Source organism: Quercus robur, chromosome 7 (assembly GCF_932294415.1).
Source record: "Quercus robur chromosome 7, dhQueRobu3.1, whole genome shotgun sequence".
Taxonomy (NCBI): domain Eukaryota; kingdom Viridiplantae; phylum Streptophyta; class Magnoliopsida; order Fagales; family Fagaceae; genus Quercus; species Quercus robur.
Window position 1 is genome coordinate 19,847,039 of NC_065540.1, and position 62,258 is coordinate 19,909,296.

Sequence of the window (62,258 nt, forward strand, 5' to 3'; positions counted from 1 at the left end):
GAGTCAATTTTATCATGGCCCTTAGCAAATAATTAAACCATGACGTTTAATATTGTCCTAAATTACAGTATATATTAAACCTTATCAATTTGTAAGTTTTAAATCAAACTTTGGGCTTTTAAAATCATATTGAATTTATTGCGCACTCTTAGTGTGGTGGTCACTCCACAAATATAAGTGCTTTGTGGGGTGTGGGGGTAAGGGTCGGAGTTCAAGTCTCCAAGAAGAAAGTTCATACACATATATATTTAAATTAGGTTAGAGTAGAATTTCTATCTTGTATATATATATATAAAAAAAAAAAAAAAAAAAAAAAATCATATCGAATTTGCTAAGAGCCTTGTAGTTCAACTAGTTGCTACCTCTTGGTGTTTCTAATGGGGATATCAAGGGTTTAACCTCTCTCCTCTAATTATAGATTTAAAAAAAGAAATCATATCAATTTAAACTTTGGACATTTTAGATTCGAATTTGGTGGATTAATTTTCAGGTTTGATTGATATGTTTAAGTCAATGCGATTTTGAAACTACAAGGTTTGATTTGAAACCAGATAAACTATAACCTGTAGGGTTTAATTTGTAACAATCTTAAACTTCAATGTTTAATTTGAAACTTTTGAATCCATCCTTAATATAACATATAAACCATTTAATCCAAAATCTTAAACCTAAGTGTAGGGACTCGTGTTGGGGCCCAGGCCCAACAGGAAGGTAGTTCTGGCCCAAGGAGCCCTAAACAATGAATTTGTAGAGAGCGGGTTACAGAATTAGGCCCTAACGAAGTGAATGTTAGTTAATTCTGGGCCATACAACAATTGAACACAGAAATATCTCCTTTAAGTCCACTGGATATTCGGTTCGAGGAGACGTATGGGGGGCACCTCTGTTCTTGAGCAGAAGCTATGGTCTTTCTCTCTTTCTTCTGCTCTTCTTCCCTCTTTTTTCCGGTCCCTTCTTCATGGGGATTCCCTTATCTTATATAGCCTCCTTAAAGTCATCAGAACCTTACATTTGTTGATCATCTGGACCTTCACTTGAGTGCCCGTCCCATCGGACATCTTCCCTATCTTTCTGTGAGTTGTAGTGGCCTAGGTAACACTGTTCGCCTGTCCTCTCCACATTAATGCAACCAGAAAAGTAGCTTCCCTGCATTTAATGCGGCAGCTATAATCTCTCCCTTGACATCCTATACTCTCTTCCCTCCCCTAGGCTTGTGAGGGTCATCCTTGCTACCAATACTCGTTGGAGTGATTCTTTATTGCTGGTAGGATGCATGTTTTAGTCATATTTAGCACGTCCGAGAAGGTATTCCTCATCTGACTACCTTTTAAATAAGTTTGGGCCCATAAGAGTTGGGCCGGAAGCCCTTTTGGCGCCCTACTTTCTCCTCGGACGTGGCTGGACTCTGTATGGGGCTCAAGGCCCATTATTTGATTTGGGAACTTTACCCCTACACTAAGAATCTGTTTGGCAGAAAGTAAAAGAATGAAATAAATATATTAAAAAAGAATCTTTAGAAGTATTCTGTTTAGTAAGAAGAAATCGAACTGTTACGAGGGAATTACATTTCATTCAATTTCTTTCTAAGCATTCATCCTGTTGAAAAAGTATATAATACTCAGGGAATACAATAATGTCATACTCATTCCTCTCACGTAAATGGTGACTCTCATTTGTGAGACCTATTATTATGTGGGATGAGAGAATGTGACATTTTTGTACTTCTAGAATATTGTATAATTTACCAATCCCATATTAGAGGAATACTTATTCCTTTAATGAAATAGTAATATAATACTAATTGGACAAAGTTTAGATACAAAATTGTTTGTAATTTAAGGCTATAACCTTATTCAATATATTTTTATTGGAGATGAATTTTGACAAATCCATTATTGGATTACATCTTCTTCTTATATTCTCCATGCTTGTAAAATTTCTAGAAAATTAAAGATCAATAGCTATGTCGTCAATAAATTGTTTAAATTGCAAGTTTTTGTAGTTTAAAATTATGTATAAAATATAAGCTTATAAATCATATAGTATGTAGTATCCGATTGACACAAAATTTGACATATGTATTAAGAGTATAGAGAACATGCAATTCAACGGTTAGATTTTCAAAATATGTAGTAATGTTTATTTTATTAAGTAAAGTTGTTTGTAGCCTTATGCTACAACCAATTTTGTAGCTAAACTTATTCCTATTTTTTTAAAAATACAAATAAAAGATGAATAGTAATTAAAATGGTAAAATCACATATTTCTTTATTTTTTTAATTTTTATTTTATGAACTTCCAAATACACTAGGAAAAATTACACCATATTTCATTCCATTCCATTTCTTTATTATCCACTCATTCTATTTTTATATTGTTTTTATTAACTTGAATTTCCTCAAATTATATTATATTAATTTCTTAAGATTTTTATTGCATGTGTTGACAACATTTATCTTAAGTTCTTCATTTTTCTTACACATGAGACTTCCATTCACACATCAATACCTAAGATAATGGTGGCGGCTCTAGGATATATTTTTTTTTAAGGGTTAGTAATAAACATAAATTACACAAAATTTAAAATAAAAGAGAACTTGAATATACTTGAATATATTGACATTACAAAAAAAATAACACAAATTCTTGAGGTTTTACAATTGCCTTTTACAAGTACGAGATTTCATATTAATTTTGAAGTTGTTGCATGATAGTTTCATTATCAATCCTGTATTCTATATCTCTTTCATTTTTTTTTTTTTTTTTTTGAGGGAATATCTCTTTCAAATTTGGTAAGACCATAATGGTTTTTTTTTTTTTCAAATTTTAGATCAAATTAGTTTGTTCGTTGATAGACTTTTTTATGTTTAAAAAGGCCAAGATATTGTTAAGATGATCAAATTCAAGCTTATTTCAGCTAGGCTTAAAAAAATTCATAATTAGAGTATTCAAAATTTTATTTTAGGGATAAAAAAAATCAAATTGAATTAAAACATTGATATATATATATATATATATATATATTTATATAATTGCCAACTCAGGGGTTTGAACCCCTGTAATTAACATGGCACTGCCCATTAGACAAACAATTCTTAAATTTAATTCAGCATTCTTGATTACAAGGATAAATTATTTTACAACATTTTTACAAACTGTTAATGTGGTCAGCTTCTTATTAGTTTTCATCTTAATCCATCATTAACATCACCTTTTTTATTTACTAATAATTACTCACCACATTAGTATTTTGTAAATTTTTTGTAAAAATGTTTGTACCTCTAGTATTATTCCTTTATTAGCCAATTAAAATTTTAAGTTCGCCCTCATAATTTAGTAATTCCCAAAGTAAACGTGATTAGTCAGAATTGAACTACTTGAATTATTTCAATCAATTTCATGCCAAATCTTCTTTTTCTTTGCGCGTTGGAACTCCTCAAACATGTTTTGAACATTTGATTTTCCAATAGACTTAAAATAATGTCTTTCTATGAAGAGTTTCCCCACATATGCATTACACAACCCAATTGCTATCCACCAAGGCGATCGTGAAAATAGAAATGTTGGCAAATCCCAAGTCCCGACTCTCCTCAGTAGCAGCAGCAGTGATAGCATCAGTGACTATTACATCCCCTTGCACTACCATAGCTATAGCTCAACTACTGACAGGTTTTGAATAATTTTTTTGGATCAAAATTTTTTTGGTTTAAAATAAAGACTTGGGTTACCTTCAGTCCACTGTATTGGAGTTGACATGATACGGACACATATTCAATTTTTACCGCATGTCGGCTTCGCACTGAAGTCAAGCTTTACACTCAAAATAATTATAGATGTTTTGAGAATGTCTCATCCCTGCAATCAATGCCAAAATGAATAGCCAGCCATAGGATCAAAGACCAGCCGCTTCTTTTGAATTGACATGATCCAATAGGTTATTTGTGATTTTTTAGAGTACATTAATAAATATATATATATACATAAAAAGATGTGATAGAATTTCAAACTTATAACGTGTTTTTCATGATGTTTGTTTTATATCATAGTTTTTTTTTTAATGTAAATAGGGAAGATTAAATTACAAATCTCTTATTCGATTACGAAAAACTTTATTTGTTGAGCAAACTAAAGCTACATATCACTTACCACCGCACACTCTTGGTGCGATGGTCACTCCACAAGTATAAGTGCTTGTGGGGTGTAGGGGGCAAGGGCCGGGGTTCAAGTCTCCAGGAGGGAGCTTCACACACATATACACTTAGATTAGGCTAGAGTAGAATTCTATCTCGTAAAAAAAAAAAAAAAAAAAAAAAAAAAAAAAAAAAAAAAAGCTACATATCACTTTAAGACATTTTGCCTCTAGATAAATGGAAGTTACAGATCTGCTCATAATATCATGCAATTGAGGAAGAAATATAAAAATATCATTTATCCCATGGAAATATACAAATATTGTGGCTCAACTATGACCATGAATCATAATCACCAAAAAGTTCCAACAACTAGGAAGTGCAGCGTTGGTCGCTGAGTCATTAATCACCTTTTAATCAACAATGGAGATGTTAACACTTAACAGGGACAGGCTTAGCTATCAAAGGGTGTCCCCTTGGCCATCATAATTGCTAATGGACTTGGAACCGTTGCCATTTGGAATGGCAACATGAAGACATTGTTTCATTTCTTGTAGAACATGGAACCTTTTTCATTTATCTTTTTTGGATAGGATAACAAATCAATATTAGGATAAATTAAATGGAATGGTTTCAAAAGTTTCAAATTACCTCTGAGTGTTGGACTTATACAAATTAAATCTTATAATTAGTAGGCAAATCAAACTCTATTAAAATCATATCTATCAATTTAAATCTTGGAATTTTTCAGGTTACATTTGGTTGTGTTTGATTATCGAGTTCAATTGAGAGGTTTGAGGCAATACAATTTTAAAAGTATAGGGTTCCATTTGAAATTAATGAAACTATGGCCAACAAAGTTTAATTTAATTGTCTTAAACTTTAAAGTTTTAATTTGAAACTTTTGTAACCATAGGGATTAATTTGAAACAACCATTTTATAAGATTCAAATATATTTTGCCTCAATTTCAAAATCTATACAAAGTAACAAATATTTCAAGTTGTGGGGGAGATAATATTGTGGGGAAACAACAATTGATCTTAATATAACATGTAGAGATATCACTTAATCTACAACCTTAAATCTAACATTTTATTTGTAAAAAGTGAACTGAATGAATAGGAAATAGAACAAAAACGATTTTTTTTCCAGGAATTTAGTAAGAAAAATTGAAATGGTTATGAGGTAATGCAAATTTCATTCCCTCCCCTCCTAATTTTATTTTTTGAAAAATGAGATGAACACTTGTTCCCTTATAAAATATAAGTCAAAACCAATTTTATCCCATTTTGAAACAAGACAATTAAAAGATGAAGGGTATAATGGTGACATCATATGTTTCTTTTATTTTGTTCATTCTTTTATGAACTTCCAAACATGCTAAAAACAATTACACCATATTTCATTCTATTTGATTCCTTTATGATCTACCTATTTTGTTCTATTCTTTTATATACTTAAAAACGTAAAAGGTAAAAGTTTGGCCGAATTATATTAATTTTTTTTATAACATATAAGGACATCAATCACATCACTAATGGATAAGTTATTTATTTTTCTTCCATGTTACTTCCATCCATATATGAATACCCAACACAAACAATTCTTAAATTTATTTCAGCATCCTTGACTTATTGAACAATTAAAATCTGTAGTTCTTCCTCAGTAATTCCCAAAGTAAACATGATTTCAAATCAAAGTGAACTAGAATTCTTTAAATCAATTCACCAGTTATGATACCTGATCTTCTTATTTTTTTTCTTGGAACTCCTCAAGCTTTTTTTGAACATTTTTTTTATTTTGCAATAGACCCAATATTTAAATCATTCTATGAAGAAGATTTTCCACAAATACCATATGCATAACACAATCCCACCTCCCTCTAGTAGCAGCAGCAGCAGTGATAGCAGCAGTGCCTTGCACTACCTGAGCTTAACTTATATATTGTCAAAACCATAAAGAGCAAAGACCAGCCAACTCTCTTGTATTACCTTTATGGCTTTATCCAATATACCATTTGCTATCTTAATCCTAATCTGGTTTAGTATTTAGACACAAATTCTGTCATCTACTTTGGTTGAATCAGATGGATAAACACCAGGAAGTTCAAACAAATGGATAAACACTTTTTTGTGAGTATACTCAACCTGAAGATAAGTCATAATGAAATGATATCCATAACATTTCTTCATCTTCTAATGGATTAAGAAAATGCCAAGATATCAATCAAAGGTCAAAGTACAAAAAGAACATAAGCAATCACATTAAACTGAAGATAAGTCAGTTTCTTATCTATACAAACCAAAGGTAGGTGTGGTAAGCCCAACCCTCAAACCTTTGTAAGCGCTGAGTGGAATTTTAAAGTGACGGCAATTTTGTAAATAGAAAATAGAATCCACTAAGATGGATTCAGTGGACTGAAGAATTCAGAAGATGAGTGCAACACTCCACTAAACCACTTATGCCTGAAGAGTCAAAAGGTGTGGAGGTCAGAGGCTTAGAGACGTTGACAAATGGAAGTGTAATAAAGTCATTATAGTGCTTTTCACAGTTGCTATGGCCTAAAAAATGACATGAGATAATTGCTTGTAAGATGGGTCAAGGGCATTCTACGATATACGTTGTCTTCCAATTTAGGAGTTGTCTTTGACCTTAATATACTACAAAAGATAACAACGACTATGACTTGGGTTGAACGCATCCATCAGGTTGATATGCATTATGTTAATGGTAAAATGAACCTGATCCGCATTATATCAATGTTCAAGATTGGCACTATCTATAGTTTGACTTTGCTGAATGTAGTGTGCAATAACAGACATGGTGGCCCTTAAATAGACAATTCCCTATATCTTTAAGAATTATATCTTCAGTTTTATGGCTGTGTGTGAATAAGCACGTATGTCAATTGGAAATATGTAATGGTAGAAAATGCATATCTGATGAAGAATACTTTGTCAATCCTATCTCTTCCTACCTCTACTTCTGCTAATGAAAGCTCGAACTGGGATAAAAATAAAAATAACCAATTTACTACAATATGTAACATGACAGCAATTATGTCCATTAAGTGTTAGTATGTAAAACCTGTTTAAAGCTTTAAGAAACTGCCGATAGAACTTCACTCTTTTTGGTAGAAGTCATTTTAAAGATAGTTATTTCCCCTCCTAAATTTCTGAGTTTAAATGTAGAATATGGAAACAACTGCACTCTTTTTGCAGCTACAATGTTTGACAGAAACTGATGGTCTAGGAATCAAACTATCTTTGAAGCAACCATAGCTGCTCAATTATGTGAAGTTTGAAGTTGATGCTATGTCTTCCTCATCCTCCAATCCAGATTTAGCTTATATCCGTGATGAATTCAAATCTGTTCTCAATTCATTTTTGTGTTGGGACTCTGTTTTTGTCCCTAGGCATGTATATTATCTTGCTCATAACATTCGCTGGGCGATTTTTTTTTTAAGTGGGGTGGCCCCCTTACCATCTCTTCTCCCCTCTTGGGTCCATCTCTTGGAGGATCAAGATGGGCCAGTACCACCACCCCCCCCCCCCCCCCCCACCCCCCCCCCCCCCCCCACCCCGGTTCCTCTTTCTCCTTTATGTATTTTAATTCCAAAAAAATGCAGAATAGAACTTGGTGGGCTTCCATTATGTTTTTATTTGTAAGAATTTGAAGAAAATATGGGCTGTATTTATCATATCACAACTTGTATCCTTTCTCAAGTTCCCAAGTTTTTGTTTTAATCTTTTTTCTCTTGAAAAGCACACACACAGTAAAGCCTAATCATCATTGTTGTTGAGCCCCAACATTACAGAACTCCATCACTTACAAGTAACAGCAATGTTTCTTCAACATGTTATTTTATCGACCTTTCTGATTTATTCAATGTAGCAAGTAAAAACTAGACAAAGAGGAATATCACATATGCATGATGTATGTACCAGCATGTGTTTCAGTTTTGCTAATGAACCATCATTGAAGATTGCTAATGAGCTCTAGCTCAACTGACACTTCCTCTCCTTGCAAGTGTGAAAAATATGAGATTGTGGGTTCAAGATCCACTGAGTGCGTTTGTAACTAATCTATTAAGAAGACGTGTTAATTTACTCGAGCTATAATTATAAACTGACTCACTCATGTGAAACCTCAATCAGAGCAATGCAAGGTTTAGATTTAAAATTTTTGTTTTTTCTTGTTCAATGAACATATATAAATACTATTAACATACAGTGAACGATTAAGTGAGATCAAGTCTGAGCAACACATACTCCCAAGAGCTAAATTTTCATTCAACAATGCGAACATATAAAGACTAAACTCTCAATTTACAATTTAGTCACAACATAATCTAGATATACACACGTACATTGTGGGAAAGATTAATGTAGCTCTTTGCCTGATCATCTTCTAAGTACTAATATCAATAACCTCAAATGCAAAGTGGGACAACATCACCATCACTCAGCTTGCACAAAATGGACGAAAACATCACCAATCTCATTGCTGCTAAATTCATCTGGTAGAGACCCTTTTCCTTAAGAAGCTGCTAAATTCAAAATGATTCAGCTTCCACTCCATTATCCTTACAATTCAAGTCATTCCGGCCGTTCTTGATTTAGAATTCGTAACTTCCATCTTCTTGCAAATTCATGTCATAAACATCATCAGATTGTGAATCTCTCAACCCCAACAAACCATTACCCTGAACATTCCGTCTAATGGGGCCCTTTTCTCTCTGTTTTCTATCAAAACCAATATTATAAACATCATCAGACTGTGAATCTCTCAACCCCAACGAACCATTACCCCGAACATTCCGTCTAATGGGGCCCTTTCCTCTCTGTTTTCTATCAAAACCAATATCATAAACATCATCAGACTGTGAATCTCTCAACCCCAACGAGCCATTACCCCGAACATTCCGTCTAATAGGGCCCTTTCCTCTCTGTTTTCTGTCAAAACCAGCTTCCCCTGACTCCAACTCACCGGAACCAATGGGGCCCTTTCCTCTCTGTTCTCTATCAAAACCAGCTTCCCTTGACTCCAACCCACCGGAACCATTCGAACCCACATCGTGAAACCTATTCCTATTCACATTCTTTCTCAATTTCCCATTACTTCTCTTCCCATTTTGTCTATTCACACCCGATATTTCCAAACTGTCTTTCTGATACGAACTCTCCGAATCCAATAAATTCTGACCCTTCTCCTCCTTTAATTCATCCAACCCACCATTTCTTTGATAAGGTTTGATACTATGAACAACCCCTTTAGGGAAAAATCTAGCTGAGGGTAACTCATCCACAGTCTCAAACAACTGGGGCCCATCTCTCTGAGTCCACAAATCGAACCCACCAGGCCTTTGAAACCTATCAGCCAAGACTTTCACTTGTTCATCAGCGCCAACGGAGAGCAAGTTAGGGGCTCTCTCGACAACTTCCCAAGGCCTCTCGAGCTCTGACACAGCAGCCTTGAGCTCTGCTCGCTTTCGCATCTCGTAAATATTGCGCTCGCGAGCGAGGCGAGCCTTGAGGAGCTGCCTGGCTTTCTTTGCCTGCATTCGCTTCCATTGCCACTTTGATACGCCACCTGGGTAGGTTCTGGGACCCCCTCCCATACGAATAATCGTCGTTTTGGGTGTGATGGGTTGGGAGTAGAGTGAAGGGTTATAGGGTTTTGGGTGGAGGAACAACTTCGTTGGAGCTGGACCTGTCAAACAATTTGAGAATGAGAGTGTTTGGATTTGAAGGATTGACATTTTTCTTAAACCAAGAAAGAAAAAATTGTTGTTGCTGTGATTTCTATGTTAGGGTTTACAGTGATTCTATTCTATGACTATGAATGAATGGTTTAGGAGTTGGACTTGGGAATGAAAGCAAGGAAGAGAAAGATCAGTGGAGCTTGTGGTTTGTGTGAACAACGTTATCTGCAAACTAATTCTGTCTTGGGTCATTTCTAGGTAATGGGTTGGGCCTACTTGTAACAAAGGCATTTGGGCTAAGGTAGGCTTTTAAGTTTTTAACGTTTTAGAGGACTCATAGAAAATCCAAATTAGATTTCAATCATGTTCTCAATTTGCGCCCCAACGTGTTTAATCTAATTTGTAATTTTGTATCATGTTAATTATTGAATGTAAAAATTAAAGGGTCAAAATTCAATTAGATTCTAAATTAGATTTCAATTAAAGTCTAATTTTTGTCACGAATTCCTCTAATTTTTTTTATTTTTTTATTATTTTTGTGGTAACTGAATTATTGGATGTAAAAAATGAAGTGCCTAAAAGTCCAGTTTAAAAATGGTGTACGTTAATACCATGTATAATTTTAATCTCTTCTTAAAAAATGTATAATTTGAACCATGTAATTGTAATTTTTTTTAATTGTATCTGTGGATATGCACGAAGTTACACACTAGTATATATTAATAGCCAAAACTTAGAGAAAATCTAATTAGATTTTAATTGGATTCTCAATTTGTATCATATGTCCCATTTTATTTTTAATTTTATGTCAAGTGAATTATTGAGTGTAAATATTGAAGAGTCCAAATCCAATTAGATTCAAAATTGAATTTCAATTGGAGTCTAATTTTTCGCCATATGTCTATTTAAGTTTATAATTTTTGTGGCAAATGAATTATTAAGTGCAAAAATCGAAAAGTATAAAACCAATTAAATTTTTAATCAGATAAATAAATAAATAAATCATATATATATAATATGAAAAACCATTACATATTTTACAAATGTATAGTTTAAAAAAATGTAAGCTAATACAATATATAATTTAAACTTCTTTTAAAAAAATGTATAGTTTGAATCATATAATTGTGATTATTTTTAATTGTACCATTACATATGTACAAGGGTACACACTTATTGTTGTATAATAGAAAATAATCACATTTTAGCCAACTAAGTTCAAAATTCATATGTTAACTTATGTAAAGTTGTGTAAAAATATATGATTGTTTCTGTAACTGTGTAAATTTATAATGACACTATTCATTTTGCATTTAGTTTTTTATTCTTATGCTACATATCACAAGGGTGAAAGAAGAGAGTAGATGAAATGTAATGTAAAATAAATAATCTTATGTGTGACATTCTGAAAAGTCAGTATGTAAATTTAAAAAAAAAAAAAAAAAAAGTAGGTTTTTATGCCAACAAGCCTGAAAATTTTGCACCAATGGATGCTTATGCTGTTAGCCGTTGGGTTGTGACTTCTCAGTTCTCAGTTCTCAGTTGAAGCCTCCACTTCAATGCACGTGCAAATCGCCAATTAAGTTGGGCATTGGGTTTGAATATCACCAAATGATGAACTGGCATAGTATTTCCAGCCAAGAATTCCTGTTTAAAATTGAATCAACAACCCATTGCACACAATACCATAATGCCAGAGACAGCAAACCAACTGAATCAAATGGTGCTGTACGATGGTCTCTTCACTCCTTAGGTGTCAAAAACAATTATTAATTGTTTCCTAAACTACAGGCATCATATGGAATTCCCTCTATTTAATTGTACAAGTTTAATTATTATAATTAGCATCTTGTTAGCTTAAGAGTTATGAATTCTGCATCATGTCTGTAATTTCCAAAACAGTTCCATAAATATAGGTTCTAGATCCCAATATGTCTATTAATGTTTACTAACTTAATCAAAAAGATAATTCTGTAAAAATATCAGTATGATGCATAGCCACAGACATATAATATAAAGGAAACATATTTTTTACATTTCTGTTGTTTAGTTGAAAATGGTGACTGGTGAGATATGTCTTGGCATGTTTTCAGCATGTAGCTCTACAGTGCTTGAACTAATCAAGCATTTGAAATTCAGTGTCTGGTTAGAGTTTAATTTGCTTGTGTTGTTTATGGATAATATATTTGACAGAGAAAAAAAATAAAGGTATTTACATACAATCAGGGGCGGAGTCACATAGTGGCTTGGGGGGTCGTGGCCCCTGCAAAAAAAAAAAAAAAAAAAAAAAAAAAAAAAAAAAAAAATTTCCCATTAGACTATGAAGAAAAAATAAATAGGCCCCCCCAACATTAGACAGCCGGCCCCCCCTACCCATTTCTCACCCATTCTCCTAGCCCTCAATCAAAAATTAGGAACAACCTCAAATTAAAAAAAAAATATATATATATATATATATATATTATCTGTTCTACTTTCAAGCAAAAAAAAAAAAAAAAAAAAAAAATTTAACAGAGAAGCCCACGGCAAGCTAAGCCCACGATGAGCCCAATAGATTACAGAGGTAGCTCGCTCACGGCAAGTCCACAGATTCTCAACCAAAAAAAAAAAAAAATCAATACAGAGAATCAGAAAATCGAACCCATCACGTCGCTAGCAGAGAAATCAAACCATCACGTCGCTGGCAGAGAAATCAAACCCCAATACTGCCTATATAGAGCAAATCAGCAAAAGCAAATCAAACTCAACAGCAAACCAAACACAGAGTGACAGAGGTGTTTATCTAAAAGAAAAAAAAAATCCCCAATACACAAACCAAAACCAAACCCTAGCAAACCAAACCCAATAACCCACAGTCACATTGCTGCGATGCCGCAGCTCGCTCGTCGTCGTCTTCGTCGCTCGCCCCTCATCGCAGATCGCAAATCGGAGATCGGAGATCGCAGATCGCTTTGCCTCTGCTCCGGTGCTCGGTGCTCCCTCCGACCCTCCCTCAAGGTATTTCTCTCTTTTTCTCTCACTGAAATGAAAAAATGAAATGAAATTTTCGCAGATCGTAGACGGTAGATCGGTCATCGGAGATCGCAGATCGCTCTGCCTTTACTCCGGTGCAACGTTGCTTGTTGCTCCCTCCGGCGATCCGGCCCTCCCTCAAGGTTTTTTTCTTTGACTCTCTCTCAGTCTCTCTCTCTCTCTATCTCACTGAATGACAAAATTGAAATGAAATTTATGAACGTCTCTCTTTATTTTTTAACTTTAATAGCCTATCTGATCTCACATCTCAGTAAGTCTCTCTCTTTTTTGAACTGTGAGTCTTTTATTGGTTGGATTTTGCTTTTTTCCTGTTTTTGTCTTTTTAAATTTGTCTTTATCTTATCCTTTTTGTTGGTCAGTGTGTTGGTCTTTTATCTTTAGTGTAACGTGTGTTCACTGTGTTGTGATTTGTGATTGGTATTGCGAAATTTTCTGATTGCAACTGGCTATTGTGATTGGGGCGCATGTTGTGCTTGTCTGTTGTCTGTTGAGTGGGGTGGGGAGGGGGTAGATGGGCTCATGGGGCCAGGTAAACAATAATTAAAGCAATATACTGTGCAGCACATTACACTGCTTTAATTATTGTGCTGCACATGGAATGTATAATGTTCAGCTCTTTTAATGTAATATGTACAAGAGGCTAAACAATATAACAAATTAAAGCAGTATAATTAATGACAAATAAATTAAAGCAATATAGTTTATTGTTACGCTAAACAACAATAATTAAAGCTATATAATTAAATTAACCAATACATTATAAAAGAAAAATGAATTAAATTATTTTTGTTTTTGTTTGAGGGGCTATTATTAATTAAAGTTGTATTAAAAATGGGTTGACTGTTTAAATTATAGTGGAAATTTTGTTTTTTTCTTGAGTATGAATAACATTCATATAACTAAGCAAAAATTTCTAATTAAAATTTTATTTTTTAAAATTCTTTTCAGGTTAATTTTTGAGTCATATTCTTAAAGCTAAAAGAATTATGAGCAAACGAAAAACAATTGATGCATTCTTAAAAAAAAAAAGATGTTAGTAATTCAGAAATTAGGACACCTGTGGCTGTAGAAACAAATGTTAATACTTCGATGTCTGATGAACACCCCTCCAAATGTCCAAAACTTCAATTTGAAGAGATAGATCGTGATCCAGGAACACGTAAACAAATATGTGAATTTCCTATCAACAAACAAGATGAAATCCAACGAGCTTATCTCATAGAAGGTCCATACCAACCTAAAGATATAGACTATCCATACAATGATGATACTCATCGTCGTCGATTTCAACCTTCATGGTTTGTTTCACATAAGGATTGGTTGGAATACTCACCTTCAATGAATGCGATATATTGTCTACCTTGCTACCTTTTTAGTAAGAAACCAATAGGTCGTCCCGGATCAGATGCATTCATTTCAACAGGTTTTAATAATTGGAAAAAGGTGAAAGATGGAATGAATTGTCCTTTAATTCGTCATGAAGGGAAAGAACCAAACTCCCCACATAAAATTGCTGTGAAATGTTGCGAGGATTTAAAGAATTATTCACGACATATTGACAAGTTAATTGAGAAACAAACGTCAAAAGAATTAGAGAGTAATCGGTTGTGGCTCAAAACCTCAATAGAGTGTGCTCGATGGCTAGCATTCCAAGCTTGTGCTTTTAGAGGTCATAATGAAAGCCTTGATTCAAAAAATAGAGGTAATTTTATTGAATTGATAAAATTCACATCAACTTTCAATGACAAAATAGCTAGTGTTGTCTTGGAAAATGCTCTAGGAAATGCCAAATATACATCACCCACAATTCAAAAGGAGATTTTGCATATTCTTGCTAGTAATGTGCGAAATGCTATTCGTGAAGAAATTGGGGATGCAAAATTTTGCATTCTTGTTGATGAAGCCCGGGATGAGTCGAAGAGAGAGCAAATGGCCATCATTTTGAGGTTTGTTGATAAAGAAGGTTTCATTAAAGAGCGTTTCTTTCATGTTGTGCATGTTAGAGACATTACTGCATTGACTTTAAAGAATGAGATATGTGCTGTCCTTTCTCGTTACAACCTCCACATTGAAAATATTCGAGGTCAAGGATATGATGGGGCTAGTAACATGCGTGGTGAATAAAATGGATTACAAGCTCTTTTTCTTAAAAGATTGTCCATATGCTTATTATGTACATTGTATGGCTCATAGGTTGCAATTAGCTCTAGTTACAGCATCTAGAGAAGTAAAAGATGTTCATCAATTCTTTGATCATTTGGTTAATATTATCAATATTGTTGTTGGTTCTAGTAAGCGTAATGATGAATAGCAACATGCTCAAGCAGAACAAGTTGAGAATATGATTGCTTCTAATGAAATTGAGACTGGAATAGGTGCAAACCAGATTGGTACTTTGCAACGAGCTGGAGATACTAGGTGGGGATCTCATTTTCAATCTATTTGTAGTTTGATTAAAATGTATGATGCTACTTGCAAAGTTATCAACACTATCTCTGAAGAAGGGGCTAACTATAAACAACGCGGTGATGCCGAGGGAGCTTATCAGGTATTAACATAATTTGAATTTAGGAGCTTATCAGGTATTAACATCATTTGAATTTATTTTAATCTTGCATTTGATGAAAGAGATAATGGGAATTACTAATGTTCTTTGTCAAGCTTTGCAACAACATTCTCAAGACCTTTTAAATGCCATGCATTTAGTTTCAACTACAAAATCACTTATTCAAAAGTTGAGAGATGATGGATGGGAGCCTTTACTTGCTAGTGTTATATCATTTTGTGAGCAACATGAAATTGATATTCCTGATATGAATGCTCGTTACACTAAAGGTCGAGGTAGATATCGTCGTCAAGATGACGATTTAACAATAGAACATCATTTTAGAATTGGCATTTTTACAGTTGCAATAGACTTTCAATTGCAAGAATTGAAAAGTAGATTTTGTGAGCTAACAACAGAACTTGTCATTCTTAGTTCAGCTTTAAATCCCAAAGATGCTTTTAGATTATTCAAAATTGTTGATATATGCAATTTGGTTAAGATATATTATCCTCAAGATTTCACTGAACATGAACAAGAGCTTTTGGAGTCTTAATTGCAACATTATGAGCTTGATGTGATAAAACATCCAGATTTTCAGAATATGAGTACAATTTCCAAGCTATGTAGGGGATTAAAAATTTCAGGAAAGTCTAAAATCTATTTTTTGATTGATAGACTTATTTGTCTTGTGTTGACCCTTCCAGTTTCTACAGCAACTACAGAACGAGCTTTCTCAGCTATGAAGTTGTTAAGAACAAGACTTCGCAATAGAATGGAGGATGAGCTTTTAGCAGATAATATGATAGTTTATATAGAGAAGGAAATTGCAGGGAATTTCACTATAGAGATGATAATGGATGAATTTTATTCCATGAAAAATCGTCGTCAGGCATGATTTGATCCGGTTGATGACCCGAATAATGGGAGATTTACTGAGGCTTAGTCCATGGAGCGGAGGCTTAGGCCGACAAAAATTTTTTGGCCCGTTTTGTAGCCCATTGTGAATCCTGTGCGCAGGATATAAAAGCCGTTTTTTTGGTGATTAGGGTTTTGTCTTGTTGTTTTTGAGAAAGAAAAACATTGTAGCCGCACATTGTAATTTTCTTTAATAATAATGAAATCCCTGCAACTCTGTGGACGTAGGCAAATTGCCGAACCACATAAATATTGTCTTGTGCGTGTGATTGTTTTACTTTTGGCGTTTTGTTTTCTCTATTTTTTTTGTTTCTCACAGGTTTGGAATTTCAGTTGAATTCCCAACATGTTCAAGTATATAATGATATATGAAAGTTGATAATTTTGTATCCAATAGACTTAAGAATTATATTTAGTATATCTCTGTTACAACCCAGCCCCCCCAAGTATGTATTCCTGGCTACGCCCCTGCATACAATATCAATGGTCACGATTCTTCAAGTTAACCATGTTGTTACAAAGTTAAGAAACCATTTTGGAAAAAATGTTTTTGCTAGTACGTGAGAGTAGGCATGCTCATGTTTGTTTAGTTGAGCATGGTAGTGTATGTTTTTTCATGTTTTCAGCATATAGCTGTATGGTGTACACTAAAGCAAGCATTTGAAATTCAGAGTCTAGTGAGAGTTTGATTTCCTTGTGATGTTTGCACTTTGCAGACAATGAATTGGCCAAAAGAAGAAAGATGATTACAGACAATATCTATTGTTGTGATTCTTCAGGTTAACATGTTTTTACAAAATCTAATAAGGAACCTTTTTGCTTTTGATTATCAACAGTGCCGATAATTACTTTGAAGAAAATGAAGAAAGTGTTTAATGCTGACGACAAGGGAACCATTGTGTGTTCGTGTTTATCCTTGGCAAGCTTTTCCCCCCTAGCTACTCCTTTTCCTTACTTTGATTATTAGATACTAGCTAGTCACATCATCTTTGAATGTGCCAAGAGCTTTGATTTAGCCATGTAACGAAGTTCAGTAATTCAGATGACGACACCAAAATAAAACATTATTGACAAACTCAATGACCAAAACCAAACTTTAAAAAACACAAGGACCAAAATAAAAGTACCCAAAATGTGGGCACCAAAAATACACTTTTGCCTTTTTAAAATGGGTGTGTGTGTTGATTATATTTAATCTGTTGGATAAAAAGGCAAATGAAAAATATTATTGTTGAGCTTTCATTCCAAGTTGGAGTAGGAACATATAAAGTTCAATTTCATAATAATCAATCGGGCATCCACAGGTCGGTCCAGGTTAAGTTTGTGCCCAACCCGCAACTGACCCAATCAAATTGGGTGGAGAAGTTCCACACCTGGCATTGACCGCGAATAGCCACAAGTCGAGTCAAATCGGGCTCAGGTGGATGGCGGTCGGCTTTGATTTCAACTAAAATACAAAGATCAAACACTAAAGTTTGATTCCTGAAGAATAAAATCAACAGATCTACAAACCCAAAGAACAAAAACAACAATAGATACCAATTTCACAGATAATTGAACCTAAGAGACTAAATAGAAAGATCAAACCTGAGAGATGAAGTCGATGGAGGTGAAGACGAGCTGGCGAAGTTGCGATTGAAGAGCAAAGATCGATGATGAAGAGTAGAGATTGACGATAAAGAGTAGAGATTAATGAAGAGCAAAGATTAGCGAAGAGTAGAGATCGGCGAAGAGCAGAGAGATTGTGAGAGGAGAGAGTGAGAGTAGAGAACTGATAGTGAGTTATGAAAAACAACATTTAACCCATTTATATCACGATTGGGTCAAGTGGCTCAAGTTTTGGAGGAAGAGACCCGCACTCGACTTGCTGGAATTGATTTTGGAAAGTAAGGACTTGCTATCGACCGTTGGAATAGTTAGATTGGGCAGCAGATAGTTCAGGTCCGATCAGTTTGGCCAAGTGGGTCGGTTCTTGGGTTGTTTGGACAGCCCTAATAATCAATGTACTCATTATCTTCAAGGAAAGTCACATAAACTTTCTTTACTACTTTTTTTTTTTTTTTTTTTTGGTAACTTCTTTACTACTTTTGCACCTCTAGAACTAGTCCATAGTGATGTATGGGGAGCTAGTCCTATTGTTTTTATCACTGGTGTAAGATATTATGTCATTTTTGTTGATCATTACTTAAGATTCACATGGTTCTTTCTATTGAAAAATAAATCTCAAGTCTTGAATTCATTTGTTCATTTTAAATCTACTATGGAAAATAAACTTGGTCACAAAATCAAAGCACTTCGTACATATTGTGAAGATGAATTTACCAACAAGGAATTGAAATTATTTTGTTCCTCTCATGGCACAATTCACCAATTCATTTACCCTCACACACTAGAACAAAATGGTGTAGCTAAACGCAAGCATCAACACATCATTGAAACCTCTCCTACTCTTATTTCCCAATCTGATGTTCATTTGTCATATTGGGCATTTGTCTTCACCACTTCCATTTTCCCCATAAAGAGAATTTCTTTCTCATCCTCACACTTTAAGTCTACTTGGGATTTACTGTCTCACACTGTCCCTGACTACACTACCTTTAAGACGTGTTATTTTTCATGAAAGTGTTTTTCCATTTCTTTCTCCTCCTCTAAATCAATTCAATTCTTTGTCTCTTGATCCATTTACTCTTACACCCACTTGGCTTCATTCTTCCTTAACTTTTCATCCTTGCATTATTGTTTCTGTTCTCTTATATTCCACCACAATATGTTCTTCATTCTACAAGTTCCAACTCATCTCTATCCCTTCAATCTATTCCTATAAATTCCCATTCTCTTGTTTCTACTCCTAGCATATCACCTACTCCTCCACCTTCTTCCCTTACTCCAACCTCTATTCTTACAGCTCATAAGTCACCTCAACCACTTCTGTTTCAATAGTTACTATGTGCCTGTTTGGTAGTAGCTTTCAAGTATTGTTATTTAAAATTATGAGAAAATTGTGGTTTAAAAAAGTGTTGTGAAAATACATATTTAAAGTACTTATGATGCAAAAAATGTATTTGGTACCATGTTTCAAACAACATATTTTAAAATGTGATATAATTATGTGTTTGGTATGTGTATGTATATTTTTTAAGCGGTAACTTTCTAACGAGTACAATTATTTTATTAATATTTATTAGAAGATTACACGTGAGAGAGAAGGGAGGAAAGGAGAGAAAGAATAAAAAAAGAAAAAGATGAGGTGTGCATGTGAGAGAGAGATGTTGTTGTGTTAAGTCTTATCAAGTGGATCCCATATTTTTTTTCAACTCAAAACTAGTAGGTGGAATTTTCTAAATTCAGTATTTAAATACCTTAAAATGAGAAACATAACTCAAATACTCTAAATAAAACCTCTTTCCAAACGCATTGTTTTTTTTTTTTTCTTTGCCCACACTTTTCAGTTTTTAAATACTAAAAAATGTTGTTTGAACTTTGAACTACCTTACCATATGGACCTTATATCACCTTAACCACCCCACCTGCCATTAATAACCATGCTATGCAAACTAGAGCCAAATCTTGCATCTTTAAAAGGAAGCTAATCCTTCATACCACAGTTCTAGATCCCTTGCAAATTGAACCCTCTACATTAGACAACAAATCTGGAAATTAGTACCTCCTCCTCCTAAGACCAATGTGGTTGGTTGCAAATGAGTGTAAACCTTATTGATATAGTGACTATATACAAAGCTTATTTAGTGGCTAAAGTAATTACAACAGGCTAGCTTAAACTATGATGAAACATTGAATCCTGTTGTTAAATCCTGTTAGACTCATCCTTAGCATTGCAGCTCATTTTATATGATCTTTATGATTTCATTGGCTTACTCAAAGAGGTTGTTTACATGCAACAACCCCAAGGTTTCATTGACTCCTCCACAACTCAGTATGTTTGTAAACTACACAAAAGTATCTATGGTTTGAAACAGACCCCTCATGCTTGGTTTGAAAGATTCACAAGCCACTTATTGATCATTGGTTTTCAAGCTTCAATGGAAAACCCTGTCATGTTCATTTACAGGTCTCATTCCACTATTCTTTTTCTCCTTGTCTATGTGAATGACATAATCAACACAGGAAATTTGAACTCTAATGTCACTAATCTCATCAAGAATCTTCCCAAGGATTTTGAACTCAAAGATTTAGCCCCTCTAAACTATTTCCTTGGTTTTCAAATTAAGTACACTCCTCATAGTTTCTTTATCCGTTATCCGTTGGACCAAATGCTCTAGCTAATTAGGTACAAGCTTAATTAGTTAGTTTAGTTAGTTATTAGATGATAAGATCAGATAAGGCTAGGGATACAGGTATAAAAGTTGTAGTCATGTACTCTGTAACTCATTGAAATAGAATGCAACTACTTAAAGATTTACTCATGCAAAAAAATCATTGGAGGGCTGGTTCCCTAAAAAAACTACTACGATAGTGAGATTGAGAGTTGAGAGAATTAACAGGTTCTTGTCTCGATATGTGGTGCATTTTGTTGTTAGTTTCCTCCAATATTTCAATAATTTTCCTTCTAAAAAAAATAATCTTTAGTGTTCTATTTTATAAACAAAATAGAAAAAAAAAAAAAAAAGGATTGTGTAGTGATTTGATCATATCATATGTGTTTACAAATTTGAAAATTGCATGATATAGTGCATGGTATAAATAAGAATGTTTCATACCTATTTAAAAATGCAAATATCGTTTTAATAACATAAAGATGCAAAATATCCTTCAGTTATTTTTTTTACATTCTCGATTGTGTGTTATTATTATTATTATTTTTTGAACTTTGTTACAACGGTTGCAAAATAACTAAATTTTAGCAAGTATACCATATTTCAAATAAATTATTTCTCATATAAATCTTAGAAAAATAATATCAAAATTTATTATACTTAAATAACTATTTTAAATAAATAACCATTTAAATTAATAAATATAACAAAATAAATGTATTTATTCTATTAGTAATTTTTTTTAATTACATAAATAAATATTATAATATATGGGTTGGGTTCAAGTTATGCCTTGTGTAATTCTAAGTAATGTTACACCACCTCATAACTTGTTATTAAATTCATATTTGGAAAATCCAACTGTTGAATTACATATTCTATATGTTCTTAACATGCATGCTAATTTTCATGCTAATTAGATGTGATTTACCATTCAATCCATAAATTCATCTTTTATGCATTATTTTAAACTACAAAAACTTGAATTTAAACAATTGATTGATGACATGACTATTAATTTTTAGCCCTTATTTGGGAGGAAGGAATGGAATGGAATGGAAAGGAATGAAAAAAATAATTTTAAAATATTCTTCACTTTTTCTTGTTTGGGAGTTTTAATGGAGGAAATGGAAAGTCCATTCCTTGTTTGGGAGTTTAAGTGGGAGGAAATGGAATGGGTATGAGGGAACACTCATTCCTCTCTGTTGAGGGTCATTTGTGAGAATTCAAGTAGAAAGAAGAAAGCCCAACGACAAGGTCAGCAAAGAATTGGCAAAAACCATTAGGCCCAAGCGGCAGGAATAATGGATCACAGGCCCATGAAATAAACCGATGAGCCTTGAAGAGGCAAGTGGGCTTAAAGAATCCCGGAAAGAGAGAAATAACATACCCATGGGCAGTATATGATGTAGAAAAGTGAAAAAGGGCCATCGCAGGCCCAAAGTAATACAAACAAAGAAAGTAAGGGGTCAATGGCAGGCTCATGAACCTCAAGGATGAGAATAAGGAAATTGGGCTAGGGAAGCCCAATGAAGTTAGTAAAAGCCCATGGGAATGCGAAGTTAGTAAAAAGACCAAGGAAGCCCAAAGAAAGCAAGTGGGCCAAGGATGCCCAAGAAAAAGACAAAAGGGACACAGGAGCCCATAAGTAGGAAAACCAATGGTTATACCAAGCCACTAGGGAGAAAGAGTAAACGGGCCTAAAAGAGGCCCAGCAGGATTGAGTCATTACAGCAGGAGTGACAGAGTAATATGGCAGGAAATGAGGGTAATCAAGAAATGAGCCAAAAGAAATGTAAGACTCAGTATCAAATGAAGCCCAGCTCCTCAGGGGAGCGGGAAATCGAAAAACAGCTCACATAAAAGGTCAAAAGGATTGGATGGCAGACTATGCAGGCAAGCTTTTAGACCACGACAGGCGAACAACCAGCAGGCAGATTTTGGACACACATGGAAGGGAGGCACGCGCAAGGCCCAGGCACCACCAGCCTGTACCCAGTCAATACAGGGCATGGTGATGTTATGGGTTAGAGATTCAGAGAGCATGGTTTGATGATGGGGAGAGGGGAAAAATCTATTTTTGAGGTTTCGGCTCAGGTTCTTTCGGGGAAGTGTCTTGCTAGGATGACTTACTACCCAAAAGAAGCAAACTGAGTTGGAATCACTAGGTGCATGCCATGAGGGATAGGGAGAGAGAAAGAACCTAGACCGTAGCAGGAAAGGGTGCCACGGAAGACAAACAAACAAAATACCCTTCTTTGTCTGGTGATGGGGGGTGGCACACAGACGAACCAATGGTGGTCGACCAGTACACCCAGACCACACAAAGGAGGTTAATAGCTAAAAAAGTAAAATCTAGTCACAGCAGGCACTATAAAGAGCGAATCTTGCCGTGAACAAAAACAGAGCAAACAACGGGAACCATAACTAAGAAATAGGAATTCAAAAAAGAGATCCCAGAAAATAGAAAAGAAACGAGTGGGAGGAAAAGAAAGAAAACAACCAGAAAGAAAAATGGAGGGAGAATTAGAACGGCAGGCATGCACCGGTAGATTGATTCTCTCTCTCCCTCACGAAATCCTGCTCTCTGTCAAAACCAAAAAGAGCCCTTGTGTATCAACCATTCAGGTCCGTTTCCCTCAGGGTAGTTAATCTCCACGACAGGATTTTCCTGAGAGGTTAATTGCGTTGAGAAGGAACGTTCTTTCCTCTCTGGTTTTGCTCCTGCGGACCAGATTTAAGCTGATTTCTTCATCTTCTGATTAACCCATACATATTACTATTTGCTCCCTTTTGTTCTTTTCTTTTTTGGTAAAAGTGATTATTATTGTTGTGATTGTGTTTGGGGATCATTTGCTCATTTCCTACTAAGTAGCCAGATATATATATATTTTTTTGGGTTATTATGTCTGTCTGCCACAACTTATCTGAAACAGCTCTGCCTGCCGCAAGCACGTTCCTGGCAAACCAGGCATATTTTGCGCACAAACCGGACCAAATTGAGTTGCAGTTAGACCGGTCCCAACTCCCTTATCCAGAAAACTTGGGCCTAGTGCAGCAGGAAGCAGCCCAACACTATTAGCACAGCCCACCACTTTACACTCTCTAATCCCTTTGATGATGCATGAGAATTAATAGGCTGAATGCTTCTAGCTACGATGATGGCTTGATGACCTGAAGAGAAAAAAAGATTGTAAAGGGTGACCGAGGTGAACTGGCCAAGGACCATCTGATGGTTAAGTCAATTTTGTCTTTAGAACACAAGGACGGTGAACTAGTGAATCGTAAAATGTATCTTAGGCTGATGGGGTTAGATCCTTTTTATAGAGAGTTTTTAGTGGGTCTATTTGTTCGAATCCATTATCATTATGGGAGATGTGTATAGTTAGTGAAGAAAATGAAGCGGATTTCGGGGAATCCTCCCCACGTTCTAGAATGATGAATCATGGCTCGATTGCTTGGTGTGTGTAGAAAGATCTTTTGAAATTAGCTAAGTGTTGTTTGGTCGCCCATGCCCTTGAACGTTATGGATGACTATCCTAATTTGGACGATCACAATATTAATGTTTGTGGTGCTTCTATTGGGCTTCCTCCCTTGTGAATTGTTCTGGACGTGATTTGGTCATGGACACCATGGACGAACTGAACTTAATTCAGACCACCATCACCTTTAAAACCTCAAATTTTCATTCCCCTGAAATTGGGAGGGAATGAAATTAGATTTAATGAATTTTTTACTAATTAAGCTTTGTTTGAGAGTTCATAAGGGAATGAAATGGAATTAAATGAAACATTTTTAAGTAAGGGAAGAGAATGAAAAAGAATGAAAAGAAATGGAATTAGGTAACCTTGATTGGATGTTTTAAAATAAATGAATGGAAATGAATGAAAATGAAAGGAATGTAAGTAGTCTTATTTGGAAGTAACGCAAAGAGAATGGAATGGAATCATTTTATGATAATATTACTATTAGACCCTTATTCATTAAATCTAATTTCATTCCTTCCCATTCCTCCCAATTTCAACGGGAATGAAAATTTGAGATTTTAAGGAAATCGAGAGGAATAAGTGTTATCTCCTATCCATTCCATTCCTCTCACTTAAACTCCCAAACAACAAAAGGGAGGAATATTTTAAATTATTATTTTCATTTATTTCCATTCCATTCCATTTCCTTCTCCCAAACGATGGCTAAAACTCTCAAAATACTCCTATATATTCAACTTTTTTATTTTAAAATAGGGATCTAATTGTAATATTGTCATAAAAGGATTACATTTCATTCCCTCTATGTTACTCCCAAACAAGATTACTTATATTCCATTCATTTTCATTCATTTCCATTCCTTTATTTTTAAAAATCTAATCAAGGTTACTTAATTTCATTCCATTTCATTTTTTTTTTATTCCTTTCTATTGCTTAAATACATTTCATTCCATTCCTTTCCATTCCATTCATTTCCATATTCTCTTATGATCATTCCATTCTATTATTTTATGAACTCCCAAACGAAACCTAAGATCATCATTAAATTTTGAAGCATGGAGAATATGTGAAGATAATGTAATCCAGCAGTGGATTTATCAAAATTCACATCTGATTAAAAATATTTGGAGGTGTACTATTGTTTAAAGTTACACCTGATGTAATTCTCTAAGAGTTACACCTTTTTTTTAACCACAGATCTTCATAAGATCTAAGAGTGAAAAATACACAAATGCCACATCATCATTATTCTATTTATTCAGTCAAAAAAAAAATTCTATCTAAAAATTAATGAGTCACTTGCCTCCGCATTAATTTTCCTAAAATCAATGCTTCTCTCTTTAAAGTCTAAATCTTAAAAGCTTCTCTCCCTAAGCTCATTTCCGTTCTCTATGGCTCCACCGCTCATATCAACTTCTGGTTCTTGCTATTTTCAAATTATCATGTGATAATCTCAGCTCTTTTATGCTAAGGTAGAAAAAAACCATATACCTCTCTTCTTCACTTATGAGTTTTCCAATGGTGAAAGCTGGTGCCTTAAAATCCATAATTTAATTATTTTCCTAAAGTCATAGCATCTTTGATTTAACAATCCAATTATAAGTACTCTTCCTAATGCAAATCCTTAATATGGAAGCTCAAGCCAAAGAATGTCGTAATGGCCCTTTTCAATCTCTTAACACACCCAATTAATCTTCATATCATTTTTGAAACAAAACCAACCCATTCAATGCTTAATTTCCTTTTAACGAGAGAGAGAGAGAGAGAGAGAGAGAGAGAGAGAGAGAGAGAGAGAGAGAGAGAGAGAGAGAGAGAGAGAGAGAGAGAGAGAGAGAGAGAGAGAGAGTTCAAAAACTATTGAAAAATGCAATGCTCTCATACAACAGGTTTCAATGAAAGAAAAATTTCCTTGACATTAGAAGGTGGAATGCTTGCAGAGAAGGGGTAATACTGCCAATGGGCTAAGCATGGAAATCTTTTTTTGATCTTTCCCCTTTTTAACCTTTTTTTGAGCTAAGATGATAGAAAAATAAATTTTTGATAAAGAAAATCCCCTTTTTAACCTTATCTGTTTGAAAATGTATACATCTACCAAAAAAAGAAAAAAAAAAGAAAAAAGAAAAAAAGAGAGACCCAAATAAACCAAGAATTACTAATGAAGAAAAACCAGTTTTAGCACAAAACTATTCCACCGCGGCCTCATTGTGGTTTTGGATCCTCCACCGCAAGCACAGGCATCTTCTCCCTTTGCACCCAACTGGGTTTATCATAGCTTGGGTAACTCAACTGTTAGCAAGGCGTTGGAGAGTGTGGATTGGAGTCGTGGAGAAAAAGGTGAGTTTAGAGAGAGAAGCTGTTCAGGTTTAGACTTTAAGGGAGAAGTGTTGATTTTAGGGAAATTAATGTGGGGGCAAGTGGCTCATTTATTTTTGGACAGAATATTGATGAGGTGGCATTTGTGTTTTTTTCACCCTGATATCTTATATAGATCTATGGTTTAAAAAATGTGTAACTTAAACCTCTCTTTTCCAGGAGCTATGATACTAGTAACCATAATTCAGAAAGTCCAAATCATAGAGAATAATTTTAATATAAGGCCTGATAATCTCATAATGAAACTCAGCCTCCACTTTGCCTTCACACAATTATGTCGAGGAATTTTTTTATTGAAGCTATTTGTATTGCTAATTGGAACTAATTTAGTGCCATAACTGTCCCCTGCTTAAGAAGACATTTTTTTTTGGTTGAGTAGAAACGATAGTCTTTATTAATTAAGGAACAAAATATACAATGGGGAAGAGAACGAGGGACATATGACCCCCAATTTCTCTTTTGCATCACTAGCAAACACTAGCGTAGCATGATTACATTGTTAACAAAGAAAGAAAAAGAAAACAACGAGACAAAAAATTCAAAATCTAACTACTAAAAGAAAAGCAATTCTTCACTTGGATGTCCAAAAAACCTGAAAACTGCCAAACGACACCTTTCTGATATACATGGACATCAAAATGATGATTTTTTTTTTCATCTAAGGATTGCCTTCATGCCCGGCATGATTGCCCTGCAACCTTCATCAATCCCATTGTTGACCAAACACCTTGCTCATTCTTAGACATGGCAAAACGGGTCAGAATTTTCTGACCCGACCCGACCCGACCCGAAAAATACTCGACCCGAACCCGATTTTTTTGACCCGAAGCAAAAACGGGTTGACCCGTGACCCGACCCGTGTTTTGTGCGGGTCAACCCGACCCGACCCGCGACCCGACCCGAACCCGAACTATTTTTTTAAAACTTTTTTTTTTGGGTAAAAAAAATAGTGAAATTAAGACAATATTGGTTTAATTGTTTATTGTGAGTTTTAAGGAAACAATTGATACATTTTGATACATTTATATAACTGCATGCAAATTAATTGAAAAATAAATGGTTGAGCATTCTGTAATAAGTAAAGATTTTTAGATATCAAATAGCAAAGTACATGCTAAGATAATCTGGTTACAGTAAAGTTAAAAACAGATTTAAAATTGCAGATATGTGTGAGACACATTCACAAGTGTGAAAATAGTAAAGCCAAAGTATCAAATTAGCATAAATTATGAATGCTTAGATCTATTTTTTAACAATTTATGTTCAAAATAAATGGCTTTTCAAAATAAATTATGATATTTCCTAGAGTGTGTTCTGCTTAACAATGATATGATCTTCATAAAAGAGACTAGGTATAAATAAGTAAGCAATCAAACTTTAATGTATATCTCAAATTGAAATAGAGTGTCAACCACAATTGATAATAGATTTTAAAATTGTAACTTTCTTATATGTTTTAATTCTTTATCAAATGAGTTATCCAATAAGTCATTTGTAATTTTTTTTTTTTTGAATGTTGATATTGTGTAAAAATAAAACTTGTATATTTGTTTTACTTATCTTTGTGTTGTTTTGTTTTAGATGACAATGTTAGGATTTGTATAATTTTAAAATTATTGAATAAATATTAATAAGTTTAACTGAGTTTATTTTTTATATAAGTAGTGAATTCAAAATAATGCATTTTACATCAAGTAATATGTTGCATAACTATCCAAATGGCAAATACATATTGTTTTCTTTATAAAAAAAATAAAAAATAAAAAATAAAAAATTTCATGTGAAAAATACGGGTCAACCCGACCCGACCCGCAACCCGATTGACCCGAACCCGATTTCAACCCACTTAAAATGACCCGTTTTTGACCCGTGACCCGTTTGACCCGTGACCCGATTGACCCGACCCGAACCCGACCCGACCCGCCCGTTTTGCCAAGTCTACTCATTCTCCACAATTTTTTGTTTCTTTTCTCCCTTAACATCCGTACCCTCCCTAATCAATTTTTCTGTTTGCTTTCTTTTGTACCCAGGTTCCACATCTACAACAGAAGACTTAATAGGGTTTCCATTTGTAGACTCCTTAACAGACTCCACTTTGTTTGGGCTATGCAAAGATTGACTCCTACTTTTATCTTCATGACCACTTTTTTTAGGCCGGCCCTTACTATTATTCCTGTTTCCATGCACGTTACCATATCCAACTTTAAAACCAATTTCTAATCCCTCAAAACCCGATTTTTGCTCAACTTGTTTTCCCATCAAGCTACAATTGAAGGTAACAGTATCCTCATCCATGACTACCACCTCAATCAAGTCAGAGGAAATCGTGCTAGAATCTGGCACACTGACAGTTGGATTTGCTTTTGAGAATGAAAAATTTGAACTGGTTTGGATGGCAAGATTAATCTTCGAAATCAGCTCCTCAAAAACAGGAACGTGATTCTTCACAGTCATGATTGAATCCTTCTCAACTGTTACAGCACCCTCTGACGGAGCACCGTCGACTATACCACCTTCAGGTAGACTGTCCGACTGCACTGAAAACCTCCGGCTACTTTCACTTCCAATTTTTGGAGCGCCCTACTCATTAACCCTCCATTGTGAAGAAACCCGATCACCCTGATCAGCTTGAACATCATCATTCCGCCGTCCTAGGCTACGTCTTGCTTTGTTTGCATTCCCATGATTTCTACGATACCCCGCCTTCAACCACTCCCCATAAGGAAGACACCCCTGTTTTCGGTCTCTAGGAACATAGCACTCCTTTACCTCATGACCAATCCAACCACATTGATAGCAAAGCCCAACTAAACGTTCATACTTGAAACCAATGCAAACCTTATCTCCTTCAGGACTGACGACAACTCCTCCTTGGCGTAATGGTTTATCCAATGGCAACTCCACCCTTACTCTGATAAAGCGAGCTTGGTCAGACGAAAATGCCTTCAAATCAACTTCCAGTACTTCTCCCGAACCACTGCCAATATCCCTGCCCACCTCTTCCAATAACAGATCAAAAGGTAAACCCCACACCTGAACCCACATCGGCATTGAAGAGAATCTAACCGATGTTGCTGTCATACCTCGCTCCCATCTTCGTAATGCCAAATGGTGGTCCTCCAAAACTCCATGGACCATTTGCTAGCACCCATTTCAACTGACTCTCCATTGTAAACTTGAGTTGAAAAAGATCATCCCCCACATCAACAATGCGTAAATCCGAGCCCATCCTCCACACAAATCGTAGCATACTCTTGGCTGCACGCTGATTTAAAACTCATGTTGTGAGAAACCTCCCCAACAAACTGAGGGAACACTCTTCTAGCATCCTTTCCCTCTGTGAGACCCCAACCTTAATGACTTCTCCCTCATCCTTTATCAAAGTTATACTTTGCAACTTGTCCATAAAATCCGAATCCATCATGAGAATAGGAAAAACTCTAAATAGACTTTACTGAAACTCTTAAAAAAATTGAAGGCAAACATTGAGAATTAACTAATCCTCACCCAGAATGTGAGAAGAAAAGTCTCTCCCTAGAGAGAAAAATACTCACCTATCGTGAGAAGAAAAATCCTTTTCTTCGATATTGTTCACTTAAGAAGACAGGTTGAGGAGTCACCCAAGTAAATGACCTATTCTTATGATTGCCATTTACATTACCACCTCGGTAGATTGAGGACGTTTTTTTTTTTTTGGTACGTCATTAAAATTCACATTTAGGCTGATTTGAATTGACAGTTACACACATAACTAACACTAACATTTTAGTAGCCTACTCGAGTTCCAAGTAACTTTAGGCTTGATTTGATATCATCATTGCAAAATGAAATGGGTTTATTATTTGTGAAAATGTATTAGTTTCTATCACTATGGCTTCGACGTTGGGTCCAGAATTCTCCTTAACATGTAAAAAACTAAAAATTAGCAACTTCTGATCACCTTCTATTCCTTCATAGATTTATGGGGACTAGAGGGCCCTAATTTTTTTTTAAAATAATTTCTGTCACATTATTTAATTTTCAATCTAATTGCATTACAAGTTGACAAATAAACATATTAGAGATCTACATGTTCCCTTGATTCAAATCCTGGTTGTATTTCTAATATTCTAATGCCTACTCGTGTCTCTTCCCCAATTCCCCCTATTCCACAGACACCCCATTAAACCAAAAGTACAAAATTGAATAAATTATATTTGGAATCAAACAAAGGGAAATTTCCATCGAACCACACTAGTATGGGATCAGCTTTTAATGCAAACCGCCCTATATATAGCACCTAAATCCAATGTCTACCTTCATACCCTCAAAGAGAAAAAGCATCTCTAATAACCCCCCAATCCCATATACTAAAAATGGCTCAATTTCTATTGCTTTACTTGATTTTAACAGAAGCTTTGTTTGTTCTAGCCTTGGCCAGTGAAAAGACTCAGACTATGGTCCAGCCTAATGGATCACCAACCTTAAATCCACCGTCTCCAAGTCCATCCAATGGTGAAAATTTGTATAATACAGAAGCACCCAGAACTAGAAAACTTGGAAAGCACCATCCTAAAATGTTGAAGTCATATGGTGAACATGTTTTCAGCCCAAGCCCATCAGACGCACCTCAAACAGTTGAGAAAATGCACTCTACAGAAGAATCCAGTTCTTCGATTCAAACAAGTCCAATTGATCCAAACAATCAAGAAAATGTGAGTGATCAAGAGCAGGGGATCCTCCCAAGAAAGCAGCATCACTCTGTGGATAAGTCAATTGCTGGAGGTGGTGTAATACTAGGGGGGCTAGCCACAACTTTCTTAGTGGCAGTTTTTTGTTACATAAGAGCTACTGGAAGACACAAGGACAAGGCAGTAGCAGAGACTGTTGCTTAAATTACCAGTAATATATTGACTATTGTATACATATCACATATTGGTCTTGTTAGAAGTTACCCTCTTTTGATCAAAACTGTAAAGAAATCTATATATAGTACATGATTTTCAAGCTACATTAGTGAAGATTGAATGATTTTTTTTTCTTTTTCTTTTTAATTGACTCCTTAACTTTGATGAAATCATTAAATTAACTAGGTGCAGGCTTTGCTCTAGTCACCATGTTAACGTGCATTGCACTTTTCAATATAAACCATTTTTAATATAACCCATTTCAAGTTATTTCACCTCGTTTTGAGCCCTTTTGAGCACGATCAAGGGAGTAAGGGACCAATATTTTTTAGTTTTCCAATATCTTTTGGGGGTGGTGGAGTTCAAAATCCAATGTTCAAGAAAATGTTGTATTAAAAACTTAGCTAAACCTTGGGTTCATGCTATTGAAAGATTTGAGTAAGTGAAAGTAAATCTAGTATTAGGAGAAAATCTACACTCTCACATCACTTGTTTTGTTTTTGAGTTGTGGTGAGTCTTGATATTGTTGGACCAATAAAAGAACTTTTAAGTAAACTTTGGCCCAGGATTTATAATAACATAAACATAACAAATCCGAAGCTAATGAGCCCCCCCTCGGGGCTCTGGCCCTTTCTTTATATCTCTGAAATCCACCAAAATGGGCTTGAGGTTGGTCTTGGGCTTTTAACTGGCCAAACACAGCTGCGAAAATAAGCGAGACCGATTTGTCTTGCAACACAAGATATGTATAAACTTTTTAGAGTCTCTAGATTGAACCGCGAAACATCACCTTTTTATTATCGTTCTCTTTCTTCCTCAAAAGTAAAACTTCTCTTGTTGGTAACTGGTATCTAGTAGCACTAACTAAACTCCTCTCAAAAAAAAAAAAAAAAAAGTGTTGTATAACATGGCGACTGACAAGACGGTGATGGCGGTGATCAGAGCAGCGAGACCCTCGTTCCGCAACATCTACGACAAGATTGCCTTTGCCGTACACGCCACCTTCCTCGCCTCCGGCCATGTTCTCGTCGCCACCGGTCCCCCTGCCTTCTCCGACAACGCCCTCTCCTCTACCTCCACAGGTACACACACTCCCTCTCTCTCGATTTTTTCTTCTAAATTATAGGTTTGAATTATTAAAGAAAAGCAAAACGACTAGTCGTTTGGGGTTTGTGTGTGCGCAGAGGAGGTGGGTATCGAGGAGTGGAACGAGCAAGAAGACGAGTACGCGTTCGTGTACATAAACCCAGAAAAGGATTGGAAGAAAGTGCTGGTCAAGTGCCTTGTCATCAACGACAAGTTTCTCGTTGATGCTCTCCCCGAGGGGGCTCCCGAGCCTCTACATCTTGAAATTAAGTATGTTTTCTCTGCTTTTTCAATTGGGTTTTTTTTTTTTTTTGGTAAATATTCAATTGCAAATATGGGTTGTTAAATTTCAGTCCTGAGGACTATGTTGGTGGAAATGGGGGTACCAATTATTCTACGCAATATAAGAATCTGGAGGGTCTCGTGAAGACTCTTGATACTCAACTTCTGTCTAAATTGTATGCTTCTCCACAACCTCCTCCAAGGTATTTGATCTTAATCTTTCTCAGAGATTATCTGTACATTAATGTAATGTTAGATTCATATGAGCATTTGAGGCACTTCCTGATTTGAACATTGTTTATTTGCTTATTTATGTGTTTTTTCTAAAATGAATTAGTCATTGATTCATATATAATTGCTTTGTTGAAGAATAAACAAACACTTTATGTTCACGATGATGGATACAAAGGGTCTTGAAAAATTACATAGCAAAGCTAAGAGAATCATGAAATTCTGAAACATAGGTACAATGATTAAACTTCCAAACCCGAGACCACTCAAACAGGTTGCGAATCAATAATGATTTCAACTGTTTTTGGGATCTTTCAACATACTGGAATGTGCGAGAATCGCGCTCCTTCTATGCTAACCACATTAAACAAGATGACACTAAATTCTAGACATCTGAGGAGTTGCTTGTCAAACCAATTCCTTCACCCAAATGATAAGGATGAAATCGTCATTGGCATTACCCAGTGAACTTCAAACATAGAGAAAACTTCACGCCACAAGGCATAAGTAAAATCATAGTGAAGCAATAAATGACGCACTATTTCCCCACTATACTTACACAAACAACACCAACCCACTAAAGAGATGCCCTTCTTATTGAAAATTATCAATGGTAAGGATTTCATCCCAAGTGGAAGTCTACATTAAAAAAGAAACCCTCTTTGGAGTTAACATGCCATATGCTCTTCGAAGGAAAGGGAATACCACCTGTACAACAAATAGCCTTATAGAACGAGTGCACATCAAAGGTACCATTCGCATTTAAAGACCGTCTCATCCTATCTCCCCCCTCCTCATTAGGTACCAGAGAGTAAATATGGGTAAATAATGAGGTCACTGAATCCAGTTCCCAATCATGCACCTTGTTGTGGAAGTTAATTTTCCAATTCCTTCCCTCACCACTTGCATTGGGGTTCAACAATTCAGCCACTGAGGCTTCCTTGTCAATGTAACAAGCAAACAAGACCGGATATAACTCCTTTAAAGGCGTGTGTCAACACCACGAGTCATGCCAAAACCTAGCTTGAACACCATCACCAACATCAAAAGTCACATGTTGTAAAAAAGTCTACCAGCCCATTTTGATTCTCCTCCAAAGGCTACAACCATGCAATCCTTGACTTGCTTTTGTGCAACATCCACCCCATTCTTCACCATATTTTGAAGCTACAACCTAGTGCCACAAATGTGTAGTTTCATGTCCAAACCTCCTTAAGCACTTCTCCAATAGAGCTTGATTGAAGTTTCCAATTTTCTTAATTCCCAAACCTCCCACCTCAACAGGGGAACAAACCTTGTCCCAAGCCACTAATGGGCATTTAAATTCTGCATCTGTTGAACCCCACAAGAAATTTCTGTGAATCCTTTCCAGCCTGTCAACAACAAATCTGGGAATAGAGAAGAAAGAGAGATAATATGTTGGCAGACTCGAAAGCATGCTCTTCAAGAGAGTAAGTCTCCCGCCCTTGGATAGATAAAGTCTCTTCCAACCAGAGAATCTCCTCTCCATCTTTTCCAAGATAGAATTCCACACAGAAGTGGCTTTGAACGGAGCACCTAATGGCATCTCCAAATATGTCGTAGGCAATATTTATCAAATAAAAAAAAATGTCATAGGCAATGAACCAATACAACATAAAATGTTTGCCAATTCAACCAAGTTATCAACCTCCCCTGTTGGAACCACTTCTGTTTCCTGATTAACTTTCAAGTCTGTCACAGCTTCAAAGAAAATGAGAATGATCAGTGCTTATTATTTAGAAAATGTGTAATAAAGGGTGGTTGGCAATAGAAATGAAGATGTTCAAGTGCAAAAGCCACGTCGGTGGCTATATTGAATCTCTTCATTAAGTTCAAGTCCCTCTGGTGGGGAGCCTGTTCTTCTACATGCAGCCACTTTTCAAGACTCCCGTTAGGCATTAAAGCTGCGTTTGGATTGCGCTGAAAACCAGCGCGTTTGCGTTTTTCAGCCTTTTTTTTTTTTTTTTTTTTTTTTTCACGCGTTTTTTAGATTTGCGGTTACTGTTCATGTACTGTTCAATGAACAGTTACCGCAAATTTTGACTTTTTCAAACTTTTTCAGCCAATCAGTGCACATCGTGTACTGTTTACGGACCCACAAATTTCACTTTTCAGCAACTTTTTCATTAAAAATGGATCCCACGGTACTATTCACACATTTAAAAATTATTTTGCTACAGTATTTTTCAGTTTTCAGCGGTATCCAAACGGACCCTAAGTCATATACAAGAGCTTTGAAATCATTGCCTCTAAAGTCAACACTTAAGCATGAAGTTATGATCTTCACTAGATTCTGATGTCGAATGTTTCTAAAGGCTTTAAATTCTGCCATGAAGTTCTTTGATGCTCCTTGTTTTGAAGATTAAGTACCTTGACTGCAACTTCTATTCCATCTCCATCTAAAATTCCCTTGAACACAGAACCATAACTCCCCTGGCCAATTAAATTGTTTGGTGAAAATCCTTCTGTTGCTTTGAACAATTGCAAAGGATGGTAGAAAAAAGTACAATAACACATGTAACCCCAACAAGTACAGGTACTATTACTTTCAGCAATATGAAACTCCTCTGTCTCTGAGTGGGTTTGGCAGGACATACTGATAGCTGAGATGCTCATATACCACCACAAAGTATACTGTTTACCATGGCTGACACTGCACTTGAATTCCTAAATATGCCTTCCATTGGTACTTCACCATCAAGATTGTTGAAAGACAAATTTAGATAATGCAAAAGAGGAAAATTATCAAAGTATAGAGGGATATTACCTGTCAAGTTATTATGTGAGAGATCTAGGACTCAAATACCAGTAAGATTACTCAAAGATTGGGGAATGTTTCCACCAAAGAAGTTGTTGTGCATGTAAAGTTGTTCTAAGGTCAAACAATTTCCAACATTATTAGGAATCTCACCAGAGAATAAGTTGTTAGAGATATACAGCTCCACAAGAGTTTTTAGATTTCCGATTTCTAGTGGTAAAGGACCACTCAGAAAATATTTTTAGCAAGTCCAAGGAAATGGACCGAAAACAAAGATTAAGAATTTGCTTGGGAAAGCTACCATTCAGACCATTCTGAGAAAGGTTCAATAATTGTAAATTTTGACAATTCCCCAAAGTTTTGGGTATATAGCCTTTTAAATTGTTATTATAGTAATTTTACCAAGGGAGGGAGGAATCTGTCCTGTAATTCTATTTCTAGACAACATCAGCAACTGCAGGCTCTTTAGTTTTCCAATACCACTCGGGATTGTACCAACAAGAGCATTGCTTCCTATTCCCAGTATACTTATGTTAACAAGGTTCTCAACCCTAATAGGAATACTTCCATATGTTTGATTCCCTCTATTAATAAAGGATTTAAGTTGGGATGAAATATTGACAATGGAGTTGGGCAATACACCTCCAAAATAATTATTGTCTAATCCCAACCTTGAAGCATTGCAACAAAAGAATGGTGTCATCAACAAATAAAAGATGGGAAATGCTCCAACCTTCAGCCATATTAGATCCCACTCGAAAGACATGGATAAAAGCATACATCTCAGTATTCTTCAACATCCTACTCAAAACCTCCATAATAAGAAGTAATAATAATAGTGATAGCAGGTTTCCTCCTCAAACCCCATGAACTACTAGAAAATCAGCTGGGGAACCATTAACAAGAACAAAAAACCGAACAGTAGAAATACAAGCTCTCATCCGCTTGACCCACTTTTCCCCAAAGCCCATCCTATTCAATAAATAGAACAAAGAATCCCAACTCACATGATCATAAGTTTTCCCAATATCTAGCTTGCAAATAACCCCCAAGACACAACTCTTTGCTCTACTATCAAGGCATTCAATTGTGATAAGCACTGAATCCAAAATCTATCGTCTATCTTACAAAGGAATTTTGAGTCTCTGATATGAGTTTATCCAGCACCCCCCTCATTCTATTAGCCAACAGGCCCAACACCTTCGCCAATAATTTGTAGATGCTACCAATTAGGCTAATGGGGTGAAAATCCCTTATATTGATGGCATTAATTCCTTTTAAGGAGGAGGCATTAAGGGATTTTTCAAAACACAACTTCTATGGAAATCACCAAATTCAACAGTTGTTGTGTTAGTTGTTTTACTTGTTCCTATTTTATTCGGTCTAAATGTTGTTCTGTTCCTAGTTTTAAGTCAATGAATGTTGAAAGGAGATGTATAAAATAAACAAGACATCTAAATAAAGACAATTTTCTGTGTTTGGAGGTTGTGCTCTCTCGAAGCAGTCCACATTTCACTTCATCTCAATTTCCTTAGTTTCCAAAATAAAGACAATTTTCTTTGCAGAAGTATCAAATAATTTGTGATTGTTTATATATAACTTGATCAGGGATTTAATTTTTAATTTGACTTGAAATGTGGCTTTTCATTTTGAACCCTGAAAAAGATAAAAGTATTTCTTAACAACAATGCTCATCCTATGATTTACCATTTATGATTATTTTCCTTTCTACTCTGCAGTTCAGAGACCAGTGAAACATCAAGCAGGAATGTAAACATTGAGGTTCCAATTGGCAGACCTTCAAGCCCTCAAACCCATCCTTCAGGGTCTCTCTCTCTCTCTCTCTCGTTGATAATTTGAATAGCCAATTTGACAATGTGTATGTGGTCCAATACATAGTTGTCATACATTTATTAGTTTGAACTTTTTTTTGGGCAACTGCAGTTAGGGTAGGGTCTTTCTAATAAATTCTTCACATACTGTAGAAACTTTGTTTCTGAATGTTGAACAAATTCTGTGACACTGACCTGGGCTTTGCGGTGGTTGGTCCATTCTTTGGATTCAATAGGCATTGAAGGGCTAGGTGGTGTCTGAGTTTGTCAATATCATTACACCAATCATGCTGTTTCAGCCTATAAATTTTACATTTTGTAATGGCTAGTTGTTTCCCTTCTCTGCGCACGTTCTGCTTTTACAGTACAGGATTTTCTACATTATTCTTTTCACAAAAGAAATTTTGTAATTTCTTTTTTGTTTCTGTTTGTGGGTATTTTACCATTAACCTTTAGCAAATGAAACTTGTTTTATTTTTATAGAGGAGCTAGAGTAGTGTTGCTTAATGTGATAAGTATTATAGTTTAGCCAAAAAAAAAAAAAAAGTATTATATGTTAATGTAGCATATTGTTTATGCTACATTCACTTATAAGGGATTGAATTTCCTTTGCTGATGATTATGTTTTGCTCCAGAATCCTGTCATAATGCATATTATCTGTTGGACCCTGTCATGTTAAAATGCTGATTTGTAGCCTAAACAGTTTCCTTGATGACTGTGGTTTTACAGTCCCTGAATTAAAAATAATGTTTATATAATTACTTATCAAACTATGAGGCTAATTAAATGTGTTTGGTGTGCTTTGTAGAATCATTTATCCTCCTGTTTATCCTAGTGGTGTTAGTGATATTTTTCCCAGTCCCGGTGCTGGAATGTACCCAACCCGGTAATTTTCCTTCACAAATATTTGTTGGTCATTGCCGACCTTTTTGGTTGTTGCATTACTCATTGTTTATATGTAAATTTCTTTTGATTGTCCTCAGGCCTGGTTTTGGAACTGGTGGTGGGAGCATGTATCTAGGTTCGTACAACGAGGCGTTCTTCTCCTGCCCGATTCCCCCACCCCCCCTCATTTGTTGGCTGAGTTTGTTTATTTAGTTAAAATTCTTTTGTCATGTGGAAGCAGGACCTAATGATCCTCGCTGGCGCGGAATGGTGGGAGACCCTGTATTCCCTGGTGGAATTGGGGGAGATCCTGGATTCCCTGGAGGACTACCGTGAGTTTTTCAGATCTCTCTCTCTCTGATTTGCTATCATACTGCCAAGTTCTAATTGTAATTGGTTTTTTTAAACAGGGGTGTTCCTCCAGGTGCTCGTTTTGATCCCTATGGCCCACCTGGTGTCCCCGGTTTTGAGCCAAATCGATTTACAAGGTACATTAAAAATTTAAATTCACCACAATAACTGAGTAATTCTCCAAAGTTTTATGATTAAAACCAAACCTTGTTTCCTTAATCATGTGAAATACAGTGATAATGCTGGATTTCAATGTGATAGGTGGTTTAGAAGATATCAGTTTAATTCCTGACCTAGATTCAAGTTTCCCAATGAGTTAGAGGGTGGAAATGGGGTTGGGGTGATTTCTGACTTTGTCCCTAATACTGATTTTTTTTTTTTTTGGGGTGTGATCTAATTGGAGTTTGGACATATTTTCACCTGGTTTCCACATGAGTTACTGTTAGACAGTTGAATTATATGAAATACTTCTTTTTTCTGTTTTTCATAGATATTCTTAAAGCCTATGTTACCGTTCTCCCAAAATAAAAGAAGAAAAAATAAACTCTATTTTACCAAAAGTAGAAAGTTAATTGCTTGTTGTACGAAGTTTTGGGCTGAAGCATGTTTTCCATCTATTTATTACATTACATTGGGAAGTTTGTATGACCTAGGGAGGGATAAATTTACCGTGTATCTTCAGCCAAAGGAAAAATAAAAAAATAACAAAATTGAAGAACATGAAAATAAAAGATAGATAACCTAGGAGTCAGCACTTAGGCCTATTTGGAGTCAACACCAATTAAAGAGAGAACATCTAGGTGTTGATACCTAGGGATAACTTGAGTCGGCACTAGTCCATTGGAAAAATTCAAAGAGAAATTGTAGTCATCAATCAAACTGTAATCTCTCCGTAGGGGTACAATATTGTACTTATATAGGCTACTAAACTAAACCCTAATTCTGACTTGGAAAAACCCAATTATTTGAGTTACAGAAATAGACTTCACTGGTGGAAATAAAATACTAAAACCTAATTAATTACTAAGACTTATAATAAATTACAATTGACCAATAAAAATACAATTGACTCCAAAATTTAATAATTAGCCAAGAGCCTTTCAGTTTAACTTGCGCCTCCCCACCCCCTAACTATTGAATTTAAAAAAAAAATGTAATGATATTAAATTAAAATAAATATTTTTTTGTACTTTTTCTTCATAGTTTCTTGTACCAGCCTGTGCTTATAGGAAGTACAGGGCTCTAGGAACATTCCGAGTTTAATTATCCCATTACAGGGTGTTCGTGTTCATGTTCGTATAATACAGGATTTGATATTACTGCTTTAGTATGCTTTTTTTAATTTTTTTATTATTTTATTTTATAATTCAATAGTTACAACAGTTAGTATGCATTTGAGCGCACACGTTGGTGGTTTAAAGGAGACATGCAGATTCCAAAGCCACCAAATTGAACACCTCCCATTTTTTCTATCTGGCAATATATATGTTGGCCTGATCCATTTGCTGAACTGGGTTAAATGGACCTGGTGAATTTTCTGGGCGTGACTGGTAATGAACTTGAAACAGTTACATGAATTTTTCAGTACTTTGCCTCGCGTTTTGTAAATGTATAGTTGTATACAACTGGCCTATGGGCTGACTTTATCATAGTATGTGGGATTTGACGAGTGTTCAAATTGATAGGTTAAGGTTAGAGGGGTTTTCTATCTAACATGATATGTTGGAATTGAGTGTGTTCCGGGGTACATAAATTAGGGCAATGCAGCACTAAATCGGAACCTCTAGTAGCAACAACAAGCATTTAACATAATTCCTTTCTGTTTCTTTCAGAGACCCGCGGAGACCTGGGAGAGGGACACATCCAGACTTGGAACATTTTGGGGGCGGTTCAGATTTCATTTAGAGCACTCTTTCAATAAACTTTGTTTTCTTGCGACACTTTCCTTTCAAGAGAACATGACCATAACCCTTCTTTTCTTTGTTTTGGGTTGTTCTTTGGGGGTGGGGGGCTAAGACACTGTATATATGTTATTAAGTTTTTTTTTTTTTTTTTTTTTGTGAAATATATTTTATTAAAGATATTGGAGCGAATGTGGTTTAATGTTTAATAGTTCGCTCTTTTTTTTTTTTTTCATGTGTGTAGATGGTTTTAAATTTTAGTATGTGTCCAAATCCATTCAGCAATAAATAAGCAAATAGCTTGCGTCCAAAATGTATGTCTGGATAGACTTAAAACTCAAGTTATTTTCACTGCAGCTTATATGGTATTTTCAATAAATAATCACATGAATACAACAATAGATCTTGAGTGGTAGGGATCTCATCAAACTAGACCTGCCAGCCTAAGCAATCAAGACGGATATTGGGTTTTAGTATTTTAGACTTGATTTCCCACTAGAGGGAAAATGTCTATTTAGTTTTTGACCCAAATTCAGCTCAGCACATCCTCAAAAATCAAAGTGCACCTGTATCAAAATCCACAAGACTCTAATGGTCTGTTTGGATCCCTTGGACTTGGATTTGGATTTAGATTTGAGGGGGCCTAAATTCAAATTCTTTGTTTGGGCAAGTTCAAAGAAATGGATTTGGATTGGTTTCAAATCCAACTAGAATTTAATAGGTCCAAATCCATGGATTTCAAATTCCCTCACACACGTTGGAATTTGGAGATCTCTCATGCACGTTGTGCTCTATTTCTCTCTCTTGGCTCGTTTCTCTTTGTGTCTCTCTTTCTAGCCACAACTCACAAGCTCTTCTTCCCTCTCTCCCTCTCCAACTTCAAGTTTGTTTTTCTCTACTCTTATGACTTATCTTCCTCTTTAACCTCCCTAATTCTCTCTTTCTACTAAATCTAAATCCCAAAGGATGTGGGATTTATTTGATTTTTTTGTGGGTTTGTTTGGGTTTTGTTTGATTTGTTTGTGGGTTTTGTTTGATTTGTTTGTGCATCTTGTTTCATGGTATTTTTAATAATTTATTTTGGGTTTGTCTTTATTTTCTATTTGTATTTTCGTTTGTGAGATGCAAATTATGTGTTTGATGAAATGCTTTTATGAACTGTCTATGAGTTGTGAAGTAATAAGTGAGAGAATATTCATTTGAAATAATGTAAAGAAAGTTCATAATTGCTAGTATAGAGTTCTTGCTATAGGCCTTTTTATGTTATTTCAAACTGTAACTAGAAGTTGTCATTAAAAAAATCTATAATAACATCAACTGGAAGGTTTTTCAATTGCTCTCTTTAAAATTTGATTTTTCTAAATAGGTTTATGGTACCGGTCAACATTGAATTCATTTTCTAAGCTGCCTTCTAGGTTAGGAACATAATTTTGCTACCTTCTCATTTTATGCTGGGAATTAGAATTCAAAGGAAACCTTAAATATAAAGGTTGCACATGTATAATCTAACCTTTGTCTTTAAATGTAGATGGTCATCATGAATGTCAGAACATAATAAATAAGTAACAAATATAATTACAATCACGTTTGAGATTTTGAATGTTGAGAAAAAAGACCCATGCATTTGGGTGTCCTCTTTAGGTTTTTTTTTTTTTTTTTTTTTTTTTTTTTTTTTTTTGAGAATGGAGTGTCCTCTTTAGTTGATATAAAACATTTTAGTTGTCAATAGCTGGCAAGATATTTTTTTAGTTGGCTATGACTAAAAATATTTAGTCATTACCTTGTCAATTGGATTATCAATATTACCTCATGTATTTAAAATTTTTTTAAAAAAATGTAGAAGGATTAAAAAAAAATAAAATAATATATTTATTGATCTTAAATTCAAATCCAAATTTAGGTATCTAAACAATGGAATTTCAAATGATGAATTTAAATCCTTCATTGTTTGAAAAGACCCAAACAAGGAATTTTAAAATTAAGGGATTTCAAATCAAGGCATTTTAAATTAATGGATTTCAAATCCAAATCCAAATATTGCCATCCAAACACAACCTAAGTACATATGAATCCGAAGCACCTAATTTCTCAATGATATAATGCTTATTTGATTGAGCAACAAAGATCAATTCCATGATAGTGCCCTTCTATAAAAAGCATATTGGAAGGCACTATGAAGGCTTGCCCTTAACTTTAGGATAGTTTTACTTATACCCCCTAAACATTTATTTTAGTCAATTTAATACTGTAACAAATAAACTCCTTTAACTTTTTATTTTAGTTAATTTAGAACATATATTTTGGTATTGTAACCACTAGACTCTTTTAACTATTATGTTGTGGTAAGACCCCTTCATTTTTTATTTTTTATTTTTTATAGTGTGTGTTTGGGATATGATTATAAGCAAGCTTTTTTTTTTCTTCTTCCATATTTTCTATTATTTGTGAGTCTCACGTGATTTCTGCAAAAAAGAAACTTATTTTTTGCTTTGGTTAGCTTATTGCCCAACCAGCCAGGTACTGTTTACAGGTCCCACTCTAATGTTTTTGGTAAAAAAAACTAGGTACAGTAAACTGTTTGCAGATCTCACCCTATGAATTTGCTCAAAATGCTAAGTATATTTAGCTTATTGTGGGTCTCACTCTCATTTTTTGCTATCGTACTTTCAGCAAAAAAAAAAAAAAAAAGAATCAACTTATTTAGCACAAAAAAAAATAAAAAAACTAGATAAGTTGTTTCTAAACAGATTGTAGTGGGCCTTTTTGGTTATATCGGGTTGGGCTGCCTCCTGTGGTATTGCGCTCAAATATTTTGAGTAAGGGAGTTGAGACTGGTCCAACTGCAACTCAATTTGGTCCAGCTTGTGCACAAACTATGTCTCATTCGCCAAGAGCGCGCTTACGGGGGGTAGATCTGTTTTAGATGAGTCATGGCAGACAGATATGATAATAATAAGACAAAAGAAAGTACTTTGATTTCTTAATTAAAGTGAATAGATAATCCTTAATCAAGAAAAGATAATCACAATTTAACAACAATTACTTTTATAAAGAAAGTAAAGGGAATAAATGGGTAGTATATGGGTTAATTAAAAGAAGAAAGAAATCAGATTAAATCTGATCTGCATGACCAAAACTAGATAGGGAAGAACGCCTTTTCTCAAAGTGAATAACCTCCCAGGGAAATCTTGCTGTGGAAATTAATCACTTTGAAGGAAGCGGACCTGAATGGTTGGTGCACAAGAGAACTTTTTGTTTTCGGCAAAGAGTAGGACTTTGAGAGGGAGAGAAGGAATCAACCTATTGGGGCATGCCTGCCGCTCTAACTCTCTATCTTTTTCTTTCCTTCTCTTCTAATATTCCCCTTTCTTATCTTTTTTCTTTCTTTTTCTTTTTCTTAATACTTGTTTTCTATTTCTTGGTTTTCAAATTCCTAATACCGTGGTGCTTGTATCGTTCTCCCCTGTACACGGCAAGGGCCTCTTTTTATAATGTCTATCGTGACCGAGTTTTACTATTTTAGCCCTTAACCACTTTTGTCTAGTTTGGGTGTACTTGCCGACCACCACTGGTTTATCTGTGTGCCACTCCCCATCGCCAAACAAAAGAAAACTATTTTGTTTGTTTGTTTGCTATGACACCCTTCCCTGCTACGGTGTGGGTGCCTACTCTCTCCCTATCCCTCATGGCATGCACCTAGTAGTTTCAACTCAGCTTTGCTTTTTTTGGGTGATATGTAATTTCAGCAAAACACTTCCCCCAAAAGAGCCCGAGCAGGAACCTCAGAATAGGTTTTTCACTCTCCCTACCACCAAACCATGCCCTTTTACCTCTGACCCATGACCTCACCGTGTCTTGTATTAGCTGGGTACAGGCTGGTGAGGTCTGGGCCTTATGCGTGCCTCTCTTCCATGTATGTCCAAAATTTGCCTGTTGCTCATGCGTTTGTCGGGGTTGGCCTGCATAGTCTGCCGTTCGTTTTTGACTATTTTCTGGTTCCCTTTTCCTTTATGGCTTACCCCACTTAGGGGCTGGGCTTTGCTTGACGGTGGGTTTTGCCTTTCTTCAGCCCACCCTTTTTCCTGCTACTATCTCCTGCCATACCACTTTATCATTCCTGCTGCGAAGTTGTTTGCCTTAATCCTGTTGGGCCTCTTTGGGCTTGCCGTTTATTCTTCTCCCAATGGCCCAATACGACCATTGGTTCTTTTATTACATCACTGGCGGGCTCCTGTGTCCCATTCGTTTTCTATTGGGCGTCCTTGGCCCATTTTCTTTCCTTAGGTTTCGTTGGCTCTTTTCTTAACTTTACATTCCCATGGGCTTTTATTGAGTTCTTTGGGTTTCCCCAGCCCAATTGCATTATCCCTCATCCTTGGGGCTCATGGGCTTGCCATTAACCCCTTACTTTTTTTTGCTTTTATTACTTTGGGCCTGCTGTGGCCCATTCTCACTTTTCCACATCATATACTGCCCATTGTTTGCTTTTTCTCTTTTTTTGGGCTCTTTTAAGCCCATTTATCCCCTCAAGACCCATTTGTTTATCTCATGGACCTGTGATCCATTATTCCTGTCGCTTGGGCTTAATGAGTTTTCTATCCATTTACCAACTCTTTTCTGTCCGCGTTGCTGGGCTTCTCCTTTCCACTTGAGCTTCCAAAATGGCCATCAACACAAATTAACTAAAATAAAAGTTTAGAGAGTACTACCCAGAGTTTAACTATCAAGTTCAGGATGGATTCGAAGCTAAAAATTATCTCTACAAAAGTAACTTTATTCTAAGCTGAAGGTTCCAAATTCAAGACATATGTAAGAATAAATTGTCCTATAATAACGTATTTATTTGATAACTTCATATATGTAATGGTTTAATAAGATGTTACATATCCTTAAAACATTTGTTAATGGAGAAGTAAGTTTCCTAAGTAACTCCAACTTTGATGGGCAATTGGAGATTATAGATACAAGGAATTTGGTCATCTCTCTACCTATAAAAGAGACATTCAGCTACTCCATCACTGACACTGAATATTTAAAGAGAAAAAAGGGTTAAGAGAGAGAAACCAATTCTATAAGAATTAGGGCAAAACTTAGGTACAGTACCTTAGGTTACCTACTTAAAATTTTGACATCTGTCCAATTTAACAACCCAAACAAACGACGTTAAAACTTTTTTTTTTTTTTTTGTACTGCAACTGCAAGAGAACCCATGACTTCTACTAGGTTTCAAACCAAAAAATGGACCTTTCTCCCTCATTTTCTCAGTAACCAAACAGGAAAGATCAAAAAATAAAAACCAAATCTACTGTGTTTCAAACCAAAAAATGGACCCTTTTCAGCTATACCCGAAACTTCCACACTCTTAACATCAACAACGCCATCGTCACAACCTCTTTCATTATTTTTTCTAGAGAGAGAGAGAGAGAGAGAGATAAAGAATCATAGATCAGAAAAGAAGAAAGGAAACAGGTACACACACACACACACACACACACACACACACACACACACTGAGAGAGAGAGAGAGAGAGAGAGAATCATAGATCAGAAAAGAAGAAAGAATCATAGATTAGAAAATAAGAAAGGAAACAGATACACATACATACACACATACCGAGAGAGAGAGAGAGAGAGAGAGAGAGAGAGAGAGAGAGAGAGAATCATAGATCAGAAAAGAAGAAGGAAACAGATTCACATACATACTCACATTGAGATAGAGAGATATGAGATTTTTTATTTTTATTTTATTTTATTTTATTTTTTGGGTTTTGGGTTTGGAAGAGAAGGGTCATAGGTGGTTTGGAAGAGAAAGGTTTTGTGTTTGGAAAAGAAACCGTTTGCAGTACAGGAAAAAGAAGGAGGAATAAAAATGTAGGGGCTAGGGCCCAAAATAATGTATTAGGCCTTGGGTCTTGTCCAAGGACACTAACAAGTCCGAGGAGAAGAATACGACTTAAATGATCCACATTACAAGTTTCATCAGTGGGGAACAAAGGGAAGAAGGTTCGAGGAGGAACTCCTCCTTGGACACGACAAACGCAGACCAAGTGTGTACTCTAGCAATTGAAGTGCGCCTCCTAAATACGTGAGAGGGAAGAAAACTCAAAATATCTAAGGAAAAACTGCCACAACTACATTAAATGCACTGTAGCTATTTTTTTGGCCACATTAATGTGGAGAAGACCCCTGAATAGTGCTGCCTTGGCTGCCACAACTCACAGAGGGCTGAAAGGGGTGTTTGATAGGATGGGTACTTAAGTGGGGATCCAGATGATCAACAAGTGTAAGGTCCAAATGATCAGAAATGAGCTATATAATGTGGAAGAGCCCCCATAAAGAGGGGGAGGCAGGAAAAGAGAGAGAGAATACTGTAGCATGCTAAACAATCTTAATATTGTGATCTGTATACGTTAAATTTTGGTCTCCTCGGACTGAATGTCCATTGGCAATGATGGCTTTTATTTGTGTTTGATTGATTTTTAACTCCATACTAGCCGTTGCCCAACTCATCAAGACCTAGTTCTTTGATCCATATTCTACAAAATTCATTGTATTGGGCTTATTAGACCAGGATTCCATACGTTTGGGCTCGGGCTCCAAATCTTGCCCCTACAAAAAAAAAAAAAAAGTTTTAACGCTGTTTGCTTGGGTTGTTAAATTGGACAGATGTCAAAATTTTAAGTAGGGAACTTAAGGTACTGTACCTAAGTTTTGCCCTAAGAATTAAGTACCTTTTATACTAAGATTTGATTTTAAGAAAATTTCGGCAATGGATCAAGGTAAGCTTTTTTATAAATAATTTTTGAAGTTGTGGAATCATGATAATTCAAGATCCTAGAATTTATATTATGGTTGTTTATTATCTAACAACATAAAGAAAATATTTACAACATAAACTACACAATGTAATGCAATCCTTGAATCTGTGGAACAACTCTTCATTGAGTGTCCCGTATCGAAAATTGTGTGTTCAAATTCACCTTGATCGTTTCTTAAAAACATTTAAAAAAAAAAATCACCTTGTTAGAAACTCAGAAATCAGAATCAATAGATGAGAAAGCATAACCAACTTGATTCAGTGCTAGTTGTCCTTCAAATTAAAACAGTTTACGGCATCGCAAATGGTCGTGAGTCAGGATTAGCCAACATTATTTTAGAGGATGGTGCATTGAATCAATTTGTATGTAATACAGCCCCTTTAAAGTCCATCAAATTCTCCTCGCTGCTCTATTGAAGTCCTCATCAGAGACACCAATAGATCTTGTCTTTTGGTATTTGTTCAATGAAGTATTATTTAGCAAAAAAAAAAAAAAAAGTTCCAAAATAAGCATTTGATTGTGCTTGAAATCAAAATTCTTTCCAATTTTACCTATGTTGTTTATTATTTAACAACATAAAGAAAATATTTACAACATAAACTACACAATGTAATGCAATCCTTGAATCTGTGGAACAACTCTTCATTGAGTGTCCCGTATCGAAAATTGTGTGTTCAAATTCACCTTGATCGTTTCTTAAAAACATTTTTTTTTTAAAAAAATCACCTTGTTAGAAACTCAGAAATCAGAATCAATAGATGAGAAAGCATAACCAACTTGATTCAGTGCTAGTTGTCCTTCAAATTAAAACAGTTTACTGGCATCGCAAATGGTCGTGAGTCAGGATTAGCCAACATTATTTTAGAGGATGGTGCATTGAATCAATTTGTATGTAATACAGCCCCTTTAAAATCCATCAAATTCTTCTCGCTACTCTATTGAAGTCCTCATCAGAGACACCAATAGATCTTGTCTTTTGGTATTTGTTCAATGAAGTATTATTTAGAAAAAAAAAAAAAAAAAAAAAAAAGTTCCAAAATAAGCATTTGATTGTGCTTGAAATCAAAATTCTTTCCAATTTTACCTTTGTCCTTCTGTTTTTTTGGCAATGTATTAAAATAATTGAATATTTTGCTTTAATTTGTGACATGCGAAAATGCTTGAGAGAATTAGTATTTTTTTTTTTCTTTTGGGGAAGAAAAAAGATAGTTGGGTTGAGACATTGATTTGGTTTGGAAATGTGAGTGAAAACCTGAAAAGAAGAATATTAATTATTCTAATATTGTTTGAGGAATTTCATAGTCGTCCTGCTGATTTGGACAGAAGAAATCAGAAGAGGCTAACTAAAGAAATAGATAAAACTACTGAAACTTGTGTGTTAGCTTTTTAGTGCATGTGGATTGACTGTACATATGTTACTAAACTAGACTACAATGTACTATAAGAATCAAACACGTCTAGGGGATGTAGCTCAGATGGTAGAGCGCTCGCTTAGCATGCGAGAGGTACGGGGATCGATACCCCGCATCTCCATTGTTGTTTTCTCATTTTTCTACTTCCAAGCATAGAAATAATTGGATACCTAAGGAAAAGTGGGCTACAAGAGCATCACCGTGGGCGTGCCGGAGTGGTTATCGGGCATGACTAGAAATCATGTGGGCTCTGCCCGCGCAGGTTCGAATCCTGCCGCTCACGTTTCCATTAAATTAAATTTTTATTTTTATTTTTATTTTTTAAAATTCTCTGATGAACCCAAAGTTCTTAAAGATTATGGCCTCAAACCAAGAATCATATTAAACCACAAGTTGTGTGACATACGTTTTGAGTGGTGGATTTGTCTGGCAAAGTGAACATAGTCCCAGGTTAATTAAGAGCTCCTGCAAACTGAACTTGTTGTAAGGGTAAGGTTAAATTAACTTAATCAATAGCTACCGTGTGCAATTTACTTAAGACAAAGACTTCCTATAGTTTATATTTGTATATATCTAGTGACTATTACTTCGTAAGCAACATACTACAAAGTAATCTTCTTCTTTTTTTAAAGAAGCACATAGTAATCTATAGACGAGTGGGTGGTTGGGTTAGTTTTTTTATTGAGTTCATACTTTAGTTGGACAGAACTTCATATTCTTTAGTACAATCCTTGCTTCTGTGACTCAAAATATACGTAGTTAATTATTGCTTGATGTTTTTGTCCTTGGTTGACGAAGACTTTGGGTACTATAATGTGCATTATTAGAGCATAGAGGGACCCATGTGATGCACTCAAAATGATGTGTTGTTCTCTTACCATCCATGGAAATTCCACGGATGGTAAGAGAACACATCATTTGTTGTGGTGGAAAATTTACTAGAAATTTCACCACGAGGAAAAAATTTTCTAGATGTTTGTTCAAACCCTTTGTTCGCCTCCTAGTTATAGGCTTTAGTCATTAGCTCATCTATCACTTAACTGCCCTTTTACCCTAGCATAAGGGGAAAGGGTAATGTGTTCAATTTCAACGAAGGCCTTGATGACACACCAACACGAAAATACTTAAGAAAAATACGAAAAAGGTGCTCTAAAATCAATGAGGGCCACTTTCGATGAATCTCATATTGTGAAGTGTGAACAACTCAAAAATTCAAAGGACTCAAGAGAGAAAGTGAACAAAATGAACAACAACAAAAGGAAAAAAGCCAAAAATTCCCTTGTTTATATTTGTCTAGACTATAGAATGATCGTACAAACTACAAAGTAATGAAGTGGTTGGTAGGTCCCATCCTCCCCACTTGACTTAAAAGTTAAAAGACTTGGGGAAACTTCCACCAAGTACCTCCCCCCAATAGAGTCGTAAAGAAGTTGGAAACGTGTGACACGGCCAATTATGTCTTTCTTTGTCTTCTAGAGATAATAATATCTGTAATATGCTCCAATTATTAAAGCATAAAATAGCCACCCTTCTAGATTATTCATTATCACCGCTTTTCCACACTAAAGTAATCCATATATATGTTATCTTCTTTAACTAATATAGAACAGAGGCCTGGGTTTTTTCAAACACATTGCCAGCCTCTGTCTTGTCCTCTGGGCAATGAAATATATGGCATCTGAGGTTTAGTTCTACTCAAATCAATAAAAATATGGGTTTACCTAAGCCACTGCTTCTTCTGCTGTTGCTTACAACAATTGTTTCTACATCACAGAAACCAATAGTTACAGAAGCAAGGCCACTTTCCCAACAAAGTAAGAATTACACTATTTCTCTGTTTTTTTTCCCTAATATTTGGTGATTTTCGCTTATATTATTTAGTGTCTTTTGAATTACAGGATTTTCAGAGATTTTCTCGACACTTGGAGTTGCTTGCAAGTGTTGTGATGGCGAAAAAGGTGAATGCACGAGTACATGGACAGGGTCTTGCTCTAAGCTCCAATGCCTTCCCTGGAAATTAAACTAGCTTGTTTTACACTGTAATTTTTGTTTTTTGTGGACGTTGTTGTACATAGTTCAGTGTTCTGTTTACCAACTATATCTATATGATATGCGTTAATCGAATTGGGTTATTTTACTTTCGGTAGTCATTTACAATTCACATAAGGATCACTGCGTTAGCTTAGGTACTAGGAAGTACGCTCACCAAACTAGCAGCGTTATTCCTATCCGATATTAGAGGCGACAAAATCTGACATATCCTGTTAACATGACATCTTGAAGTTAACACGATATTAAGAAATTATCATGAAAAATGCTAACGAATGACCTAAGGATTACTGCGTTAGCTTAGGTACTAGGAAGTACGCTCACCAAACTAGCAGCGTTATTCCTATCCGATATTAGAGGCGACAAAATCTGACATATCCTGGTAACATGACATCATGAAGTTAACACGATATTAAGAAATTGTCATGAAAAATGCTAACGAATGTCCTAAGAGCACTTGCTAAAAATTCAATTAAAGAAAGTTTTTATGGGAAAAGAAAAAAAACAATTAATGTTTTGACAGTTTATTTTATTTTTCATAAAAGTGATGTTAAAATTTTTCTAAAATAGATTTTTGACAAGTGCTCTTAGGACACTCGTTAGCATGACCCAATTACCAATTAGTAGGTAATGAGTCGATGTTTAACAGACTCATATAGTATTCACGTTGACACAACTTACTCTTTTAATAAAAGTGTCATGTTTGTATTTAACTCACAAATCTATCTAACCCGTTTATTAAATATTATTTTGCCAATATACATTTTAAAATTCTAGGTATTTAAACTTACTAGTTGTTGTAGTTGATGTTTTTTGACATTTTGTAATTTATTAATAGTGATATTGGGATATACTTTTATTTTGAATAATTATTTGTGATGTAGTTATTTGTTAGTTTTTAAATTTTTTTTATTTGTTTGGTTTTTCATAGTTCAAATCAATTGGGTTAATATTAAAATTTATATATATTTTTTCGCTTTGATAAGTTTGATAAATGAGTCGACACGACTTAGCCATTTAATAAATAGGTCATGTTAGGGTTGAGTAATCCTGACTTGTTTAATAAACGTGTTCGATAGGTGTCGACTTATATAGTCGAATACTTATAAGTTGATATGGCGTGAATTTGAAATGCAATCATGAATTGTTACCCACTATTTGATAGTAAATATTTAAGGTAAGACAAAGTTTTTCTACAAACTAGGATGTAGTCAATGACTACAACCCTCACTAAAAAAATTAATATAATTACATATTTTGAAAATCTAAAAGTTGATTGCATGTTCTTTACGTTCTCAACACATATGTCAGAAACTTATTATTTATGCATAATTTCATGTTACAAAAACATTTGATTGATGGTATAACTATTGATATTTAATTTTCTAAAAAAATTTTAAGTATAGAGGATAAGGATATAGAAAGAAAATTTTCTTTCTATATCCTTTTTCTTTCTATATAGAAAGAAAATTTTATTCAATGATAAATTTGTCAAAATTGTATCAAATAAAAAGATATTAAGTGGAGTTGTAGTCATTGAATACAACCTAATTTATAGCAAAATGAAACTAACAGCTTCTTAATTAAGTTTTAAGGTAAAGTATATTTTGATCCTTCAACTTTTATTACAGCTTTTATTTCATTTGTCTTCCCACTACAAATAAGGCCAGCTCTATATGTTTTTGTCCTAAGACAAAACTCAAATTGTGGCCTTCTATATTAATTTTTTTAAAATTACTTATTTAATATTCTTATAAAATTATAGTATTTTATAAATATTTTGAGTTTGAAGTATAAAATCTTCTTTATGGTTTCATTGGTTCATTAAGGTAAAATTTAGGTACAATATTTAGGGTTAGTTTGGATACAACTTATTTTGCTGAAAACTGAAAATACTGTAGCAAAATAATTTTTAAATATGTGAATAGTGCCTTGGACCTATTTTTAATGAAAAAATTGCTAAAAAGTGGAGTTTGTGGGTCTCATAAACAATGCACGGGAGAAAAGTCAACAACTATGGTTGAAATGAAGAAAAAAAAAAGGCCAAAGTGCTAAATGCAGACGCCAATAAGTCGGATCCAAACGGGTAATTAGGTGTTGTTCTTTAGGTTTCCCTCTTAAAATTTAGCCATATAACTACTTAACTAAAAATATACTTCCATCCTATGAGAAAAAAGTCGCATAGCTGAATTTTAAGATGAAAATCTAAGAAACAATACTTAAGGTACTATACCTAAATTTTGTCCGGTTCATTAAGCCTATGGTTGGTTCCACATTAATTTTTTCATAGTGTAAATATTTTTTGGTGAAAACATTTTCCGGATTAGAAAATATTTTCAAATGTTTGGTTGCAGTCCTAAAAATGCTTTAAAAAATATTTTTGGATGTTTGGTTGTGTTATGAAAAATGCTATGGAAAACACATTTTCTACTAGTTTTTACATTTTCTCGGCTTCTAAACAAATATCATAATAGAAAATTCCAATATATACCCCCAAAGAAACAAAAGAAGAAGAAGAAGAAGAAGAGATTTGAACATTCATCAAACCAGAGAGAGAGAGAGAGAGAGAGAGAGAGAGAGAGAGAGAGAGAGAGAGAGAGAGAGAGAGGTTCATGGGTTGATGTAGAGACAACAAGATCTAGGGGTGGGTGGTCATGATGGTTAGCGTTAGTGGCTGGGTGATCATAGTGGTCTGATCGGCTAATGGGTGGGTTTCTCGACTAGTCTAATTGGCTATGTGCTCTCTCCTTTCTCTAGTTCAAGCTTTGTGAATCTGCTCTCTCTCTCTCTATGTGCTCTCTCCTTTGTCTAGTTCAAGCTTTGTGAATCTGCTCTCTCTCTCTCTCTCTCTCTCTCTCTCTCTCTCTCTCTCTCTCTCTCTCTCTCTCTCTCTCTCTCTCTCTCTCTCTCTCTCTCTCTCTCTCTCTCTCTCTCTCTCTCTCAAATGAGTGAGTGTGAGTGAGAGGATAAAAATAAAATGAGGGAAAATGAAAGTGTATTTCATTTTATACCAAAACCGGCCCTATTTCACAGTTAAAGGGAAAATGATTTCAAGTTAAATGGGTTTTTTAGTCAACCCAAACACTTATAAGATTGTAAAATGTTTCCCATTTAATCTTTTCAATCAAACCAAACATGGTCTAACTAAATCAATTGAAGTTAGCACTAAAACAAGGTTTAAACTTGTTGCACACAAAGTGTTTCATATAGTTTTATACACTCCGAAGCAACTAAAATCGCAATGAAGTCATGATTTCCAAGTTGAAAATTATGTCACAATTTCTATTGTTTTTGGGAATGTGTAAAATTGTGTAAAAGACTTTGTGTACAATAAACATGGATCTTGAAAAAAATTAGAATTAAGTGCATCAATATTTAGTTAACAAACAAATTATAAAATTATTTGCGAGTGCCATCAAAGCCTCTAAAAGGATCAAAACTACTACACTAGGCCTTTTTTTGTTGTTGTTTATTCTAGCTAAGCATAAGCATAGTACAACTACTTAGCTACAAACTAGTCACTCAAATTTAGTCTACAGTCCTATAAAAAAAATCCATATATGCTTAAATGAACAAAGTTTCTCTCCAAACTAGTTTGGGGAGGAACCCTTCAAACTCCTTATATATCTTTATATTAAATACGAATTTAGAAAATTTATTTGTTGGATTGCTTGCTTATATTCTTATTATATCCTTGATTCTTGCAAAATTTCAAGAAAATTAAAGATCAATTGCTATGTCATCAAACAAATATTAAAATTTCAAGTTTTTATGATTTAAAATTGTGTATAAATATAAGTTTGTTGATCGAATAGTAAATAACATTCGATTTGAACGAAATTTTATATGCATTTTAAAAACATAAGGAACATGAAATTTAACGGTTAGATTTTCAAAATTCACACAAAAAAAGAGATATATGAAAAGTTTGAAGAATTTCTCTCCAAATTGGTTTGGAAAGAACCTTTGTTCGGCTCTTAAACAACTTTGCACGGATGAAAACAAACATCTTAAACAACTTGATATAAAATTAAAATCCACACAACTTTTATATAAACAAAAAAAAAAAAAAAATGACATAGAAGGCTTAAAAGATATATGAAGTATAGCATAGAGCTAAACCCATAGGAAAGCAAAAAAGAACTGAATTGCAACAACACTACAAGTACCAACAACTACAAGAAGGCTTAGAAGAATCCTTTTTTCAAATTTTTTAAACACAAAGTGGCAAAGTTTCTAACAATGACCGCGAAAACACTAAGGTTTGAGATTGATTTATTTAACCTTGTGTTTTAAATTTTGCTTTGGTTGATGAGAGAGAGAGAGAGAGTTCTAGAACTCTCACTCTCAAAGAAAAGGAGCGGTAAAAAATTATAGTCCATGAAGACTTTAATAAACAAATAATGTGCCATCAATTATATAAAATATTTACAACCTTCACTTATTAGGTTGTTGAATTCCACCAATTAAATTCATTGTACATCAATTACATTATGTAGTTCTAACATTTTTCATTTTCTATTTGGGGCCTATTCCAATGGAAAAATGATAACCTACTGGTAAATTAAAACTTAAAACTTAGAGCTTTTTCCACATGTCCCTTAAGCAATTGCTGAGCTTGCCTATAGAGTAGAATCAACCCTGACTATAATAATAGGGTTTTGCTAACGAGTGCCCTTAGGACACTCATTAATAATCCACTTTAAGAAAGTTTTGATACAATTTTTATGGGAAATGAAAAAAGCTGTTAAGTTAGACGTTAATCTAATGTTTATGGCGTCCAAATCTATGGGTACTAAATGTTTAGTAGCTAATACTCTCAAAGTTTCATCTTTTAACTATCATTTACACCTATTAATAACTACCATAATTTTTAAATTATATACTTAGAAAAAAAAAAAAGACATCATTTTTTTTTCGAACTAGGTTTACTAATTAGTTTTATATTAAACTTCACACACGATGTCATTCCACTTTAATAGATTGAGAGCTTAATTTATTACTTTTGAAACTATATGGTTTAATTTGTTATTTTTGAGATTATAAGATTTAGTATGTTGCATCATTAAGCTATAAGGATTTAAAAAAAAAAATCTATATTTATTATTTGTTAGTTTCATGTTGTTGAGGGTCATTTATGAGAGCCCAGACAGACAGAAAGAAAGCCCAATAATAAGGGCAACAAGGAATTGACAAAATAGATAGCAAAAAACTATTAGGTCCAAGCGGCAAGACTAATGGATCACAGGCCCAACAAATAAACAAATAGGTCTTGAAGAAGCAAGTGAGCTCAAAGAAGCCCGGAAAGAAAGAAATGGCATCCCATGGGTAGTGTATGAGGTAGAAAAGCGAGAAAGGGCCGCCGTAGGCCCAAGGCAATGCAAACTAAGAGAGTAAGGGGTTTATGGCAGGCCCATGAACCCCAAGGATGAGAATAAGGTTATTGGGTTAGGGAAGTCCAATGAAGTTAGTAAAAAGCCCATGGGAGTGTGAAATTAGCAAATGGGCCAAGGAAACCCAAAGAAAGCAAACGGGCCGTGGATGCCTAAAGGAAAGCCCAAATGGACATAGGAGCCCATAAGTAAAAGCAAAACAGTGGCCATGACAAGTCGCTAAGAGAAGGAATAAACGGCTGGCCCAAAATAGGCCCAGCAGGATTAAGTTATTACGGCAGGAATAACAGTACAACGTTGCAAGAAATAAAAAAAATTGAGAGTGGACCAAAGAAATGTAAGGCCCATCATCAGACAAAACCCAGCTCTTGAATGGAACGGGAAACCAAAGAAAAGCCCGCATAAAAGGTTGGAAAACACAGACGGAGAATCTCCAGATCACGACAAACGCATGAGCAGTAGACAGACTCTTGGACATATCTGAAAGGAAAGCACGCCTAAGGCCTAGGCACCACCAGCCTGTACCTAGCCAATATAGGACGTGGTGGGGCCATGGGCCAGTGGTAAGAGGTAAAGGGGGTATGGTTTGGTGGTGGGGAGAGGGGAAAAGACCTATTTTGCGGCTCCTGTTCAAGCCCTTTTAGGAGATACGTCCTGCTGGAATGACAGACTACCCAAAAGAGGCAAGGTTTAGGGGGGAACCTTTAGGTGCATGCCTTGAGGGAGAGAGAGAGAAAGCATTTATGCCGTTGCAGGAAAGAGTGCTACGGTGGACTGAGGAATGAAACAAACCTGCCTTTGTCTGGCAAGGGTGAGTGTCACACACCTTTGGTGGTCGGCAAGTACTCCCAGACCACATAAAGGTAGTTAAGGGGCAAAGTGGTAAAAATTGGCCACGACAGGCACTATAAAAGGGCCCTTGCCGTGCCCTGAAAAAAGGATCGAAAAACAGAGTATTCACGGAGTAAAAAGAAAACAGAGTAAAAGAAAATAAGAAAAATAAGAAAGAAAACAGAGAAAAAAAAAAGAGAGGAAATTGAGGAACAAAGAGAGATAATACAATGGGCATGCACCAGTAGGTCGATTTCCCTCTCTCCCCCTTTAAATCCTGCTTTCTTCCAAAACGTAACATGGATTTCCTTTTGGGCAATGATCATTCAGGTCCGACTCCTTCAAAGCCATTAATCCCCACGGCAAGATCTTTTCCTGGGAGATTATTTGCATTGAGAGGAGGCATTCTCCCCTCTTTGGTTTTGTTTCGGCGAACCAAACTTAAAACTTGATTTATGTCCATTGTCGATTAGTTCATATTATTTTCTTTCTCCTTTATTTTCTCTGTGAATGACATTGTCACGACTGTAATCATGTTCTATAAGTAGGGATTACTCGGCCATTTTATTTATATAGTTAGAGTACTCTGTTTTTGTTATTATTATACCAGCCTGTCGTAACTCATCTGGAACAGTTCTGCTTGCCGCAAGCCTACTCCTAGTAGACGAGGCATAGTTTGTGCACAAACTGGCCCAAGTTGAGTTACAATTGGACCGGCCTCAATTCTATTACTTAGAAACATTCGGACCCATTACCGTAGGAGATGCCCAGTCCAACGCACAACACGCAAAAAAGGCCCCTACACATGTATTCTGGATTGAAAACTATTAATTAGCTCATATATTTGTGGTTTTTTATTTTTTAAATCAATAATTACAGCGGAGAAGATGAGATTTGAATCTTAGAAGTCTCCATTGAAAATATTAAAATGTGTCAACTAATTGAGCCATAAGGTTCTTAACATCATTGGTGAGGTGTTTGGAATATTGACTGCTTAATTTATTAATTGATTGATATATGGAATTTAGTTTCATAAAAAAAATTATTGAAATATTAGTGGGCCTTTATGTCCCAATGAATGTGTGCAAGTATTCAAATAATTTTGAATAATAACCTACAATGGCCCAGATGGGCCTTTTTTTGGTTGATAAGTGAATGGGCCTTACAAAAGGACTAAACTGACTGACCAACTGAACTGATTAACAGCACTATGCTTTGCCGAATATATATATATATATATATATATATATATATATATATATATTTTCTTTCTGAGAATCAAGAACTTGAACTTTATTAAGAAAAAAATCAGCCGTAATCCTTTGCCGAATAAATAGATTGACTTGAGTCGGCTGGTCTAATTTTGTCAGGCCCAACGTCTCTAAACCATTTTTTTAAGCATTGTTTTGGGAGTTTTTATTGCTGGAGTACTTGTCAAAAGATATGAGATACATTTGATTTAAAATTGCTATAAACTTTGCTCAAAAAATAAAAAAAATGCTATAAACTTGTGATATTGTAATATATGAACAAAATTATTCCATCTTAGACAATTACCTATATGACGTATAAGTAAAGTCAGCATTTGATTGGTAGGATTAATTTGGACATGTATAAACATGATACAAGTTAAAGGCTGTCAAGAGTTTTATAACTTAATTGACATATTTTAATATATAAAGTGCTTGAATGTATAGATAGAGAAATTGTTCGAATTGTAAAGTTAGAAGTATATTGTAATTATCTTTAAAAAAAATAAAAATAAAAAGAAGTTAAAGACTTCTGATGCACTGGAAACGTGTTAAAATCTAGGCAATAAATCTAACAAACTCTTCCTTCCTACTTGTCCTAGACCCCTTTTTTAAATAAATGTCATGGTCATTCTCAGTTAACTATTATTTATTTATTTATTTAAATTTAGTGCTCTATATCAAATTAACTAATGCAAAACAATCATTAAATATAATAATAATGCCTCCTAAACATTCTATTAATTAGATAAGTAAGATAGAAAGTTAACGTTAATGGATGCAAGATTATTAAGTGCAATGTTTTTAAGGGGGAATGGGCAGACTAGTAGTGTAAGGGGTAACTATGTAGTAAGTTAGGTAAGGTTTGAAAGAATAATGAAAAGTAGCATCTCGAGTTTTAGAAACTCGAGATCCATATTAAAACTCGAGTCCCAAAGACTCGCTTTGCGAGTGTTTTGCTGGATGAGTTGGAATGAAAATGCCACATAGATCTCGAGTTCCTATAGTGGTGTTTTTAAGTCCTATAGTGACATTTTAAAGTTCTATAGCGGCGTTTCCTTACAATTTTTTTTTTATATGATCACCCCACACTTCAGGAAGCCCTATAGTGGCGTTTTTAAGCCCTATAGTGACGTTTCAAAGCCTTATAGCGACGTTTTCCTACAATTTATGGAACTCAAGTTTTTAAAACTCGATTTCCATGTGGATTTTTTCCACATCAGACCCATTCGTTTACTAATCGAGACTTAAAGACTCGAGTTTTTTCTTGGAACTCGAGTTTTAAACACTCGAGATGCTATTTTTCAGTATTGTTTTGAAACGTGACAACTAACTAAATTTTTTGATATTTATTGTTATTTGGAAAGGGTGTTCATGTTTTTAATAGATGGAAAAAAAAACTTTTGATAGTTTAGAAAGGAAAATTTTATGTAAATTTTAAAGAGGAAAACAATAATTTGCAAGGAATCTTTATTGATTTTACAATTTACATCCTCGCTAAAATATAGTTTTGCATATATTTGTTTATTTTGACCCAAAGAGAAGGAAGCGACTGTAGTTTTTTTTTAGTGAAATTGATCTTCTTTAGATGTACTTTTTTTTTCTTTTTTTGAGAAACTTCTTTAGAGGTACCTTGACGTGTGAAGATGAAACTTCTTTTAACTTTTCTCTTTGAAACCGTCAACAGTTCATTTAAGCCACAAAATGGCGAGCCTAATTTCCCTGAAGATTCTCATTACTTTTTAAAAATAATTTTTAAGTGGAGAACGAGAGATGGTCGGTTTGGAAAAGGTTTATTTAATTAAAACTATTTTTTATTTTGTTAAAAATATAAGATAAAAAGTAGCTGAAATAGTACAATGAGATTTATAAATAGTACTAAAAAGTGTAATGAGACCTATGAATAGTAGTAAAAATAAACTGAATAGTAAAAAAAGTTGACTTTTTAAACAATCCCATACACAAACTGGATCTGATATCTACTGAAAACATAAAACAATATCATTAACTTAATTGAAAACTCATCTAACTAACTAGTATGTATAACTTGAAAATTTTCCTCACAAGATAGGACAGCAAATTTCTGACTTTGACCATTCATAAATGCCTTGGAAACCCACAGATTTTCCTTTTTATCCTTTTTCATGGTAAGCCACCTAATTTTGTAAAGAATATGCCCACGGGAATTTTCGATCATAATAACATGAATGAGATGCATTGAATTTGATTTGGCAATTGGCATGCTCAGTATCTCACCATAATATTCAATTTAGGTAATAGCATCAAATATTGATGTGATTGTTAGATTGAGGTTAGGTGGATTACCTTCAAAATTTAGGCTGCTTTCTTGCTTCCAAGATTCATTGGTATATCCATACTTGAATAAATAATATAACATACCAAATCTTGGGCAAATTAAAACTCGCATGACAATTAACTATTTTTTAAAACTATTAAAGAGGTCAGGCCCAACATCTTGACTGGGTATTTGATCGATAGCATTCTCTATCAGCTTTGGCTATGTGTCTTTATCATCTTTAGACCGCGTTACTCGGATCACACCTTTGATTAGAAGTCTTTATTATATTGGATTCCCTTATGGTCATGTATGACGTACTTCCTATTCATCTTCAAGCTGAGTTTTTCAAACCATGGACCTCCACAAGTACAATATGCATTGTGCTTGTCATTCAAGTCTCATTCATCACACACATCTAGCCTTTATTCTGGTGGTGGCCGGTGAGTCATCTGCACTTCATATGGCCTTCGTTCCAAACTCAAATTGTCTTTGAACTTTCATCTTGAGTTTGAGGGTGTTATGTCCCAGGGACACGTGGAATTAGAAGGAGCAGCTGAGTCCGAAAGTGGCTAAAGGATAAGTTATTGAGATAATGATATTGCCCCACGTAGTAGTTATCATTAGAATTTTATAATTCAGTTGTCTTCAAACTTTCATCTTGAGTTTGAGGGGATGTTAAGGATGTCAATGCGCAATCCTAGCCAAGTCTTAAGTCTAATCCTATTTGGTGTGCAAGCGAAAAAATCCCGATTCTACTTATATTACAAGTCTTATAATCTAGTTAGTCTAGGATTTAGCCTAATATAAATACCATACTATATTATGTTATAGGTGCTATAGAATTTCCATCATGGATGTAGGCTATTAATGAGTCTCTCTTTCTCTTGCTTTTGCTTTGTCTGTCAACATTATTTTATAGTTACATCGCTCGATTCGCAATGAGCCAACCATTTCTGATGGTTGCTTACTCAGGATGGTGGGTGGCTTTTCTTTTTTCCCAAAACAAAACAAGGTTAGTCCACTGGTAGACAAAAGGTTTTGAAAACCACCTATAAACTGCATCTACTGTCTACTTTTCCTCACGCCTCACAGCCATGCATTACCATGGCCTACCCATCAACCCCAACGCCCCAACATTGATCAAAACGCCATGCATGCCAACAACCTTCATTAACTAATTAAAAACTTAAAAATACACATAATATGCATAGATTATTTTTCAAATCTATAAACTTATCAAAACTAATCTCAAAGTACCAAAATAAATCGAACTGAAAATAAAATAAACATACATGTATGATGGGTTGGATAGGGTCAATGAGTTGAAAAATTATCAACCTGAACCCAACCCATCTCGAGGCTCAAAATAATATTCTAACCCAAACCAACCTACCGACTTGAGGTATTTTGATTTCATCAAGTTGATGTGTTGAATGGACACCTACTTTTTTTGGTTTTGGATTAATTGAATTTTGTTGTTTTTGTATGTTCCATGATCAAATATCA

General features: G+C 34.9%; 4 protein-coding genes, 1 long non-coding RNA gene and 2 other non-coding genes across 8 annotated transcripts; 6 read left to right on the top strand and 1 right to left on the bottom strand.

The window, feature by feature from the left end:
• Positions 1–8,389: 8,389 nt before the first annotated feature.
• Positions 8,390–10,029, bottom strand: LOC126692680 (uncharacterized). The gene has a single exon (XM_050388378.1). It carries the CDS (start codon positions 9,891–9,893, stop codon positions 8,751–8,753), a length of 1,143 nt encoding a protein of 380 aa, XP_050244335.1. The 5' UTR covers positions 9,894–10,029; the 3' UTR covers positions 8,390–8,750.
• A 2,675-nt stretch (positions 10,030–12,704) lies between these two features.
• LOC126691132 (uncharacterized) lies at positions 12,705–15,970 on the top strand. Its single transcript, XM_050386205.1, has 5 exons — positions 12,705–12,833; positions 12,889–12,991; positions 14,650–14,985; positions 15,197–15,417; positions 15,500–15,970. Exons 1-5 carry the CDS (start codon positions 12,705–12,707, stop codon positions 15,968–15,970), a joined length of 1,260 nt encoding a protein of 419 aa, XP_050242162.1.
• A 14,815-nt stretch (positions 15,971–30,785) lies between these two features.
• LOC126690862 (uncharacterized) lies at positions 30,786–31,485 on the top strand. The gene has a single exon (XM_050385984.1). It carries the CDS (start codon positions 30,822–30,824, stop codon positions 31,338–31,340), a length of 519 nt encoding a protein of 172 aa, XP_050241941.1. The 5' UTR covers positions 30,786–30,821; the 3' UTR covers positions 31,341–31,485.
• A 637-nt stretch (positions 31,486–32,122) lies between these two features.
• On the top strand, positions 32,123–40,909 carry LOC126692681 (probable proteasome inhibitor). The gene is made up of 9 exons (XM_050388379.1): positions 32,123–32,434; positions 32,537–32,708; positions 32,792–32,923; positions 37,470–37,556; positions 38,372–38,449; positions 38,547–38,584; positions 38,690–38,780; positions 38,859–38,936; positions 40,632–40,909. Exons 1-9 carry the CDS (start codon positions 32,260–32,262, stop codon positions 40,702–40,704), a joined length of 924 nt encoding a protein of 307 aa, XP_050244336.1. The 5' UTR covers positions 32,123–32,259; the 3' UTR covers positions 40,705–40,909.
• An 8,069-nt stretch (positions 40,910–48,978) lies between these two features.
• TRNAA-AGC (transfer RNA alanine (anticodon AGC)) lies at positions 48,979–49,051 on the top strand. The gene has a single exon. It is a non-coding gene; the product is annotated as a tRNA-Ala (tRNA).
• An 80-nt stretch (positions 49,052–49,131) lies between these two features.
• On the top strand, positions 49,132–49,213 carry TRNAS-AGA (transfer RNA serine (anticodon AGA)). The gene has a single exon. It is a non-coding gene; the product is annotated as a tRNA-Ser (tRNA).
• Positions 49,214–50,070: 857 nt separating this feature from the next.
• On the top strand, positions 50,071–51,298 carry LOC126692682 (uncharacterized). 2 transcript variants are annotated; one of them, XR_007645060.1, is made up of 3 exons: positions 50,450–50,744; positions 50,829–51,116; positions 51,284–51,298. It is a non-coding gene; the product is annotated as an uncharacterized LOC126692682 (long non-coding RNA). The 2 variants fall into 2 exon arrangements; XR_007645059.1 differs by lacking the exon at positions 51,284–51,298 and having other exon boundaries at positions 50,071–50,744; positions 50,829–51,067.
• Positions 51,299–62,258: the final 10,960 nt, after the last annotated feature.

Coding starts and splice junctions, on each gene's coding strand:
- LOC126691132 (XM_050386205.1), top strand. CDS start 12,705: ATGCCGCAGCTCGCTCGTCGTCGTCTTCGTCGCTCGCCCCTCATCGCA. Junction 12,834..12,888: donor CCCTCCGACCCTCCCTCAAG/GTATTTCTCTCT, acceptor AAATTTTCGCAG/ATCGTAGACGGTAGATCGGT. Junction 15,418..15,499: donor ATGCCGAGGGAGCTTATCAG/GTATTAACATAA, acceptor TTGATGAAAGAG/ATAATGGGAATTACTAATGT.
- LOC126692681 (XM_050388379.1), top strand. CDS start 32,260: ATGGCGACTGACAAGACGGTGATGGCGGTGATCAGAGCAGCGAGACCC. Junction 32,435..32,536: donor CCTCTCCTCTACCTCCACAG/GTACACACACTC, acceptor GTGTGTGCGCAG/AGGAGGTGGGTATCGAGGAG. Junction 38,937..40,631: donor GAGCCAAATCGATTTACAAG/GTACATTAAAAA, acceptor TGTTTCTTTCAG/AGACCCGCGGAGACCTGGGA.
- LOC126690862 (XM_050385984.1), top strand. CDS start 30,822: ATGGCTCAATTTCTATTGCTTTACTTGATTTTAACAGAAGCTTTGTTT.
- LOC126692680 (XM_050388378.1), bottom strand. CDS start 9,893: ATGTCAATCCTTCAAATCCAAACACTCTCATTCTCAAATTGTTTGACA.